The sequence below is a fragment of the Pecten maximus genome, chromosome 1, assembly GCF_902652985.1.
Source record: "Pecten maximus chromosome 1, xPecMax1.1, whole genome shotgun sequence".
NCBI lineage: Eukaryota > Metazoa > Mollusca > Bivalvia > Pectinida > Pectinidae > Pecten > Pecten maximus.
This window is the reverse complement of record NC_047015.1, coordinates 25543649-25599608: the sequence shown is the minus strand read 5'-3', so window position 1 is coordinate 25599608 and position 55960 is coordinate 25543649. Positions and strand designations below refer to the sequence as shown.

At 35.1% G+C, this 55960-nt stretch overlaps 4 protein-coding genes across 9 annotated transcripts; 3 read left to right on the top strand and 1 right to left on the bottom strand.

Moving 5' to 3' along the window:
- Positions 1-4373: 4373 nt before the first annotated feature.
- LOC117328752 (alpha-L-fucosidase-like) lies at positions 4374-16580 on the top strand. 3 transcript variants are annotated; one of them, XM_033886288.1, is made up of 9 exons: positions 4374-4491; positions 4739-5039; positions 5881-5987; positions 7508-7638; positions 8629-8762; positions 9006-9103; positions 9429-9561; positions 11212-11382; positions 12772-16580. In XM_033886288.1, the coding sequence occupies exons 2-9, from the start codon at positions 4927-4929 to the stop codon at positions 13025-13027; spliced, it is 1143 nt and encodes a 380-aa protein (XP_033742179.1). In that variant the 5' UTR covers positions 4374-4491; positions 4739-4926; the 3' UTR covers positions 13028-16580. The 3 variants fall into 3 exon arrangements, 2 of the variants coding, with proteins under 2 accessions (XP_033742179.1, XP_033742172.1); XR_004533041.1 differs by lacking the exons at positions 4374-4491; positions 12772-16580 and adding an exon at positions 10806-10990 and having other exon boundaries at positions 4498-5039; positions 11212-11325; XM_033886281.1 differs by lacking the exon at positions 4374-4491 and having other exon boundaries at positions 4500-5039.
- A 6320-nt stretch (positions 16581-22900) lies between these two features.
- LOC117328739 (alpha-L-fucosidase-like) lies at positions 22901-36764 on the top strand. Of its 2 annotated transcripts, XR_004533037.1 has the most exons (9): positions 22901-23454; positions 25772-25878; positions 27178-27308; positions 28588-28721; positions 28958-29055; positions 29921-30053; positions 31223-31393; positions 32318-35814; positions 35871-36764. XR_004533037.1 is itself a non-coding variant. In XM_033886254.1 (8 exons), exons 1-8 carry the CDS (start codon positions 23102-23104, stop codon positions 32571-32573), a joined length of 1383 nt encoding a protein of 460 aa, XP_033742145.1. In that variant the 5' UTR covers positions 22901-23101; the 3' UTR covers positions 32574-36764. The 2 variants fall into 2 exon arrangements, 1 of the variants encoding a protein (XP_033742145.1); XM_033886254.1 differs by having other exon boundaries at positions 32318-36764.
- Positions 36765-39895: 3131 nt separating this feature from the next.
- Positions 39896-44616, bottom strand: LOC117328725. Of its 3 annotated transcripts, none has more exons than XM_033886222.1 (5): positions 44328-44616; positions 42639-42732; positions 41824-41983; positions 41310-41471; positions 39896-40871 (listed from the first exon to the last, which is right to left on the bottom strand). In XM_033886222.1, the coding sequence occupies exons 1-5, from the start codon at positions 44459-44461 to the stop codon at positions 40696-40698; spliced, it is 726 nt and encodes a 241-aa protein (XP_033742113.1). In that variant the 5' UTR covers positions 44462-44616; the 3' UTR covers positions 39896-40695. The 3 variants fall into 3 exon arrangements, with proteins under 3 accessions (XP_033742113.1, XP_033742122.1, XP_033742132.1); XM_033886231.1 differs by having other exon boundaries at positions 39896-40868; positions 44328-44580; XM_033886241.1 differs by having other exon boundaries at positions 40771-40884; positions 44328-44580.
- On the top strand, positions 44599-55310 carry LOC117328714 (eukaryotic translation initiation factor 3 subunit D-like). The gene is made up of 14 exons (XM_033886212.1): positions 44599-44763; positions 46959-47004; positions 47544-47683; positions 48086-48177; positions 48374-48443; positions 48705-48826; positions 49310-49442; positions 49964-50242; positions 51685-51767; positions 52218-52347; positions 52515-52657; positions 53527-53719; positions 54556-54715; positions 55034-55310. Exons 1-14 carry the CDS (start codon positions 44641-44643, stop codon positions 55060-55062), a joined length of 1743 nt encoding a protein of 580 aa, XP_033742103.1. The 5' UTR covers positions 44599-44640; the 3' UTR covers positions 55063-55310.
- Positions 55311-55960: the final 650 nt, after the last annotated feature.

Below are 55960 nucleotides of genomic sequence, written 5' to 3'. Positions count from 1 at the left end.
GAAACTTTATCGTGACTGTATATCGGCAAAACTACACCAAATTACAAGTGACATAACAGACATTACATATATATTTACATGTATTGACCAGTCTTCACACTAAACTGATGAGCGACAGAGCGAAGTTATAATGTTTATATAATGTTGACAAATATTGACCAAACTTTTCACCAAAAACGATAACTCGCTTAATTCGAACACTCGGATAACTCGAAGTTTTTTCGTGGTCCCGTCGACTTCGAGTTAACGAAGTTCCACTGTATTTATTTACAGGTGAAATACCTCCGCAAGTTTTGATGTCCTTCATGTTACACATTTGAGTACAGTTAAAAGTAAGAAATTGAAATATTTTTATGCATTCATTTGAGTGAGTTTGGCTCCTGCAGTCTGTATAAGCCCCTGCGTAGTAAAAATTAATAGTTTGGTCAAATACAATCATATCATATATAAAGAGGTTATACAACGAGTGATTGTTGGATATGGACATCATTTACACCCGTAAGTTATATTTTTTAAAGTTACAAAAGACTTAAGCGCGTGTTTTTTGCAACTTTTAAAAAATAACTTACGAGTGTGAAATAAATTCCATATCCAACAATCACGATCGAGTCGTGTGACCTGTTTCTACCACAATAATATCGGCTTGAATCAAAGGGAAACGTGGCCAAGTATAATTTCGCGTATGCAAATAAAGTGTAGGCTACCGGTGACGTCTGGGACCCGGCGATGTGACGTCCTTCGATTATTGATTACGTCAATAACAATTGCAATCTCTTCGGATTTGGACCTGTGAAGAGTCATATTGAATGAGCCCTACATAGCTGACCACAATAATATAGCCTGGCCATTGTATATATATATTCTTCACATTTGAAAAAAAGGTATATAGAATATCTAATTATAATAAAAAAAACAAAAACGGTTCAAGATTATAATTTTCTGGATTTTTGGAAAGTGTGTTTACACAAGAAAAGATAAAGTGGCAGCAAAATAATACCATGTAGACAGGGCAAGGTATCAGAGAATCCATCTGATGAACGCATGTCAAAACAAAATTAATTCAGATCTATTTTTCGGATATAATGAGTGTTTAACTCATTTATTTTGTCTACCGATAATTTAGATAAACCATAATAAAATGTCAACAACAAATGATTTGAGAATTACATTACAATTTTGATACAGTATTTTATTTAGAAATTTTGAATACCGAATTGTCAATATGAACATATCCTATTTGACAACATATCATTGTTACATGTACTTTGTTCTACACTGACTTAAAATTATGGCTATACTAATTCTAGACATTCTCATCTTATATAATGTGGTTGCCGTTTCACATACATGTTTAGGCTTTCGCATTTGAAGTTTGAAGTACGGGTGTATGCCGATAAATTAGTACAGCTCTAATATGCATCATATAAGTTACGAATCCAGAACTTCCCATGAAAATGGTAGCCTAATATTGAAAAGGCAAACATATCATGGTTTCCTGCCGAATAAATAAGGTGAATTTTATGTATTATATCCAATATCAAATTTTACTATGAATGATAAAGGGCGTAGGGTTAACATATATATATATATATATATATATATTGGCCCCCAAAAACGTCGACCCTAATAGCTACTAAACTTTTTGAATTAGATAACAGTTACATGTAATTGCACTTTTTGATCTATTCTTGTCTTTTTTTCTATTTTCATTAGTTCTAGTTATCTGTAGAAATGTTTAATATTTCAAATATAGTTCATAGTTCACAGTATTCGACGTCCTTGTAAGCTTGTGGCTTCTGTTGACGCATCTTCGTGGTTGTACACTCATTTGCAGGTTGCGCAGAGGACACGTATACAACTTATATACACATTAGTAGCAAGAAGGTAAAAACTTAACTGGATGATTGACCCAATGCTTATTGAGCCTAGATTTAAAAGTATTAAGGGACGGGGAATCTACTACTCGTGTGGGAAGTCGATTCCATGTATTTACAATCAAATTTTTAAAAGCTTGTCCCTTATATTTGTGTTTTAACTAATCTTTTAAGTTTATTGGAATTCCCTCTAGTATTGAGGTTATCAAGTGTAGGAATTACTTGTTGGTTAGATATTTCCAAGTTGTTAATCAGTGTATAAGTTTCAACCATATCTGCTCTTAATCTCCTATATTCAAGTGATGGTAGTCCCAGATGATGTTCTGGATATGAGAGATCTTTTAGTGATGGAACTAATTTTGAGGCCCTTCTCTGGATGTTTTCTAGAGACATTTTATCTTTCTGGGGCGTACATGTGATTTGAAAAGGTTCAGAAATATTTCTTCATTTATACAACTAAAGGTCTTGAATATTAGGCCTAAATTTCCGTTTGCCTTTTTGACTACTATGTTTACTTGCTCACTAAATTTTTTTTTTTTTTTTTGTCTACAAGTACACCGAGATCTCTTTCGCATGTTACCAGATCTATTTCACGTCTAATATGAAAGGCCGTTCATAAGCTTTAACGCATTAAATGTTTTCATGGAATTTTAACGCGTTAAATTTGTTACTTAGCTAGCATTTAACGTGATAAACAGCTTCATTCGTTTAACGCGTTAAAAGTCGTAGCTTTTGCTTTAACGCGTTAAAATGACTAAAATAACAGACCAATGGAATTCCCTGTATCTACTATGTATTTAAAGGACTAACAGTATGGCTGCCAGAGCCAGTTTTCTGGAGATAATTGACTCTACCGTCAGCTATTGCTATCGTAATTATTGTTGTTATCTTTTAAATAATTTACTACTGTTTACTTTTATATTTAAATTCTAATCGTGTGTTTATATTTGCCAGTCTGTTTACTTTTATATTTAAATTCTAATCGTGTGTTTATATTTGCCAGTTGTAGGAATATTTACTGTCATCAATGTTGCCATGGCAGCCGACCAGATAGACGAACTATCGACAAATACTTGTAGTCTAGTAGGCTGATGGATGTTGGAGTGATAAATACAGTCTCTACATCTCGTTTTCTGTACACTGCATTTATAACATGGTATATTGTGAGATGTTCTGTATTATCTCATCAATGTGCAAAGATGACAAAACTACCATATTCCAGAACAAAATGCCACCTTCGTGCCGGTGAGTGCATACACAACTCGGAACGTCAGTAAACAATGTGACGTCATCAGAATGTACCAGTAATGTACAACAATGTATCTTACAGACCTTCATGAATACACAAATGACCAAAAGAATGAAGCACAGTGAAAGAGGAAAAAGAAATTGTTGATTCATTGCACAAATTGATTATTTTGATACGGTCTCTGTTTAAATCGGTTTTCAGAGATATCAACGTTCTTTTTGACGTGTTGATATTCTGTCAACGCGTACTGTAATATTCTGTCATTAAACTGTTTCCCTGAAGAACTTTCATCCGAATGCTGATGCAAGGGTGCAACTGATTGGTTAATCTGATAAAGTTTAACGCGTTACGATTTAACGCGTTAGAATTATTATGAACGTGATAAAACTGTCTTTAACGCGTTAAATGAGAACTACATTTAACGCGTTAAATGTAAACATTTAACGCGTTAAGCTTTAACGCGTTAAATGTTATGTTTAACGCGTTAAATGTATCTCGTTTTTGACATGAACGGCCTTTCATAGTCTAACACCTAAATTGTAGTTGAGTTGTTTCATATTTATTCTCGTTTTTTTTTCTTAGCCCAAAAATAGCCGCAGATGTTTGCACTTATCTGAGTTAGGTTCCATATCAACCATTTATCTGTCCATTCACAGACTTTGTCGATGTAACTCTGGAGAGATGTTCCATTATCACATTGAATTGATGGTTTATACAGCTTGGCATCGTCGGCGAACAATTTGATCTTGTTGCATAGTGAATCCTGTACGTCATTGATATAAATTAAGAAAAGTAAGGTCCCCAGCACACAGGGGGCTAACTCAATGAAAATGGAATTTACCATACATATTTCGTATTTACTGGATGGACTATTGACCAGTCCATCCAGTAAATACGAAATATGTATGGTAAATTCCATTTTCATTGAGTTAGCCCCCTGTGCCCCAGCACACTCCCTTGTGACACTCCACTGGTAACCTTTCTGGTGGTTGAGTGCTGACGCTTACAATTACTTCATGTGTCATATCCTTGACGAATTATTAATTGTGTCCACTCCAAATGTTCTCCTTATCAGCCTTTTATGTGGGACGTTGTCGAAAGTTTTTTTTTTTAATCTAGATAAATGTGTCTCGGACAAAAAATGTGTTGGGTATTGTGTCATTTTGGCGCAAATTCGTGATACATCTTTTTAAGGGATTTTTGATGTGGTTACTTTGATTTTCAAACTCTTTTCAAAGGTAGGCCTACAGTAAAGAAAAAAAAGTTTACTTTTGTTTTCAGACTCTTCCACCCGGAACACCTCAGCCTATATTCTGACCTCTGATCCAACGCAAGCTTTAAGCTTCCTGGTGATATCGATTTGATCATGTGAGTGGACAAATGTAAATATAAACATACGAACAAGGAAGGTTTGGTGCAGAGTAGAGGTCTAAGCTTATATAGGCCTATTTGATTTTGTTGGGCGCTCAGTTTGAATCACTTAAGTGTTTATTAACTGACTTAGATGTAAAAACACATACACAAGTAGATCTAGTAAGGTCACTGGAACCGATTAATGCTGATATGTCGGGGGTTCTTAACATTGTATCGCTTCTGGTTTTGTGTTCGTGTGTAGGATTGATATGTTGCGTTAAGTACACACCAGACTGGGCATCACTGGACTCCAGACCCCTGCCATCATGGTACGACGAATCAAAGATCGGCATCTTCATCCACTGGGGCGTATTTTCTGTACCCGCCTTTGCCAACGAATGGTTCTGGTACGACTGGAAGACCTTCAAGAATCCGTCCGTTATAAATTTCATGAAGAAGAATTACCCACCTGATTTTACCTATGCTGATTTTGCACCAAAATTTACAGCCGAATTTTACAATCCGGATGAATGGACAGACATCTTCAGAGCCTCTGGTGCGAAGTAAGTTCTAAATAACTGGACTTGGATTTTTCTAATCAAATACAGAATAAAGTGTAATCTGGTTAGTAATACTTAGCCTGTTTAGATATCATATAATTTACCTCGGGTTCATACTAAAAGAGAATTCTTAGTCAATTTTGTCTTATCCAAGGCATTGCATATGGCTCCACGTTTAATAAGACAGATTTTCCTACAAAATTAAGTTTTTTTTAAATTTTTATATAACTATTTTTTTGAATGAAACTTTACCAAAACCAGGGACATATATACGTCCCTGCCAAAACCTCTGAAAGAGGAAAGAAACTTCAATGATAGAATATTTCGATATTTTATTCTGTCATAATCGTGAAGTATATATATGTTACATTCAACGAGAAACCATACATGTATATCCTCTGTTAGTTGTGACTTGATAGTTAATACTGCTTGATAAGGACAGACATTATTAAAAAAAAAATTATTCAGATAGATAAATAAAGAAAAATTATATCAGAATAAATGTATTTATTGTTAAATACGTTTTGTTTCTTTCTCAAACGTTTAGTGCTTCTCTATACAATGCAATTGTTTATTTAATCAGATAGATGTACATATACTGCATAAAAATAAGATACTAGATATAGCTACATTTTTAAGTAATTAAAATAGAAATATGCATGTCTTCCATTCCTCAATATATATACATGTATAAAAAAAGGAAAACTTGACAACACATCTTGAGAGCTTTCGCCGCATTGTTTATGTATGTGTATATATACATGTAATTTATTAATGTGCATGGAATTTTTTAGAATTGAAACCGAACAAATGTTACATTGGCAACTCTCTTCATGATTTACAGATATGTAGTTCTGGTCTCCAAGCACCACGAAGGTTTTACCAACTGGCCTTCCAAGGTCTCGTGGAACTGGAACTCCATGGATGTTGGACCTAAACGGGACCTTGTTGGTAGGTTACAAGATTAAAGCACAGTTTCAATTTGATGCTTGATACTTACTAAAAACATTTATTTTTTATCCCACTTCAACAGAGGGTGACCTTTTCAAATGGCTCTTTATCGGCTGTCTGTTCCCTTGTCTGTAAACAATCCTTGTTATTGATATTTCTTGAAAATTATTACAGGAAAGATATTTCTCAAACGTCATATGCATATATGTTAACGTTCCCCTTGGTCTCTAGTTGCTTAGATTTTGACATTTGCAATTTTTGCTGTTGCTGAAGATGTACAGTACTGGAATGAATTATTCTCAAACTTCACATATAGCTTTCCATTGGTCCCTACATATAGTTGCTCCCATTCAATTTTGAGTTAGATTGGAAAAGAAAATGACTGACAGGCTGCTATCATGGATTTTGACATTTCAAGTTGATTTTTGCTTTTTATAAAAGAGGAAACAAAAAAAAGTAGAGAAAATATCTTGTCTTACATGGAACTAATTAGATCATTCAATGGTTGGCACCATATGGGATCTCTTGCTTCATAGCCTAATGTATTGTGTATTTTGTTCATCAAAGTTGATATATGATCACAAATAAAAAGCAAATGTGTATCCTTAATTCAATTTCCCACTTAAACTTTTCAGATGAATTTTTTTATTCAAATCTTTATTTTTAGCTCAACTGCCCGAAGGGCAAGTGAGCTTATGCTGTGGTGCGGCGTCCGTCCGTCCGTCCGTCCGTCCGTCCGGCGTCAACTTTTTTCATTCAAACAACTTCTTCTCAATAACCAAAAGGCCCTTCTCAATAACCAAAAGGCCCAGGGACTTGATATTGGGCATGTAGCATGCTGGGGTGAAGAGCTACAAAGTTTGTTCAAATAAATGACCTTTACCTTCATTCAAGGTCACATGGGTCAAATAGGCTATAATCTTCAAACAACTTCTTCTCAATAAACAAGAGGCCCAGGGACTTGATATTGGGCCTGTAGCATGCTGGGGTGTAGGGCTACAAAGTTTATTCAAATAAATGACATTGACCTTCATTCAAGGTCACATGGGTCAAATAGGCTATAATCTTCAAACGACTTCTTCTCAATAACCATGAGGCCCAGGGCTTGATATTGGGCATGTAGCATGCTGGGGTGAAGGGCTACCAATTTTGTTCAAATAAATGACCTTGACCTACATTCAAGGTAACAGGGGTGAAATCGGCTTTAATCTGTAAACAATAATTTTGCGATAGCCAAGAGCCTCCAAGACCTGATATTAGGCCAAAAGAATGCTGGAATGAAGGAGTAGAAAATTTTTAATATGAATAAAACTAGCTTACAATTGCAATGATATTTGAATAAAGAGGTAATCAACATAGTATCTTTAGAAATGACCTCAATCAACTTTAAAGTTGCTGTAGAGCCAGGTGAGCGATACAGGCCCATTGGGCCTCTTGTTGTGTATTCAAATGTAAATCACCTTCGGTACCTGTTTATACTATTTAAATGCAAAACATCTGACCTGTTTTTTTTCCCCTAGGTGAACTTGCCGTAGCTGTGAAGAAGAAGCCAGGTCTGCACTTCGGAGTTTACCATTCCTTGTTTGAGTTCTATAACCCACTATACCTCCAGGACAAAGCCAATGGATTTAAGTCACAAGACTTTGTCAGGGTAGGCATTGATAAGGAAATATTTGTCAGGGTAGGCATTGATTAGGAAATATTAAATTTACCATAAAAAAACCTCAATTTTGAGATGAATATCGCAAAATTTGCGAGAGTTTATAGTCATTTCTATAGGATTATTTTTTCAGACAAGTCCAGAATGCCATTTCCAAAATTTCTATGACAGCCAACACATGTACATAGAAAGATAGGCCTATAGAGAACTCAAGGTTTTAATTAGTCCCGCAGAAAATAGTAGGAGTCTGTAAGACTCAAATACAAAATGTATCTCCGTCCTAAAGATCACTAAGTGTGACCAAGACATCTCAACAATTGCAAAGAGGCATTGATTTTCCATATCTATATCTTTCTATCACATGGGTGCCAAATAAATATTGCCTCCAAAGGCAGGTTCAGCTCACAATTTATACAAATATATTTACATATCTCCCTTTTTCAGCTTAGTGAACTCCAACTGCAAACAAATTAGTGTATATGCAGTGAAAAAAAATCTGAACAGATTAATAAGCGTGGGAATCAGGATCATATTCATGACATTGTCACTTTGACGTTTCAAAATGTCACAAAGTGACAATGTCATGATTATGATCCTGATTCCCATGCATTGAGCAGTAACGTGCTATATATTGGATATGTGTGTATCCCATTGCGTTCATACCACCATAAAACTATTAAACAGGGGATTAGGGTAATACACAGATATTTTTCAAATTATATACTTTTTGTATTATACAATATCATATCATACAGAGTGTCCAAACATGGATTATGTGTCCCTGTGGCAAAAACAACAACATTATTATCGATATTAAGTAACACAGTATATATGCTGGAAAATGTTTTATTTGTGTCACTCTTTTCTGGGTCGCAAGGTCAGCACATGCACTCTGTCATATCTAAGGAGTTACATGTATAGGAGACAAGTCAGTAAACAGAGAATATCTTATAACGAATACTGTTTCGTTGATATTTTTAGGACAAAACCATGCCAGAAATGTATGAGCTGGTCAAGGAATACAAACCTGAGATTATCTGGTCAGACGGAGATTGGGAGGCAAAAGATACCTACTGGAATTCTACAGAATTCATCGCCTGGCTGTACAATGAAAGGTCAGTATTATACATAGGCACAAATTTCCAGCCCACTGTGCATCATCGGTTGGAAATTTGCATTAAGTCCCTGTAGTACGTATTATCTATTCTAGAAGAAAAATTAGTCTCAAAAATATATATATTATTGGGAATATTACATTGTTAGTACAAATACCTTTCAATAATTATTTTGACAAGACTGAATACATGTATGAGTAGTCATTACTTAATGATATGTCTATACTTATTTGTTTTGCACAGCCCAGTGAAGGATACAGTGTTGGTAAATGACCGATGGGGTAGTAATACCAGGTGTGCCCATGGTGGATTTTGGAACTGTCATGACAAGTACAATCCAGGTAACAACTTCAATAATGTACAAGAGTATGTAGCTGTCTGTGTGTCCAGCTGGACATTGTACACGTAAACTTGATCCAGAGATCTTCTCTCTCAATTTTTCGAAACTCTGTATGGTTCATAAAAAAAAATATAATCACATTTAATAGCGAATTCCTTCAAAAATTTTGATCATTATGTTGAATTGTGCTTCACTGAACATATTTTGAATTTCCTTTTGTTACATCTCCATATCATGATGAATTTTGATGGCAGAATCTATACACTTTTTCATGGAAGAGGAATATATTGCCAGGCCTCTCTGGTGTATGATGTTTATTTCTTCAGGGGTTCTCCAAAAGCACAAGTGGGAGAATGCTATGACACTAGACAGGGGATCTTGGGGATATCGGCGAAATTCTCCTCTGAGTAGCTACCTTACCATGGATGAAGTGGTAGAGACCATTGCTTCAACTGTTAGGTAAACAATATTTATATGTTGTTAAGGGGTGACATTGAAATTCAGATATATAGATAAAATAATAGAGGGAGCTTAATGGAGCAGGAGTGCAAAGTAGCAAATAGGTAACAATAAAAAAAAGATGTATCCATTCATCTCTGTTCATGTGGTCCAAAGGACCAGTGATCCTATGCCATGACACAACATCAGTTGTCCGTGAGCTTTTCCTTTAAATAGCTACTAGTCATAAATGACCAAATTTGGTCAAAATCATCCTTACTGCTGTTGAACCCTATCTGTGAATGATGAAAGTATAACACTATTGCAAACAGTATCAATAGTACACTATCCAATACAAATAAACTGCGGCTTCAGAGAGTAAAACGTTTACTCATTGGACAATTCGCTTAAAGTAGGCGAGGCTTCAAGGACACCAACTTGTTGTGCACTAGTGTCTGGCTGAGTACAAGAGTTCTCCACATAGGAAGAATTTGAACTTGCAGTATTTGTTTAAATTACGATACCTGTATGATAGTGTATACCAATGGTTGAATGGTAACTAAGAAGCTTCTTTCAGGTTAGAAAAAGCAAAACAAAAAACAAAACAAAAAACAAAAAACAATAAAACATATTGTTGCTCATTCAAAATGAATGAGACCAAGATGAAGAAATTACTGATTACGACCTCGTTTCGTCTTAAATAATTTGAGTATGTATGCGTTACAACCTTTTTGTGAACAACACCTAGGCCTTGCGGGCCCCTGCTAGATGTAATCATAGGGATTCGTGCCAATGGATTTTATCATTAATTGAAATTACATGTAAAAGCATAACAGCCCTGGTCGTGAGGTATACCTCAACTCCAATGACACCAATGCCGATAAAGATCGTAGATTTATTTGAAACAGTACTAGTACAAACGGTGGGCCTGATCATGATGGTACACAAACATGTCAGGGTAGCAACAGTTCTACCTGTGAATTACAAACTTGATATGTTGTCAATATTATTGTTACTCTGGATATTTCAAATCCCCATTTCTGTCATTGTTTTGCTCAATGTTGACATGCATGAATACAAAACCTTGTGCTGAATTCATGTTTCATTTCTCGGTGTCGTCAACATTTTAATTCGAACTCCGCCATCTTCAAGTACAGCTGATCACCGCCCTCGTAACAGGAGTAGGGTGTGGATTACTGGCTGTGTCAGTACATTCAATACAGTCAATACTTATTTAGGTAGTGAAGTACTTTTGTCGTCCACAGGGTTCAACGGCAGTAATGAAAGAGGAAGAGGTTTTGCATAAATAGTGACTCTGGCTAATGTCGTATCTGGTGGGGAAGGGCCCTTTTATTTCTTTAAAGTCCTTCTGTGGAATGTGGAAATGAGAGAATTTTGTCTATTTGTCTGAAGAATGCCTGGACGAAGGGATACCAATTTTGTATAAAAGGTTGGTGGGCCCCCACAAGCCTGAGGGGCTGAGTTTCTATTGGGAAATATAGCAAATTCTTTGAAATCCTTCTTTTTCTGTAAACTTCTTAGTGAGTCTCAGAAATACTGGTCGTGTTGAGAGAGATGTAACTAAAGTTATTATTGCATATTTATTTCAATAGCTTCTCCCTTTAGCTCATGGGTTATTAGTATTTTACCATAAATTCTTGTGTTTTCTAGTTGTGGTGGCAATGTTCTGATCAACATTGGCCCGACCCATGATGGGCGGGTGATTCCTATTTTTGAGGAGCGACTCAGACAGATGGGACAATGGCTGGATGTTAATGGTGAGGCTATCTACGCCACCAAACCCTGGACACACCAGAATGATACTATCACATCAGGTGTCTGGTATGGATATAATCTTTTTATTACTTTTATTGTTGCATATTTGCTAAAAATGATACAGACATTCAAAAGTAATACTAATTCCTATGAACATAATATGATATAGTGTTATTGAGAGGTAGTCAACCTTCACTTTGTAAACGATTACATTACTACGAATTACCAATAAAACATGTGCAAGATTCCAATGACATTACACTATAAAGGAAACATTGTGTTGGAAAAGCAGGTCAGTGAAAAACACCTTCATCACTCACACAAGATGAAGGCCAATGTTTAGCACATTATCAAAAGCTAGTGCCAGAGGGTCACAATATATAACCAATTACTACTTAACGTAATGAAACTATCGAAGTTAATCTGTTTCATTTGTCCATAATTTATACCAGATTAACATCAATCGGCGCAAATGAAAAAAAAAATCACCAGTTGCCAGCATATGCCCGATCCAGTAGGCCTACTGGTAACCTATGTGGACATGTTAGGCATGGAAAAAAATCCAAATAGGCTAGAGTTCTGGGTCAGAAATAACATACATGTGAGATTATCAGGGCTTTAGAGGAAGTGGATGGGACTGTTCTGTTAGATCTACACAGGCCTCATGTAAATTCAGATTCTGAGAATCTTAATGAGGTTTTCAACAAACACATGGGTCATGGATAAAATTCCTAATTCCTACCCAAGGGTGATGCCTGATTTTGTATATATTCAAAATTAGTTTATAAGTTTTTAAATATACCAAATTCACATTAAAAATAAATGCATAATCATCAGTTAAATGGTCCGATTCTGCCCTGTTCCTGTAAATCATCCAACTGGACAGAAGATTGGGAATCAAGCATCTGTGTCCCTGTAGTCGGTCGAAATAACGCCTCTATTAGCAACTTTGTATACAATAAGATCAATCGATCAGAAAGAACCATCAGTAAACATTCAATAAATACAGCTTCACCTTTTAATCTGACAGTTGTATTTAAAATCAGATGATATTATTCAAAAACAATCTTTAATTTACAATATTTTGAAAATGGATATCCAGTTACAGATTTTCTTTTTGTTTCATGGCACTGCATTTTGAATTGATTTATAATGGAAACCCAATGCCAAGATATCATATCATCTTACTGATAAGATTGACATAAGAAACCTTAACTTTTATAGACTCATTGATATTATTCTCTCACTGTGAAATTCAGGTACCTTTGTATATGTTATGGACACTATGCTGTTTGTTCCGTATAAATACACAGCTGTTACCAGATATGTGTGGAGTTTTTGTGTGATTTATATAATGTTTGATGTCACGTGTAATACATGTGCCACAAATAATCAATGACTGGCAGACCTTTTAATAATTATTTTTGGTAACTTTAATTCAATTTTCTCTACCAGGTACACTTCCAAGAAAACAGTCAATGGGACAGATGTATATGCTATAGTGTTGGATTGGCCGAAGAATAATGAGCTCACCTTAGGGTCACCTGATGTGACTGCTGACACAGTCGTGCATCTAGTCGGGTACTCTGGCGAACTGAGTTGGATGCGAGGAGCCAAATCTGGAGTCGTAGTACAGATCCCAGATATTCCGTTCAACAAAATGCCATGTCAGTGGGCTTGGGTCTTCAAATTTTCCAATCTTCAATTTTAGAATTAATTTTTGTGCTGATGACAGTTTCAACTTTTACTTATTTTGGTATGGTTTAAAGGAAATTTATAGGGAGAAATGAAGTTAACATTTTATTACGAAAAAAAATTATGGCTAATTTCAAAGTAATTGCAAATGAATTTATCTTTGAGTTTCTAAAATCTGTAGCATGTCTTGCTTAACATTTAAAAAGTTTAAAGCCATCACCAAAGGCAAAGAGGAGTTATTTTTTCACTTTTTTATACCTTAATTGAATACAAATCATTTAAAGAAAATATGGGGGCTAGGTGCATACTTTTCGGAATAAAAAATGAAGTCGTTCAGATAGAACAACTATATACAAAAATGTATATACTTTAGAATAAGCAGAAAGTACTCCTTTCAGGACATATCACACTATATTGACTTAGATAAATCATGACGTCATAAAGACTCAATAATTACCTCCACTTATGAAACATTCAAAACTTCAAAGTGCAAATGATTGCATTGATTTTTTTCCGTCTCTATCAAATTTGTATTGCTTTAAAATTAAAAATTAAGCATCGGACGATAAATGTAACAACTCTTCGTTAAATCTTTTCGGAAATTTATACCATATTTCTTAGCAAACATGATTAAGATTTATTAAAGATAATAGTGTAGAGGTAAACTTTTGGTTATCAAAAGAAAATCCCTTATGGTAGAATGACAATCTGTTTATTAAAGTTAAAAGTGATAATGCTGATCAAATTGAGGGTTATTGCATATTATTTTGCATGTCTAATGACGTCACAGCAATGAAATTATCTCCACTTGTAAATAATCTCATCATTTAAAGAAATGCGAGTATATAAATGATTTCCATGTGTTTTGCATGTTGTTTCTATAATATATAATTTCAAACCTACTACACATATATAAAGTAACTGCAATTCAGGGCAGTTATTCATCATGCTTTTGTCATTTTAGCATAATGATTGACCTTTGGGGGCACACATGTAGCAAGGAAATGGGGGCTAAACGTATTTTTTTATACAAGTCTATTGCAGGTCAACAATATATTTGTATGTGCATTTACACAGTTATATTTAGTGTCTGTTAAGTAGAGTAGAGAGAGGTGTGGTGCTTCTGACAGTCATCTTGATTAATACGTGGGTGTCCACTAGGTACACATATTATGGATACACTAATACTGTAGGAGAGTAAAGGTAATGTGATTCTTCTTATTATACAATCACTACTGATCTTAACATTCCAGTAACTTTATGTTCTTTGTATACAATCAAATTAATCTTAACATTCCAGTAACTCTTGTATGAGTGGGTAAGAGTAAAGAGCTCCATATTCCAGTAATTGTGATGGGCTTGTGGAGTTGTGTTAGATCATCTAAGGGTTGGTTTAATGAAAGTTATATGGATTGTATCAACATTTTCATTCAATATTTTATACTTTTGCAAACATGGCATGCACATTATATCTTTATTGTAGTGACTATGTGAACGAAACTCTATTATCGTGACTATATCGGCAAAACTACAACAAACTTTGAGTGACAGAATGATTAGCATATACATGGACATGTATTAGTCAATCTTGACACTAAACTGATGATTGACAGAACGAGTTAAAATGATCATATAATGTTGACAAATATTGACCAAAATTTGCACTAAAAATGACAACTCGTTTAATTTGAACACTGTGATAACTAAGTTTTCTCAAGGTTCCGTTGAGTACAAGTTAAAGATGTTCCACTTTATACAGTTATGCTGTACTTTTATACAGTTCTTTATTTGAGGATTTGATGTGCGATATCGTATATTAGACGGTGAAGAAACTTCTTTATTAATGCATTGTTTTTGTTTTAATGGAAATTTATATATATTTTCAAGATTTTTTCATTTTTTAAAAACATTTTTACAGCTTTTACAGCTTATAATTATTTCTATATGAATGAGTTAGAAATCCAGGACATGTTTTCCTTGGTAGCAGGAATCTCACTATGTGATATGAAATTAGTTTTGCGGTAAAATATGTATAAAGGTATACATGTATACAACAATGTATAATGTTTTATTTCACCTTGAAATTGTCTGCGTGGGATGACATCTATCCAACATGAACATTTTCTTCTAATAAAGCATTGATACATTGCTTGTATAATGCTTGGTATTTTGCTCAGTAATATGATTTGCCAGTGAGTGATTTAAAGCTAGGTAACCTGAGTATAACACAGTATCCAAGGTCTCATTATATATATATAATAACTGATAAAAACAGAATCATGTTTATTTTTAAAAAATGTGTTTACATGTCTAGATCATAATGTAAAGCTGTACCTTTGATATAACATTTTTGTTTGTTAATAAAATAAATGACCTTTACCTGCTTTGTTAGTCCCTGGAGTGGAAAAATGTTATCTATATCTGTTAATTTATCAATATATGTCCACATATGTAGTCTGGTTGTGACAACATTTAAGAATATGTGTGATGCATACTCATTGGCCACCTTGTCTCTATACCTATACAGGTATATTGTTATACCTGGTACAATTATAATAACAAGTGATGCTCAAATTTTAACTTTTGAAGAGTCATTTGAAACAATCATATACTACAAAGTTTGGAATCTAGAGAAATTATATACATTTAGTTGGAGAATCTCTTTCATTTTTAAGAGCTATGATCTGGTAAGACTCCCAAGAATGTAGAATTCCACCAGCTTTATTAGTCTGTGGGCTAGTGAAAAATTCCTGTTATCAATCTGCATAAGCTAATCTATTTCTGCATTAAAAGTCGGCCAGTTTCTATACATAGTTCTGATAGCTGTAGACATGACAATAAGTCCGGCTAATAAGATTTTTACAACCACAGGTGATTGACATCGATATCAATGATTAAAGTACATGGGTTTACCGACATATTAACATATTTGCAGAGATAGTTTAGATGCTAATTTGATTAGGAAGTGACTATGATCATATCACTTGGATTGTTTGGATCTTATTATAAATCAAGTTAATGTACTGTATCCGTTTGATAGGTGTGATACACAATGTATACACATAGCAGACGTGATCATCTCAAATTAAGAAATTGTTGGCTTTCTTTATAGAATACCTTTCAAATAAATATTTAAAATTTAAATAGATAATTTACATAACGCTATCATATGAAAGCTTTCAATTACAATTACATCATTTTAAGTAAATTTATCAATCAAAATTTCAACTCTACTTGTCATACATGATTATAATTATAAGCTTAAAGTGATATAAATTCCATTGCTACTGGCACCTTAAGTTGAAATCCAATTAATATTTTGCTTGCTATATGTGTTTTACTTGGGATATTTCAGTTTAACCTGACTATGTACAACCAGTACAATAAAATCCCATGCGTTCTGATAAGGTTTTGTCTAAACTTGTAATGTACTGTTAAGTCTTTCACAATAGAAATGAACGTATATTCACATAGAACCCAGATAAAATACTGAACAATATCTTTTTTTTAAATCCTAATTTGAATAACCCGGTTCTGATTGATTCTGAATATAAATCGAATCGCTTGTACTAACCAGAGATCTATATACTAATGGCTGTACCAACTTTTAAATTTCATAGGGGCGAATCCAGGTACACGTGCCCCATGCCCCCCCTCCTGGGATCCACCCCTGAGTTGTATAACTTAGTGTAGTATTTTTCTATATTAGTGTAGTATTTTTCTATGTTTCTATTTTCTGTTATACCATCTTTGATTTAGGAATTTTAATAGCCCGTCAATCTGTTGACCGTTGGTAATTAGATGGGGAGGGACATGTCGGGATGATATCCCGTGAAGTAATCAATTCACCATGCCCGTGGCAGTAATCGTCTGCCCGGCTCCTGTTCATGTTTATTGCCCCTGTCAGAGAGGTATTAATCGCCTCTCATCCCTATTATCCACTACAAATGGCTGGACCTGTCTGGGAGCTCCAGCGATGCCCCATCTTTATTACACATGGTCAACATTTACTCGCGGCTAATTGTTTTTAGCTCACCTGCCCGAAGGGCAAGTGAGCTTATGCCGTGGCGCGGCGTCCGTCGTCCGTCCGGCCGTCTGGCCGTCCGGCCGTCCGGCCGTCCGTCCGGCGTCAACTTTTCCATTCAAGCAACTTCTTCTCAATAACCAAAAGGCCCAGAGACCTAATATTGGGCCTGTAGCATGCTGGGGTGAAGGGCTACCAAGTTTGTTCAAATGAATAACGTTGACCTTCATTCAAGGTCACAGGGGTCAAAAAGGCTAAAATCTTTAAACGACTTCTTCTCAATAACCAAGAGTCCCAGGGAGTTGATATTAGGTCTGTAGCATGCTGGGGTGAAGGGCTACCAAGTTTGTTCAAATGAATGACCTTGACTTTCATTCAAGGTCACAGGGGTCAAATATGCTAAAAAAAAATTAAACGACTTCTTCTAAATAGCCAAAGACCCAGGGACTTGATATTGGGTCTGTAGCATGCTGGGGTGAAGGGCTACCAAGTTTGTTCAAATGAATGACCTTGACCTTCATTCAAGGTCACAGGAGTCAAAAAGGCTAAAATCTTTAAACGACTTCTTCTCAATAACCAAGAGGCCCAGGGAGTTGATATTGGGTCTGTAGCATGCTGGGGTGAAGGGCTACCAAGTTTGTTCAAATGAATGACCTTGACCTTCATTCAAGGTCACAGGAGTCAAAAAGGCTAAAATCTTTAAACGACTTCTTCTCAATAACCAACAGATCCAGAGACCTAATATTTGGCCTGCAGCATGCTAGGGTGAAGGGCTCCCAAGTTTGTTCAAATGAATGACCTTGACCTTCATTCAAGGTCACAGGAGTCAAAAAGGCTAAAATCTTTAAATGACTTCTTCTCAATAACCAAGAGGCCCAGGGAGTTGATATTAGGTCTGTAGCATGCTGGGGTAAAGGGCTACCAAGTTTGTTGAAATAAATGACCTTGACCTTCATTCAAGGTCACAGGAGTCAAAAAGGCTAAAATCTTTAAACAACTTCTTCTCAATAACCAAGAGGCCCAGGGAGTTGATATTGGGTCTGTAGCATGCTGGGGTAAAGGGCTACCAAGTTTGTTCAAATGAATGACCTTGATCTTTATTCAAGGTCACAGGAGTCAAAAAGGCTAAAATCTTTAAACGACTTCTTCTCAATAACCAAGAGGCCCAGGGAGTTGATATTGGGTCTGTAGCATGCTGGGGTAAAGGGCTACCAAGTTTGTTCAAATGAATGACCTTGATCTTTATTCAAGGTCACAGGAGTCAAAAAGGCTAAAATCTTTTAAACGACTTCTTCTCAATAACCAACAGTCGCAGGGAGTTGATATTGGGTCTGTAGCATGCTGTGGTGAAGGGCTACCTAGTTTGTTCAAATGAATGACCTTGCCCTTCATTCAATGTCACAGGGACCAAACAGGCTAAAATCTTTAAACGACTTCTTCTCAATAACCAAGAGTCCCAGGGAGTTGATATTGGGTTTGTAGCATGCTGCGGTAAAGGGCTACCAAATTTGTTCAAATAAATGACCTTGACCTTCATTCAAGGTCACAGGAGTCAAAAAGGCTAAAATCTTTAAACGACTTCTTCTCAATAACCAACAGTCCCAGAGACCTAATATTTGGCCTGTAGCATGCTGGGGTAAAGGGCTACCAAGTTTGTTCAAATGAATGACCTTGACCTTCATTCAAGGTCACTGGAGTCAAAAAGGCTAACATTTTAAAACGACTTCTTCTCAATAACCAAGAGTCCCAGGGAGTTGATATTGGGTCTGTAGCATGCTGCGGTAAAGGGTTACCAAGTTTGTTCAATTGAATGACCTTGACCTTCATTCAAGGTCACAGCGGTCAAAAAGGCTAAAAATTTTAACAACTTCTTCTCAATTACCAACAGTCCCAGAGACCTAATATTTGGCCTGTAGCATGCTGGGGTGAAGGGCTCGCAAGTTTGTTCAAATGAATGACCTTGATCTTCATTCAAGGTCACAGGAGTCAAAAAGGCTAAAATCTTTAAACGACTTCTTCTCAATAACCAAGAGTCCCAGGGAGTTGATATTAGGTCTGTAGCATGCTTGGGTAAAGGGCTACCAAGTTTGTTGAAATGAATGACCTTGACCTTCATTCAAGGTCACAGGAGTCAAAAAGGCTAAAATCTTGAAATGACTTCTTCTCAATAACCAAGAGTCCCATGGAATTAATATTGGGTCTGTAGCATGCTGGGGTAAAGGGCTACCAAGTTTGTTCAAATGAATGACCCTGACTCGCATTCAAGGTCACGTCGATCAAGTATGCTTAAATCTTTAAATGACTTTTAGTGAAAAGCCAAAGTGCAGAGAGACATTATTATATTGGTCCTGTAGCATGCTTTCAAATAACTGCAGGATCCATATATGAAAAGATCACTGCATTGCAGGTGAGCGATTTGGGCCCATTGGGCCCTTGTTCTAAGTGTTATGTACATTGTTATTTACACATTTAAGTCACCGAAGGCTCCGGTACAGGTGTGCACCGCTCCGGCAGGGCTCCAGTAGCGCTCCGTTAGGTTTTGGTATATAAAAGGGGTGAAAGCGAGAGCGGAGAAGGAGTTCAGTTCAGAGAGGGAGTTCGTGCAGTTGAGTTCGTGGAGTGCAAGGAGTTACAAAAAAAATTGTAGTCGCAGTTCGAGGGAGAGATCGAGTTGGAGTGCCTAGGTGTTACTTTGCTGGATGTTGCTACGTATGCTGATGAAAGCGAGAGCGGTGTTGCCATTTATGTATGCCCTGTATACTGCTGATGTTGCGGAATACATAGACTGAAACTTTACGACGGTGTTGAATTGTTATTCTCGACGACCCACACTATTCATTTCCAAACTCGGGTATTGTGGCGGGTGACTGACGCTACCTCGAGGACTATGGGGCGCCGTTTTACTATTTATTCCCATTTGGTGATATCACCTATTCAAATGAGTGATATCACCTATTCGAATAGGTGATATCACTTAAGAACTTTTTTAAGTGATATCACCTATTCGAATGAGTGATATCACCTATTCGAATAAGTGTTATCACCTATTCGTTTCATTAAGTGATATCACCCATTCGAATAGGTTATATCACTCATTCGAATAGGTGATATCACTTATTGATACGAATAGGTGATATCACCAATTCGAATATCACTTAATGAAACGAATAGGTGATATCACTCATTCGAATAGGTGATATCACCAATTCGAATAGGTGATATCACTTATAAAATTTCATGAGTGATATCACCTATTCGTATAGGTGATATCACTCATTCGAATAGGTGATATCACTTAAGAATTTTATAAGTGAATAGGTGATATCTCTATTCGAATGAGTGATATCACCTATTCGAATAAGTGTTATCACCTATTCGTTTCATTAAGTGATATCACCCATTCGAATAGGTGATATCACTCATTCGAATAGGTGATATCACTTATTGATACGAATAGGTGATATCACCAATTCGAATAGGTGATATCAATCATTCGAATAGGTGATATCACTTAATGAAACGAATAGGTGATATCACCTATTCGAATATCACTTAATGAAACGAATAGGTGATATCACTCATTCAAATAGGTGATATCACCAATTCGAATAGGTGATATCACATTTAAAAATATCATGAGTGATATCACCTATTCGTATAGGTGATATCACTCATTCGAATAGGTGATATCACTTAAGAATTCTATAAGTGATATCACCTATTCGAATGGGTGATATTATGGGGCGCCGTTTTACTATTTATTCCCATTTGGTGATATCACCTATTCGAATGAGTGATATCACCTATTCGAATGGGTGATATTATGGGGCGCCGTTTTACTATTTATTCCCATTTGGTGATATCACCTATTCGAATAAGTGATATCACCTATTCGTTTCATTAAGTGATATCACCCATTCGAATAGGTGATATCACTCATTCGAATAGGTGATATCACTCATTCGAATAGGTGATATCACTTATTGAAACGAATAGGCGATATCACCAATTCGAATAGGTGATATCACCAATTCGAATATCACTTAATGAAACGAATAGGTGATATCACTCATTCGAATAGGTGATATCACCAATTCGAATAGGTGATATCACTTATAACATTTCATAAGTGATATCACCTATTCGTACAGGTGATATCACTCATTCGAATAGGTGATATCACTTATTGAAACGAATAGGCGATATCACCAATTCGAATAGGTGATATCACCAATTCGAATATCACTAAATGAAACGAATAGGTGATATCACTCATTCGATTAGGTGATATCACCAATTCGAATAGGTGATATCACTTATAAAATTTCATAAGTGATATCACCTATTCGTACAGGTGATATCACTCATTCGAACAGGTGATATCACTAAGAATTGTATAAGTGATATTTGAATGGGTGATATTATGGGCGCCGTTTTACTATTTATTCCCATTTGGTGATATCACCTATTCAAATGAGTGATATCACCTATTCGAATAGGTGATATCACCAATTGGAATAGGTGATATCACTTAAAAAATTTCATGAGTGATATCACCTATTCGTATAGGTGATATCACCTATTCGAATAGGTGATATCACCAATTCATTTTTCAAATAAGTGATATCACCTATTCGAATAGGTGATATCACCCATTCTAATAGATGATATCAACCATTCGAATAGGTGATATCACTTAATGAAACGAATAGGTGATATCACTCATTCGAATAGGTGATATCACTTATAAAATTCTTAAATGATATCACCTATTCGAATTGGTGATATCACCCATTCAAATAGGTGATATCACTTATGAAATTTTATAAGTGATATCACCTATTCGAATTGGTGATATCACCTAATCGAATGAGTGATATCACCTATTCGTTTCATTAAGTGATATTCGAATTGGTGATATCACCGATTCGTTTCATTAAGTGATATCACCTATTCGAATGAGTGATATCACCTATTCGAATTGGTGATATCACCTATTCGTTTCAATAAGTGATATCACCTTTTCGAATGAGTGATATCATCTATTCGAATGGGTGATATCACTTAATGAAACGAATAGGTGATATCACTTATTCGAATAGGTGATATCACTCATTCGAATAGGTGATATCACCTATTCGAATAGGTGATATCACTTAAGAATTGTAGAAGTGATATCACCTATTCGAATAAGTGATATCACCTATTCGTTTCATTAAGTGATATCACCTATTCGAATGGGTGATATCACTTATTTGAAAAATAAATTGGTGATATCACCTATTCGAATAGGTGATATCACTGATTGAATAGGTAATATCACCTATTCGAATAGGTGACATCACCAAATGGGAATAAATAGTAAAACGGCGCCCCATATGATATCACCTATTTGAATAGGTGATATCACTTAAGAATATCTTTAAGTGATATCACCTATTCGAATGAGTGATATCACCTATTCGTTTCATTAAGTGATATCACCTATTCGAATGGGTGATATCACCTATTCGAATAGGTGATATCACTTATTTGAAAAATGAATTGGTGATATCACTGATTGAATAGGTGATATCACCAAATGGGAATAAATATTAAAACGGCGCCCCATAGAGGACACCTACCGAGGGCTGCGGGACTTTGAGTATATAGTTCCCCGGCTATTTTCGCTACATTATAATCAACATACCTTAAAATAGTATTATTATCTGCTATGATATAAAAATCGAACCCCAGTCCCTTTAAAGTTACCTAATTTTTTTGACACAAAGGTCTATATTTAGTATATATATGTCTCTTATTTGTTCTCCTTCGCGTTCCGATTCAACACAAGCTTCTTGGTGACATAGATTTCATCATGTGAGTGTGCAAAGGTACATACAACAAAGGTAGATCGAGCTGCGGAGAAGGTGGATCTAGACCTACATCAGATTTTGTTGGACGCTCAGTTCTAATCACTTAATTTAGTGTCAATTAACAAAATGGTTGAGTTTTAAACGAAGAAACAGTATCACCGGAACTTGTCTACGAAAACGTGAATTAGACATTTCTAGTTGACATCCAATCATGTCGGGGGTTTTTAACATCGTATCGCTTCTGATTTTGTGTTCGTGTATAGGATTGATATGTTGCGTAAGGTACACACCAGACTGGGCATCTCTGGACTCCAGACCCCTGCCATCATGGTACGACGAGGCCAAGATAGGAATCATAATCCACTGGGGCGTATTTTCTGTGCCCGCCTTTGCCAACGAATGGTTCTGGTACGACTGGAAGACATCCAAGTATCCGTCTGTTATTAATTTTATGAATCAGAATTACCGACCTGGTTTTACCTATGCTGATTTTGCACCAGAATTTACAGCCGAATTTTACAATCCGGATGAATGGACAGACATCTTCAGTGCCGCTGGTGCCAAGTAATTATAAGTTCTAAAATAATAACAAGCTTGTATCTACTCCTATACGTATATGAGGTCTTATTCCACCTGATTACATTGGTAGATGTTACATGACAGCCTGTCAAAAGTTTCCTGTCGTGTAAACCTCTAATATTATTGGAGTAGCTTGTATCTTGCCCCATTTCCCCCATGGTTCCTTATGCAAGCCAATATTTATTATAAAATCATGTTTTCACACACTCTGATTGGTTGAAATATTAATATTTTATTATTGTCACGTGATTCCCGATAAAAAGGTCATATTGATCGGCTGTGCAAAAAAAAGGCAGGTAAAAATGCTGGTTCACTGTGTGTTTCTTAAAGGGGATTAATTATGAATTACTCCCCCTTGGTATTGTCCAACATTTTGTAACTGACCCGGACTAGCTCAATGAGTTATTAACCTAGTCGATAGAGCATCTGGCTTGTGTTCGTAGGTCCCAGGTTCGAACCCTAGTCTGGTCGTCTATTTTCCCACTTTTACAGGGATTTTCCTATAATTGAAACAGGGTCTATTATTAAAAGGACTCATTCCCCTAAAAAAATCTTGTGAAAATTCCTATTTGAATGATTAAGTATGTTTTATATACAAAGACCCATCTAAGGCAATTTTGAAAAATAAAAAACAACAACTACATATAACAAAATGAAATCAAAATTAATATAAAGGCAATTTTTACAAAGAAAAACACTATGATAAGAATTAGTATATATTAATTTCCATGTATCTGATTAATTTTGATTGGGTGTCCAGTATATATGATAAACCATGGCACTAGCTCGTGATCCAAAGAAGCATGTTCCGTCAGTAGAGTGACAGAAACCATACTCAACACTATATACAAGCCACACCAACCCGGCCTGTCCTTTTACACTACTGCCCCTGTGTTTCTTGAATTTACCCAAATCTAACCCTGAGACGTTCAATACCACCACATGCACCATACAAACCACATGTACACCGACCTGTTCCTTTTAGAAGTGTAAAATATCTAGTAGGTTTTGAAACATGACAAGCATTAAATTTTATTATCAGAATATTAAACTATCATCAGAATTAGTATATTGAATATATATATATATGAATTAATTTCCATGTATCTGATTAATTTTGACTCTGTGTCGTGTTTAAAAAATATATACATCTATAATGAATCATTTATATGCTTCACAGATCAGTCTCTATCATTTCATATACAATTTTACTTGCATTCAGTGTGTGATTCAGGGCTCAAAGTGTCACGCCTATTTTAGTGGCCATTGTGCCTTAAATTCGCCATTGGCGACCAGTTATTGACCTATAAGGCGCCTGCATGGCCACTAAAAAAAGTGTGCTAATTTGCGATTTGGTTAATCTTTCAAAGGCTGCAGTCAATGCTAATATGACGTTCACAATGGAAAAAATTAGAGATGAAATACTGATCTTAAAAATTGAAGGATTTTTTTTTTACAAATTCAAGACAACTAGGCCAGACGACTAACTTTTCAAATTGGTGCCTAGATTTTATAACTTGGTAGCCAAATAGGTCACCTAGTAAAAATATCCACTTTGAGTCGTGTGATTAAAAATCAAAACCGTCATTTACTGGTAAAACTATATAGCCTTTTTATTTCAAATACATGGTTTAATTGACTTGAAAAATATCACCCTCTGTATAATTGTCCTCTGTCTATATTTGTTCAGGTTAATAAAAACATGTATTGACCTTATCAAAAGGCTACAATTGTACATTAATAAGCAAGATCGTCAGAAAATTCATAGTAAATTTTGTCTTATCTATATATCAAGACAGAATGATTTCCCTTTTCTAGTGGCACAGTGCCGGGGTTTACATACTAGATAAAGTCCTTACTTCATAGTTAATATATTAGATATGAAAATTCTCATATATTCATCTGTTGGTGAGACTGGGTCAATTGGTGCATTTAAGCTGAAATTTTGGCTTCTGGCTACCTCAAATGTTTAATGCAGCTCTCTCTCTCCCCTCTGTATATAAGGTATATAAAAAATTAAATAAAAACATAAACCAGAAAATAATTTAATTTTATGTATATCCATCAAAAGGACACTATTTACTGATAATTATGTATGTATGATCTTGTTTGTTTAATCAGATAGATATACATGCACATACATAGAAGAAAAATACTAGATATATTTTTGAAGTATTAAAAGATATATATAATATGGAATTTTTCAGGATTGCTCCTAAAACAAATATTACATTGGCTTGGTCATAATAAAATCATCTAATTTGTACAATAAAGCTGGAGTAACTCTCTTCGTGATTTACAGATATGTTATTCTAACCTCCAAGCACCACGAAGGTTTTACCAACTGGCCCTCCAATGTCTCGTGGAACTGGAACTCCATGGATGTAGGACCTAAACGGGACCTTGTTGGTAGGTTACAAGATTAAAGCACGATTTCAATTTGATACTGGATAAGTCTTAAAGACATTTATTTTTATCTCACTTCAACAGAGGTTGATCTTTTCAAATGGCAGTTAATTGGCTGTCCATCCCATTATATGTAAATAATCCTTGTTATTGCTATTTCTTGAGAATCATAACAGGAGGGATATTTCTCAGACTTATATATATATATGTATAGGTTTATTTTGGTCCCTAGTTGTGCCAATAAATTTTGAGTCAGTTAATTTATTTTGGGGAAACAAAATAGCCAACAATTGTATAGTTTGGCCATCTTGGATTTAGGCATTTAAACTGGTCATCGCTGTATCTTGAGTAATTCTTTATATACACAATGTATATATATTTGTAGGTGCCTGTTGGTCCCTATAGTTTTGCCATTTATTTTTAAGGCTGATTTCGAAAAAATAGCCAACAGGTAGCCATTTTAGATTTTTGACATTTGAATATTTGTATCGTTTATTGAAAGGATATTTCTCAGACTTAATATGTAGCTTACCCATGGTTCCTACAATTGTAGTTGTGCTCATTCAATTTTGAGTCTGGTTCAGAAAACAAAATATCTAATAGACACTATTTTGAAATTTGTTATCGCTATTTCTTGCTTGAATGATAGATATATTTCTCACACTTCGTGTGATGAGGTAGGTTCTTCTTGGTCCTTAGTTGTACCCATTTATTTTTAAGTCGGATTTAGATAACAAAATGGCTGATGGGTGGCCATCTGAGATTTTGACATTTGTAGGTTTTGTTATTTTTGGAGAAGTATACATGTACATACTGGAATGAATAATTCTCAAACTTCATATAGCTTTCCGTAAGGCCTTGGTCTCTAGGTACTCCCCCTTAATTTTGAGCCAGATGTGGGAAAAGAAAATGAATGACAGACTTCCATCTTGGATTTTGACATTTTAAGTTGGTTATTGCTATTTCTTGAGAAGTATTGGAAATTACCTAAGAGGAAAGAAGGGAAAAGTAGAGAAAAATCTTGTCTAATATGGAACTAATAATTTAAAAGATTATTTAATGGTTGGCACCAAGACCCATATGGGATCTCTTGCTTGATAGTCTAAGATATTGTGTATTGTACATTGGTGTTCATTTCTGAGCACAAATTAAAGCATATACATTTGTATATATATCCTTAATTCAAATTTCCTCTTTAATTCTTTATTCAAAACACTACTTGTGTATCCATTATGTAAATCACCCTTCAAAACCTGTTTGTACAATTTCAATACTAAAAATCTTACCTGTTTGATTTTCCAGGTGAACTTGCCGTAGCTGTGAGGAAGAAGCCAGGTTTGCACTTCGGACTTTACCATTCCTTGTTTGAGTTCTATAACCCACTTTACCTCAATGATGAAGCCAATGGATATAGGACACAGGACTTTGTCAGGGTAGGCATTGATAAGGATTCATATTAAATTTACTATCAAAATGACTTCAATTAGTTCTATTAATTGATAATTGGGTGTTTATGGACTTAGGTGTCCAGCATGGATCTTAGACAATAGTGAAATAGAAAAGGAGGCAATTACTTACACAAGTTTTCATCAATATGATTTTTATTGAGCTGGGCGAGAAATTGCTGTCATGATTAGGGATCCTCCAATACACTTTAAGCTTATTCTGAGAGTGTGCAGTCATTTTAATCAGATTTTTACGCAAGTCCAGAATGCCAATACATGTACTTAAACATATTGGCCAAGTGAGTCCCACAGAAAAAGCATGAGTCTAGGACTCGCATACAAAATGAACTCAGCCCTAAACTTAAGATCACTCAGTGTGACCAAAACTTCTCACCCAAGAGGCATTGATTTTCCATATCTATCTGTCTATAATGCACATGGATGCCATATTAATATTGCCTCCCAAGGTAAGTTCAGCTCACACTTTATACAAACACGATGAATGTACCATGTATTTGCAGCATTAAATAAGGGATCAAGGTAATATATAGATATTTTTCAAATTATATACTATTTGTATTATACAATATTAAATTGGAGTCTCCAAAGATGGTTTATGTGTCTCTATGGCAAAAACAAAACAAACAAACATTATAATATAGATAAGAAACAAGGTATATATATGCTGGAAAATGTTTTATTTATGTCACTTTTTTCTGGGTCACAAGGTCAGCATAATATGTAATACCTGTAGAGTTACTTATAACATTATCAGTTGTTCAGTTAAATAGGAGACAAGCCAGTAAACACATGGCCAGGTAGTAAAAGTTTCCCTGAGCAGCTTGAGCCAGGAAAATAAAACATCTCCCTGGAGTGCGTGTCCCCATGGCGACCCTCTTTCTGATCATTGAGTTGTTGTTCTTGTCAGTTATGTTTTGTTCCATAAAAAGCTGTCTGAATTTGAAATTTAATAAACTTAGTAATAATAGTGAAAAAAAAAGAATTGTTACTAAATCAAAAAGACTATTTAACTTGTTGATTTAACATGGCTTAAAATGGTTTCTGTTTTTATGATAAACAGTTTTTGGCCCACTTGGTAGGGTGATACTGTACAAAGGTTTATCTACCCTTAGCAGTCATATTCTTCCCAGGCTATACCCTCGGGGGAATATGACTACGTACTTCAGGTAGACAAACCTTCATATCACCCTACCAAGAGGGCCAGAGATGTATAATATAACAAATACTGTTTTGTTAATATTTCTAGAACAAAGCAATGCCAGAAATGTATGAGCTGGTCAACACCTACAAACCTGAGGTGATCTGGTCAGACGGAGATTGGATGGTACCAGATACCTACTGGAATTCTACAGAATTTATAGCCTGGCTGTACAATGAAAGGTCAGTATTATACACAGGCACAAATTCCAGCCCCCTGTGGATCATCGGTTAGAAATTTGCATCAAGTCCCTGTATCCATTCTAGAAGAAAAATTAATCTTGAAAAAATATATATACTATTGGGAATATTACATTGTTAGTTCAAATACCTTTCGATAATTATTTTAACAAGACTAAATACATGTATGAATAGTCAATTGCTTTAATGATATGTCTATACTTATTTGTTTTGCACAGCCCAGTGAAGGACACAGTGTTGGTAAATGACAGATGGGGTAATAGTACCAGATGTGTCCATGGTGGATACTGGACCTGTCATGACAAATACAACCCAGGTAACATATTCAATAATGTACAAGATTATGTAGTTAATATGTACTAATATAGAATATTGATTAGTTTTCTATGCTTGCCAAAATTTGACAGGAGTATTATATAGAGGATATCTAACAGTGTCTTCAGTAATACCAAATATATTTCACGAGTGGGGCTAATATTTTGATATTTTTCATGAGTGCGCAGCACGAGTGAAAAATATCAAAATATTAGCCACACAAGTGAAATATATTTGGTATTACTGAAGACACTGTTAGATATTCTGTTTATTACATTTTTTATCAACGAAAAACCTACCCCGTATGCTAACTAGGCCTACAGCGAAAATTTGTTAGCAAAAAAAGTAGTTCCCCCTGTCCAGGTGCTGACATATATGTCGGGCTTTCTGATTGGTCAATCATTTTGGTATTTTCTAATCATTAATTTGATTGGTCAAATCAGCAAAAGTGATATTTTTCACTAGTGAAAAATATCACTTTTATAGAATGAATAATTTTTGATATTTCACTGGTAAAAATGTAATAAGTATTTTTATGCCATTGTATGTGTGTCCAGCCGGACATTGTAAACTTGTCCAGAGATCTTCTCTCTCAATTTTTGACAGATCTTTTCGAAACTCTGCATGGTTCATAATCATATGTAACATTGTGTTCCCTAAAAAACATTTTGAGTTGGAAAGTTTTGAAAGAGATATTGCCTTTTGTCAATTTCAATATTTTAATCTTGTGCAGACAACTATTTTGATTTTACATTCCTTTTGTTACATCTCCATATGATGATGAATTTTGATAGCAGAATCTATACACTTTTTCATGTAATATGGATATATTGTCTCATCTCACTGGTGTATGATTATTTCCTCAGGGGTTCTCCAAAAGCACAAGTGGGAGAATGCTATGACGCTAGACAGGGGATCTTGGGGATATCGGCGAAATTCTCCTCTGAGTAATTACCTGACCATTGATGAATTGATAGAGACCATTGCTTCAACTGTTAGGTAAACAATGTTTATATGTTGTTAAGGGGTGACATTGAAATTCAGATTGATAAAATAATAGAGGGAGCTTAATGGAGCAGGGGTGACAATTAGCAGATAGCAGGTAACAATATAAAAAAACAAAGAAGTATCCATTGAGCTCTGCTCATATCTAATCTGGTTTATTAGCTCACCTGCTCCTAAGGACCAAAGATCTTATGCCGTGGGCCGGCATCTGTTGTCCGTCAACTTTTCCTTTAAATAGCTATTTGTCATTAAGGACTGAATGGATCCTTAGGGGAAGACGAACAGATTTTGCATAAATGGTGACCCTCCATGATTCTGCAGGGTGGGGTCCCAATTGGGGAATAATATCAACTTCTTTGAAATCCTTTTTCTATAGAAATAAAGAGTCCTAAAACTTCACAGTGAGTCCAAGAAATAATCTTTGGTCACGTTGAGATAAATGTAACAAAAGTTGTCACTACCGGTATTTCTTGAAAAGTACTGGAGGGATTTTTCTCAAACTTAATTTGTAGGTTCTCCTTGTTCCCTAGTTGTGCCAATTATATTAGTTGCCGGGTACTAACCATATGTCAGTGGGTTTTTTTCGGGTACTCCGGCTTTCCTCCACCTCCAAAATCTGGCATATCCTAAAATGACCCTGGCTGTTAATAGTAGAATAAACAAAATAAACCAAACCAAATCTTTATTTCTTGAAAAGTACTGGAGAGATATTTCTCAAACGTGATGAGTATGTTCCCCTTGGTCCCTAGCTATGCCAATTTGATTAAGATTTTTGATCAGGAAAACAAAATGACTGACTCATGGTCGTCTTTGATTTTGAGAATTTAAGTTTGTTATCACTTTATTCTTGAAAAGAAGTAAATGGATGATTCTCCAACTTCACACGTGGAAAAGAGGAAAAGAAGGAAAAAGGGAAAAGTAGAGAAAAGATCAGTTTGACAGAGAACCAATAAAGATCCCTCTGGGATTTCTAGTTTCAACATTTTCTCTCTTGGGCTCCTGGCTTAGTAGTATTGACGCTCTTCTCATGGAGCTCTCTAGCTGAGTTTGTATGAAGGAACTAGATACAAGTGTATATGTAGAATTTTGCCAGGGTGACATCCCTAGTCAAGTCTGTAGGTTTACCAGGGGTACATATAAACATGAATTCTTGTGTTTTCTAGTTGTGGTGGCAATGTTCTGGTCAACATCGGCCCAACAAAAGATGGACGTGTGATTCCTATTTTTGAGGAGCGACTCAGACAGATGGGACAATGGCTGGATGTTAATGGTGAGGCTATCTACGCCACCAAACCCTGGACACACCAGAATGATACTATCACATCTGGTGTCTGGTATGGATATAATCTCATCATTACTTTTATTGTTGCATATTTGCTAAAAATGATTTAGGCATTCAAAAGTAATACTAATTCCTATGAACATAATATAATCTTGAGTGATTGAGAGATAGTAAACCTTCTCTTTGTAAACAATTACATTATTACAAATTATAAACAAAAAATGTGTAGGATTCAAATGAGGTGGCACTTTAAAAGAAAGATTATGTTGGAAACACAGTCTAGTGAAAACACCTCCAGCATCACACACGATTAAGAGCCAGTGTTTGGCACCTTATCCCATAGCTTGTGCCAGAAGGCCTCAATATGTATTGTGTTAAATAGCTTTTTCAATTGTCATAAAGTAACTTTTTTTTCCAGACTAGCTCTTCTAATTATTTAATTAATCATTTGCCCAGTAATTATTGTAGACATTTTGAGTACTACCGAGTGTATGCATGTTTTTTATCGTTTGCTACTAGTTTCAATAGTATCTAAAATCAGATAATATTACTGGAAAAATATTTTTCAACAATATTTTGAAATTGGATACTATTATATTTTATAGCTAGTTTTAATATATGCTTTATGTTAATTTTTTAAATCATGGCACTAAATTTTGAATTGATTTATAAATGGAAACCCATTGCCAAGATATCAGATCATCTTACTGATAAGATTGACATAAGAAACCTTAACTTTTATAGACTCATTGATATTATTCTCTCACTGTGAAATTCAGGTACCTTTGTATATGTTATGGACGCTATGTTGTTTGTTCCGTATGAATACACAGCTGTTACCAGATATGTGTGGAGTTTTTGTGTGATTTATATGAATGTTTGATGTCACGTGTAATACATGTGCCACAAATAATCAAAGACTGACAGACCTCTTAATAACTTTATTTGGTAACTTTATTTTAATTTTCTCTACTAGGTATACTTCCAAGAAAACGGTCAATGGGACAGATGTATATGCTATAGTGTTGGATTGGCCGAAGAATAATGAGCTCACCTTAGGGTCACCTGATGTGACTGCTGACACAGTCGTGCATCTAGTCGGGTACTCTGGCGAACTGAGTTGGATGCGAGGAGCCAAATCTGGAGTCGTAGTACAGATCCCTGATATTCCGTTCAACAAAATGCCATGTCAGTGGGGTTGGGTCTTCAAATTTTCAAATCTTCAATTTTAGTTTTCTTCCTTCTTTTAACACACACTGATTTTTTGTTCTTGATTTCTAATTGATGGTAACAATTCCATGATGTACATGTGCGTCTGAATTCAACAAACAAGTTACAACTAATTTAACAAAACAGCAATTTGTATTATATAAGACTTAGTCAAGTTTAGGGATGACATGGTTTTTACATTTTTCAAGGTTACACGATATGCGAGTGGTATTATAAAAATCAAAATTATTAATATTTCATAAACTTTCTATAAATGTTTTGATACATATGTGAGTGTAAGTAACTTGTAATAATCTTGTTAACATTCCATCAAGCTTAGAATGTCGGAATAAAGCAGTGTTTACTATAGGCAGTTATCTTGACTAATGTGTAAATATTGTGGATACATTGTAGACTAACGTTGGAGATTAGAGAGTTGTGGTGATTCTGACAGTTATCTTGATTGATGTGTGGGTGTTCTTAGGTAGCTTATGTTGGAGGAGAGTAATTAAGCTAATGTGATTCTTCTTATACAATCAATATTGATCATTTATCATATTTAACATTCCAGTAATGTTCAAGTAAGAGAGGCGCTGTATTCCAGCAATTGTGTTATACACTTGTGGAAGTTAGTTAGATCCTGTATGAGGAAGGCGTACATGCATATAATTATCCTTTACTCAGGGACATCATGGTAAAAGCATTATTTTTTTTATTGATTGTACATGTTTTATACATTTCCAGTGTACAATTTGACCACAGGATTTAGTCGGGAAACCCTTCTCAAATATAGCATTGATAATTTCACGTGGCTGTTTTGAAAACGGGTCATTTTTTTAACAGAAACATCTGATGCATGCAGACACAGTACGCAAATACATTGTACCTGTTTTTTCGACAACAGATTTGGTTATACTTGTTGCAAACATTATTTGATAACTCAATTCAATAATGATTTTAGTCGATTCAGAATAATGAAAATGTGACATTTATTCTCAGGATCGTACCAAGTAATATTTGTAAGTAACATGTAGAGCTAACCATACATTCACATCCTCTGTCAATAGACACTTACCAGCAATGCCGTAGAATATGTGTATTGTCCAGATAGCTGCAGCTTCCATGAACAGGTCCCATCTTTTGTTTTGTAACTGATGCTGTTACCCATTTAAACAGCAGCTGATTCACTTGGGAAGACATTTCTGTTTACAGGTGTGTTGTGTGCATGCGTTATCATATATTACACAATAAGTTTACATACTGTATACCTGGTATTTTTCGCCCCAGGTTATTTTCACCCTTGAGCAACACAAAAGATAATCGCCCCGTTTTAAATTCGCCCTAAACTACTTTTATGAAATGTCTTTTCCTCGTTTACAATCAGAAAATTCCGTTCGAAATTCTCTATACAGTTGCACTCAGGAAGACTCGGGAGTTATCAAGTTCCCCTAATTTCTTTTCTTTGTGAAATGCAATCAGGTTTGAAAAATACAACGTTAAACTGTGTTCAGATTTACTTTTAGCCCCCAATGGATTCAAATAGTATCAGGTATGCATGGGCGATTTTAAGCAAACACGATGAAAGGTAAGTTCACCGTGCCATGACTAATTACCAGTGTTTTCTCTTGTTCACTTGTACATCGATGGAAGCCACAAGCGACGGGGAACTCATAAAATGAGCCTTCACAATGACAAGAATTGGTGCTATTTGGTGTGCATCATTTTTAAAGTTTTAATGTTACTTAATATTTATAGGCTTTTTTAATCAAATATACTAACCTAGCACACTATCTTAGCCCATTTTCTCGATTTAACTCATCGTGATGTTGCAAATTTACTAGCCCTAGATTTAAATCTAGATTTTATTTCACATGCATAGATTGAAATGAAACAATGAATTACTTAATAAATTTAGTGTAAATATATAACACATGTTGCTTGTGATGGTATAGAATAAAACACACTTGAAAAGCATATATTTAGTGTAAATATATAACACATGTTGCTTGTGATGGTATAGAATAAAACACACTTGAAAAGCACAGGGGTATGTTTTGGTCCCGATTACAATTGGCCTATGTACGATGACTTGTAAATTCTTCAATTCAGCTTGAAATTTTTGCCGTCATCTTAAATTCACCCTATCATCAAAGGGCCAAAATGGCGAAAATTAAACGGGGGCGAAAATTACCAGGTATACAGTATTCAGACTGAATATCTTATGAAAATTTACTTAACATTCCTGTCAATCAATTACTGCTATTTGTGGATTTATGATAATAATATTCCCCATTTATATAGCGCACTATCTAATTTGTAAAATTACTCTTATTCGCTTCACATTACTTGCACATATAAGCAAGTGGGTTTTAACCTCCTTCTTGAATATGGCCAGGGTTTTGGACTTCCTAATAAAAGGTAAGCTGTTCCAAAATGTGGCCACTACTTTTCCAAAGCACTGGTTACCATAAGTCACAGTATGAGAGTTTGAAATGCATAATACGGATTGTCTCCGATCGTACATGTAGTGAAGGCTGGTAGAGAGTTACAAGTTCCTGTAAATACTCCAGAGCTGTTCCATTAATTGCCTTGTATGTGTACATCAAAATCTTGTACTGCACAGCTAGCTAATGCAGTAAATACACTTGTGTGAATTGCTCCCTCTTTTGAATTTGATGTTTTAAATTAATATCTGATACTAATTGATGAAAATTTATTTTTATCTTAAATTTTTTATTTTTTTTTTACAAATATATTACAGTACAGTATACATTAAATATTTATTTTAAGTTTTTAATTATTTTTTTTATATGAGTAACAAGTCCAGGACATATGCTGTCCTAGGTATATAATCGGACATGTGGTGTCCTAGGTATATAATCGGACATGTGGTGTCCTAGGTATATAATAGGACATGTGGTGTCCTAGGTATATAATCGGACATGTGGTGTCCTAGGTATATAATCGGACATGTGGTGTCCTGGGTATATAATAGGACATGTGGTGTCCTAGGTATATAATCGGACATGTGGCGTCCTAGGTATATAATAGGACATGTGGTGTCCTAGGTATATAATAAGACATGTGGTGTCCTAGGTATATAATCGGACATGTGGTGTCCTAGGTATATAATCGGACATGTGGTGTCCTGGGTATATAATAGGACATGTGGTGTCCTAGGTATATAATAGGACATGTGGTGTCCTAGGTATATAATCGGACATGTGGTGTCCTGGGTATATAATAGGACATGTGGTGTCCTAGGTATATAATAGGACATTTGGTGTCCTGGGTATATAATAGGACATGTGGTGTCCTAGGTATATAATACCAATCTTACAATGCGATATGAAATCAATTTTGTGGTAAACACATATATACATGGATGATAATACATTGTATATATTTTATCCTACCTCATTGGAATGAAATTTTCATGCTGTGGCATGCCATCTGTCTTACATAAACATTTTTCTCGAATTAAGCACCATTCATTGATACATTGGAAGAACAATGAAGTATTTTTTTTTTAAATTCTTGCAAAGTATTATTCTCAGTAATTAATTTGCTTTCGCTGAGTGTTTCAAAGCCAATGATATGTTAAATTGACAGTATCAAGTTTGTTCCAATAAATTACCTTTGTCAATTTTGTCTCGTACATGAATCAAACATGAATTAAATATAAAGATGTCAGAAAGTTTTATATAGGTCTACATCTGAAGGTTAAGCTGTAGTTTTTATGTAAAGCATTTGTTTGTGTAATTCCAGTTTCACCAGCTTTGCTAGTCTATTGAGTGGAACTGTTTGATCTACTGGTATATGTGGACTTGCATGTACATGTAATCAACGTTATTTCACTTATGAAGTGTGCATGGTTGTGAAAATGTTCAATATACCAGCATTACCTGGTACAAATATTGTCAAACCTGGATTAACAGCTTAAACAACACTTTACTCAATTTGTACCTTCTGAAGAGTCATCTGATAAATGTCTTACATCTACATATCCAGATATGATATGTAAATTAAGGAACAGAATATGTTTAGGTTTCTATCAAGAACTATGATCTAGTAAGAAATCCAAAGAATCATGATCACATTATTTAAATGCTTAAAATATTAATTTCATTTTATTCAAATTATCTCTATATATTTTTTATGCATATAATGTACATGATTTTATCACAATTAAATTCTTATTTCATTTGCAAAAATTGTTGTGGTTTATTTTCCAGATTGAAGGCCATAATTGTTACTTTAAAATAATATGTTGATGCAATTATACAGTAATTATAATTATAAGGACTAATGTGAGCTTATGCCATACCGTGACATCCAGCCTTCAACAATACCTAATGAACACCATAACTGAGTGAATATGTACCAAGTTTGATGAAACTTTGTACACAGTCATCAACAAGATCTTGGGCAAGTTCAAAATTGGAAATTAATTGACAGCAACTTATTTGTAATAATAATATTGGGTCTTGTGAACATAACTGTAGTAAATATCAATTGTATGAAGCCAAATAGCAGGAAGATCGCAGACAAAGTTTGAAAATGGGAATTATTTGACAGTAATTTCCATAGCTATTAGCTCACCTGGTCCAAAGGGCCAGTAATCTTATGCTATGGTGCAGCGTCTGTCAACATTTACTTTAGAATCCTACTTGTGCTGAATGCATGAATGGATTTTGATGAAATTGCAATATTAAGCAAAGGAAATCTAAAGTTGTCTAAATGGAGGGTACGACACCCCTGGGACTGGAGGGGTGGGGCCAAATAGGGGAAATTGAGGTAAATTCTTTAAATTCCTTCTAGCCCCGAATGGATTTCGATAAAATTTTGTCTGGGACATTATTGGGCAATGGAGATCAAATGTTGTATAAACCGAGGTTGTGGATCACATGGGGCCTGAGAGGCGAGGCCCATTAGGGGAAATTAAGGTATATCCTTTAAATCCCTAATGTTCTGGAGCATTAATGGGCAAAGGAGATCTTATATTGAATAAACAAAGGGTGTGGCTCCCCTGGGACCAAATAGGGGAAACTCGGGTAAATAATTTAAATCCCTATAACTCCTGTACGCCTTAATGTATTTTGATGAAATTTGGTCTGGAGCAATATTGGGTAATTGAAATCTAATAATATATAAACGAAGGATGTTGCGCTCTTTAAGTGCAAGAGAAAGGGGACACAATGGGGAATCATAGCGAAAAAAAAAGAAAAGGAAGAAAAAAAAAAAGAAGAGAGAAAACTTTACAAATCTCTCCCCCTCTACTTCAGCTGTGCCTTGTTTCTATTAGACAACTTTTTTTTTTAGATTTTATCCCCTTGCGACAAGTCAGTGAGGGGATGTAGATATATAACCAAGCAACATCCTCACTCTACTGACTTGTATATATCAACCCAATTGTCTAGAAACTTCATACACTAACAACCATCTTCTTTTGAACAAGTTGTGTTTCAACCACCTGGGGTCAAAAATGATATCACTGTTACTATAAATCCCCCCTGCTCTACCAACTCTTCACTTATGATCCAAATTATCACGAAACTTTAGTTATATATCCGGTTGATATTGGGTCTGTAGCATGCTTGGGTGAAAGGATACCAAGTTTGTTCAAATGAATGACCTGGCCACAGGAGTCAATTATGCTTCTTCTAAATAACAAAGAGGCTCACAGACCTGATATCGTGCCAGTAACATGATACAGTAAGCTTGTAGGATTTTGGACTGAAGTGCTACCAAATTTTTTTAATTTGTATGAATGACCTATTTTCAACAATTTTGTCTCAATACCAAGAGGCCCAGAGGCCTTAAGTTGGACATGTTACAAACGGGGATGAAGGACTTGATTGGTGCAAATGAATGACCTCAACTTATATCAAAGGTCACAGAGTTCTTCTGAAATCCCAATGTGATGAATGACTGGTAACCTAGGGATAGATATTGAAATGAATGACCTTATATATATATACATGTATAGATGTTTCCCCTTAAATCCTCTTCTCAGATTAATGCAAGGTGAGCAATACAGTTCCATTGGGCATCTTGTTCATTTCTTTGGTATTTGATTATATCCAGACCCTGGGGCCATCAAATTATGCATTTTGTGAAAAGTAGCCTGTAAGACACATGGACCTAGCCACTAGTCCATTACAAACTAGAACTGTCGCCAGGATGGCTGACTAATACCCCCGCAATCTGCACGAGTTAATGGTGAATGGGAACTGTTAATTAAAGGCTAACTAAGATAACCCAGTAATATAGTGACCAGGTTGCCATAGCAACCATAATTTTGAAAAAAAATAAAGTGGCATGCACATCTACACATGGTCCTCTATATTTGTGTGAAGTTTCATTGAAATCAGCCCTTCGGTTTAGGAGGAGTTGTCCGGACAAACTTAAAGTTATGGTTCTTATCAGAAAACCTGTTAATAGTGACCAGTTGCCATAGCAACCATAATTTTGAAAAAAAAGAAAGTGGCATGCACATCTACACATGGTCCTCTATATTTGTGTGAAGTTTCATTGAAATTGGCCATTTAGTTTAGGAGTTGTCTGGACAAACTTAAAGTTATGGTTCTTATCAGAAAACCTGTTTATAGTGACCAGTTGCCATAGCAACCATAATTTTGCACATCTACACATGATCATTTATATTTGTGTGAAGTTTCATCGGAATTGGCCCATCGGTTAAGGAGGAGTTGTCCGGACAAAATGCGTCTACAGACAACCTGATTCCAGTATACCACCCTAATTTCGTTGCAAGGGTATAACTATACCATGGACCTATAAAATAAACTGCCCGAGTATCTCAGTATTACCCGAAGGCATTGATCCCAAGAGGGTCCAGTGTGTGTAGTTAGTGTATCCAGTGATATTGCCCGTCTACTAGTTTTAGTGGAAGAGGGAGAATCCGGGTTGGATTTTACAACCTCGATAATTTGACCCCGGAGGTATTTGTTTCCATGATTTGGTAGATTGAAATGGTTTGCAACTGGCGTGTATCTACGTTTGTTGGTGTCTAAAATATGTTCAGTTATTCAGATTTTGAATTGGCGCTTGGTTTTGCAAACGTATTGCTTGTTGCATACATGGCAAGTGATGAGGTATATTACATTCTGAGTGGTAAAGTGTCCTCAGCAGGTTGATGTATTGCAGACGCAGCTCTCCGTGGTCTAGGCGGAAACGAGCTCTGACTAAGAAGTTGGCAATTTTGTTTTACCATTTCTTATTGCAAAGATAGGTAGCTGGGGTAAATGTTGGGAAGGGTAATCTGGAGATCAGGCCAGAACCATGGACCTAGCAAGTCTATTACAAACTACACCAACAAAAAACATGTAACAGACATGTGATCTTTAATGAAGTGATCTAACATCTTGTAAACCACCAAACATACATGAACCTGGTATAAAGGTAAAACAAACATAATAACTCCTACTTTAATTTACGTGTTATATAGATGACGAGAAGACACTAAACTTAACGTTCATTGTGCAATTTTTCTTCAGCCATAAAATCACGATCATTGAAAACACAATTAAGATTTACACTAAAATCATGATCAGACATTTACTGCAGTGTTAAATCACTCTTCAATCTAATCAAAATTAGACATGTAATTTCCGCTCCTCTATGATATACTTTGATACACTACAATATAACATCTAACAACACCCCGCAGGTCATCTCAACATGACCTTTGAGCTTCCTATATAAGCCAATGGTCAATGATGTTAACAGTCAACCAAAGAGTTTTATACCAGCCTTCGATTGCATCTCCTTAGTATTTAAGACTCCATTCAGTACTTGCTTTGAAATATGCAAAATTTCACAAACATTACTGATGTTTAAAATAGATTAAATGGTTTTGTACACAACTCCTGGCCTTTACTTAAAGGGAATTTCTTAAATTAAAAATTTTCACAGGAAAGAATTTCTGATCTTTCTTTAAATCCCGAAATGCCTTAAGTTAAGGGATTTTCTTTACGTTAAGAGCACTGATAATATTAGGGCATGCTCTCTGATTGCTCCAAATTTCTGACAATGATGAAATGAAACATACCAATTAATGTTTGGCTATCAATATCAGTAGCAGTGGCAAAAGAATATCAACAAAATCTTTTTTACAGTCATTGGTTACGTTTTAAGTTTTTTAACTTTGTCATCTGTTTTTCCATTTTCTGAAACTTTCTTTCTTTTTGCTGTGGTTGAATTATCTTTGACATCCAATAATTCTGGACACAGTGTCTTGGCCATTTGGTATGTCCACAATGTCAGCTCAACCTTGTGCTGGGTCCATTTGATTCCATCTGCTGATGAATTACACTATACAAATGTATTTGCATGTCATATGTTTTCCACAGAATAACAGAAAGAGTATTAAGTAACAATTGGCATAAGCAGAGCGAAAAAACACTTCCCTTGATATGATACAAAATCTTACTGTGACAGGTCCTTATTCCACCTATGAGATAATGTTTTTCACTTCCCAAAATAAAAACAAAAATTTTGGGTTTGAAGAGAAATGTCTATTTGACATGTTTTTACCCTTAAGATTTCTGAGAAATGGTGAATTGACTTCTGAAAGTGGGTCAACGAAAATGAAATCAATGAAATACAGTATTAATTGACAAAACCAACAAAAAATGTTAGAATATGGATAACAATATTTTTTCACCTTTGAATTAATGATCAATACATATGGTATGATTCACAGTATTTTTTCTTACAATATCAATGCATATACATACCATCCTGATCTTTGTTGAGTTTTTTTGTAATAGACTTCACATGGTCCATGAACTCATTATAAAATGGCAAGGTGTACTGCAAGGGAGCTAACCCTGGTATAGCCAGCATGCTTTCGTCAGCCATGAATGCTGCTTTGTCTGGGGCACCTGCTGCCAAAACAGCTGGAAATAAAATTTGAAATTAAGTATTTTCTATCTAAATTTCAAAGAACTTCAACTTCTACATACAAAATCTTGATAGCAATCCTTCCTGTCATTTAATAAATACCATGTACATGTATATGGAAAATGCTGATGATTTTCAACATATTTGATTCCTGTAAGTCAACAAGGTTTTTCAACTGAAAAGACTTAATGCATTCACAATATTTATATATTTCTGCTCTCTAATGCTTGTACAACAGTGTCATCGCTCATACTTTTGTGTAAAATTATTATTATAACTGACCTGTTCCAGTGGTACCAGGATGTACATAATATGTTTATATATTTGAATGACAGTTGATGTTCCTACCAGACGCTGTTGCTGGACCTATGGCCTTGAGGACCGTCAGTGCTTTGATGGCATTGGGAAGGTTTGGCAGCTCTTTAAAGGCTTTTCGACTTGCAGCCTCAACTTCTTCCTCACTGTTACTCTGAACCATTTGTTCCAGGCGAGGTCTGAATTTTCCTCTCTGAAACAATGTTAAGTGTTTGTAACCAGTGTTCGTGTGGTTAAGTCTGTGATAGATTTGATATCAGATGCAAGTTAAAGTACTGAAACTGTTTTCATTATTTGGTGGTGTGATGCTTCCTCTCTCTTCAAACAAAACACAAAATAGTCATAAATCAAAGCTCTGTATTTAAAGTGCTAATCTTTTATATTGTAAATGCTCTGTAATACAAAGCATGTTGTAAAGAGGATATAATCAACACAAAAAATACAAAATCACAATCATACATCTACATGTACCTTACCTAGTACAACATTTCAACAGAATTAATTAAGACTAGAGAATAAGCAGCATTTACATATATAGATAATTATAACAATACAAGGGACAGAACTGAATGATGGTCCTTGATCCGAGAAAACTACTGGGCAAATATCATAAAATAAGATGTCTTTGTTATGCAGATGAAGTTGTTTTAAAATACACAAAACAATACAACTAGCTAGAGCTAAGAGGTAATCATAATGAGCAAGAAATTTCAAAACAACCTCCGTTATAAATTATAATACTGATGATGAAAGGAATTTTGTCTTTTAAGGAAATCAAAGGTTTAAATAATATAAGTCACTGTGATGGTTGGTGACATGCTTATGGAGTGTAAATAAGATATGCCCACCGTCAGTTTCCATTTCATCAGTTTACAAAGCTCCTCATGAGTGACATATCTTTCCTTTCTTGCTTTAATTGCACCTGGGAGTTCTTCTTGATACCTTTGATAAACAAACAATCTGTAGTAATTAATACTGTAAGGTACACCAGGGGTAAAGCGGAATGGTCACCCATCCAAGAGCTGACCATGCTGGCCTAATTGCAACTAAATTGCTCATATCCATGAACCATCACAATACTACATAATTTACAGCAATTTGAACTTTTAATGTGATTTCAATTCCCTTTTTTATAACTCTTGACCAATTTACCAATAATCAAAATTGCTTAGCTAATGACAAATATATCCCCCATGTTTAGTTTGCTCGGTCATCCATATGTATATACAATTGCAACCCAAAACCTCAAATTCCTGATTTAACTTTCCGATGCTATCAGTAACAAGATTAATATTATGTGTAGTAAAAGTAATAAAAACAAGAGGCCCGATGGGCCTGTATCGCTCACCTGGCTCTACAGCAACTTTGAAGTTGATTGAGGTCATTTCTACAGATACTATGCTGATTACTTCTTTATTCAAATATCATAGTAAGCTAGGTTTATTCATATTAATAAATTTTCTAGTCCTTCATTCCAGCATTCTATTGGCCTAATATCAGGTCTCGGAGGCTCTTGGCTATCGCAAAATTATTGTTTACAGATTTAAGCCGATTTCACCCCTGTGACCTTGAATGTAGGTCAAGGTCATTCATTTGAACAAACTTGGTAGCCCTTCACCCCAGCATGCTAAAAGCCTAATATCAAGTCCCTTGGCCTCTTGGCTATTAAGAAGTCGTTTGAAGATTATAGCTTATTTGACCCATGTGACCTTGAATGAACAAACTTTGTAGCCCTTCACCCCAGCATGCTACAGGCCCAATATCAAGTAAGTCCCTGGGCCTCTTGGTTATTGAGAAGAAGTTGTTTAAATGAAAAAGTTGACGCCGGACGCCGCACCACGGCATAACCTCACTTGCCCTTCGGGCAGGTGAGCTAAAAATCAGATCCAGTGCAATGATTATGAGATATCTGAGTTTAAATTACATTGTAGTGTTCTTCCTAAATTGGCCATTTTGGGAAATATACAGCTGGATGTAATTAGAGTTTTGTAGGAAAATTAATGTAAAATTGGGGAGAAAATGGGGAATAAATCTTTTGAAGTATCCCAAGAAAAATACTAAGGGAACAATATTCCATGTAAGTTGGAAAATGATTTGCGCCATACCTTCTACACTTTTTAAAGGGATATTTTGTTTGCATTCATTCAAATTACTCACTCTGACATTCACTATAAAATGTCATTATTAACTTCATTGAAAATTCAATAAAATCAGAAATATCATTTAAGTGGTGTCTATAGGCAGTATATATATAACCATGAATATATTATATCAATAACTGATTTAGTGTTGTGGTTATTAACTGATGACATGTTACTCAAAATCCCCTTTGTAATGAACTAGGTAGGCAACATACCACAGCCGAGCATTATATCCGATGTCAGTTTTGAGTTTATGAGTCCACAGGTCCTAACCTCGTCTGTCAATACATCCAATATATAATCGGATGTATTGACGGAGGCTAGGACCTGTGATGAAATCGGTGTGACAAATACCCCCTTCATTTATACTGAATACAATGTAGGAATTATCATTACCAGTGATCCAGTTGCGTTAATTGTTTTCCTTTGTCGGGTTTCATGATTTTCGACTTGACAATTAAAACTTTGTTGTATAAACCATAAACTTCGCCCCATGTTTGTGATGTTGGATGATCAATGAAGTTTTCCATGTTGGCGCCAATTCTTCTTTCGGAATAATTTGCTCTCTCGTAGCCCCTTATGTGTTTACCTCCAAGCCAATGTAAATCCGTGAACGACGCACATGACGCATATCGTCAGAATCTTCAATAACGGGCGACAACCAATTTCCGCTTTCCGCCATCTTTTTTTCAGTCACGTTGCCGGCAAAATGGCATTTTTTCACCCACCTCAGATTCAAGATAATCCTACAGGATGGGGACCATGTGCAATTCCAGATCAATTCAAGGACATGCCGTATCAGCCTTTCGCTAAGGGAGATCGTTTAGGAAAGGTATTGTCAAAGCTAACGGCAAACAAAGTCATGAAAATGCCATATGTCAAAAAGCCATTTTTGATGAACTGAATTTAGTTTACTGGTATAAATGCACGGACTAAAGATGATTTAGTTTATTTTCCAAATCCGTGGTTGTTGTGAATGATGGGCCACTTTCTTTAAGTCTTGGAATCTTCAGCTAAGGCCTACTTATTGTTCATTTTGATATATTTTGACATGCTAGGCCTACTGCAATATATAGTCTTTCCTCTGGCCATGATATCATATCTGCAGAGCGCACTAGGGCCTACTATGTCTAATTGAAAATGTGGAATTCTCAGACACATTCTATTCCCTCCATTTACGCTGTTCAAAATTTCTGGTGAAAGCGATCTTTTTAGGTTATCATTGATAATTTATTTCATTCTGGATAAATAACAGACATTTTAAACATGAATCATTTATTTTTTGTTGCAAAGTCCAATGGTCCGAATATATATCAACAGATCAGAGTAGATTTCAAAACGAGGGTACCACGAGAAAACTACACAACGGATTGACACAGTAAAATTCCTATTTGATTTCTCGAGTGTATTTCTCTTATCCAGCTCAAATACGCAAACAAGCTGAAGCATTTTATCAAGGCCTAATTCAGAAATTATTTGTTTGCAACAAGTCAATGTACAGCATTAATAACTGATACTTCCTTCATTCGCCTTACAGAAACAAATCCATCGTCCGTGCCACATTATTTACATAAACATGGCAGCCACGATTATAGTTTATTGCTCTCTATCAAAGCTAATTGTTTTTGAAACAGCGTGTCACAGTTCTTGTCTAGGGCTCAACCGATATGGTGATGTGATAAATAAGTATAATTTCAAACAGCCTGAGCAAGTGATCTTATGCAAAATGCAGATTTATCAGTATTGTTCATGATGGTGTCAGGTCGTTTCGGTAACAGGTCGTTTCGGTACTTTTTCGGAAGTTGTTTCGGGATATTCGGAAGTCGTTTCGGTAGAAGTCCGGGTCGTTTCGGGAGACATGAGCAAGTCGTTTCGGTACTTTCAATCAACATTAACATGAATTAATCTGTTTTTAAAATGATTCATAAACACCTATTACGCTTCAGATATTTTGATTATGACAACAAATGTTTCGATAATACAAACAGCATTGTTTTAACCCCCAAACGCAGTGTTTTCTTTAAACTAGCACTGGTGGTTCTTTCCTTTATGATCGTATGGTTCTTTCCTTTATGATCGTACCTAAACACGTTATTATTTGGTTCATATTTTCAAACTTCTATTACAGAAGCAATACAATCAAAATCAAAATTGGTATGTAACAACCCATGCCCGAGAAATAAAGGCTATACAGGGTGATGTCATTACTTTTTTTTTTTTTTGTATTAGGTTTGTTAAATCATTACGTTCATACATGTAGGTATGGAATTAAATACGTTAAGTTAGAGAAATATATACATATATAGAAATACGTTAAGTTAGAGAAATATATACATGTATAGAAATACGTAAAGTTAGAGCACAAACGCGACGGTCGTATGCCGACGTTGGCCTAATGTAGTGTCCAACGGTCGCATCTTATATTTGTTGTTGATTTGTAATATCGAGTTATACTAATTACCGATATTATTGTTATGGACGGTATATCATGATTGTTTGATATTAATAAAAAAACTTAGCAAGAATTTTGCTGTTTTTGTGTTGATCATTTAACGTTATCACGTGGTAGTCTACAGTAAACGATGTAAGGGACATTAACCCGAGTCGTGGCTAGTAAGCATTATAGCATTATATACCAATAATAGATTGTTGATGCAATTATAGTCACTTAAAAATGAAATGAAAACACAAAAATGATAGAATCTGCATTGTTTTATTAGTACCGAAACGACCTACCGAAGTCCCGAAAAATCTCGCGTATGTACCGAAACGACCCCGAGACTTTTCGGGACTCCCGAAACGACTTGCTACCGAAACGACTTGTTACCGAAACAACTAACATTCGTTCATGATCATGAAGTGAGTGAAGTCTACCAGTATGAAAGAACTGTTGTTATGTTTTGATCTTGTCAAAAGTTCAACCAGTGAAATTACAATAGAGTGAATAGACCATGTTGTTTTATTGATGTGATTGTTGTAATTGGATCAGTGATCAGTGATTAAAAGAATTTTTCTGACATTTTTCAGGTCTCTGACTGGACCGGAGCAACGTATCAGGACAAGAGATATCTCGGTAGGTATTTTCATTGTTTGATATGTAACAGTGGCTTTTTAAGTTTTACCCAGTTAGTTTTCTCAAGTTTCTCCAAATGACGAACTTGTACCTGCATGGATGTCATATAATGACATTATCAGGAAAACTTTGTGGTTAATTGGTACAAAATGTATTTGATTATCGACTGAATTGTGCAACAAAATTATGGCAAATTATGTAACATAAAATCTCTGAAATTTGTATTTTTCATGCAAGGACATAAAAATCCAGCAGCACATTCCTGATTTGCTTGCTAATTCTACACTGTTGACAAAAAGTCCCCGATTTCCACCAGATGTTAATGTCCCAAAATGATAACTCTTCAGTATGTTGATCACATCATCAAGCTACCAATAAACCCAGAATGCGCAGAATAAAAAAATTTGTCCCTAGTCATGCACATTCTACAGGTTTAATTACGACATGCAATTAGTTAATATCATAGATTCTGCTGTGATTTTAGCTACACAACACATTATTTAAAAGAACAGTATATTCAAATAACAAATTCTTTGAAGGTAAATACTCGTCTGCGTTCGGAGGGGGAGGGAGCCAGTATGCCTACTATCACGACGAAGATGAGAACAGCTTCCAACTTGTGGATACTCAGCGTGTACAGAAACCAGTGTACCAGCGGGGCAGGAGAGTCTTTCAACAGGTCAGTTTATGGCTTCCCAATTATATTTTATGTCACCAAGTGTTACAAAAATCAAAACCCTCTATGTCAATGTCTAAAGTACAGTTATTGCAACCTCAGGTACAAGGAATATTATCAGAAAAGATCTGTGTATCAATGTGTGGATACTTCTGCCTTGATTAAACTACAACCTATTTTATTATATCTAAAAGTATTAAGTTGTGCATCTACTAGTTTGATTTTTAATCCATTGGATCAGAATGCTGAGATCACAGTTCTACCCATTCTCAGTATTAAGTATCACAAATTTCTACACAAAAATAGTCATTTCGACCAGTTTTGTATGATACTTAATTAATGACCTTATCATTATTCACATCTATTCTATAAACACTATTATGATATTGTAACTTGTTACTACAGAACAAGCAGAGGAGAGAGCGTGAGCGTCGTGCCCAGCAGCAGGCTCAGGCCAACCTCCAAGTGCTCTCTAAAACACAAAAGAGCAGGGAGAGGTAGGTTTTCAAACTGCTCCAGGTTCCAGGTCAAATGATAGTATCACATGCAAATTTAGGCGTTTCCTATTAAAACTACATCTAATAACACAGTGGGAAGATCAACAGTTTTAATCTTGCTTTTTAGATCTATGGATATTTTGCTTCCCTTTCAAATTTATATATTAAATGAAATGAATGTTTATGTTGTATTTAGAGATAGGCAGAGGCTGTTGAGGAAGTGGCAGAAGCAGTTTGGAAAACAGATGCAGGAAAATCGTAACAAGGTATTAAATGTACTCAAGTTTTCAGTTAATCAGTAATATTGGTACACCAGAATTAGGAAGTGGATTTTATTACGTAATAAATGAATGTGGTTATTACTGGCAATGAAAATTGCTGAAATTGATGAGTCTTCTAAAACCTGTTACTAGTGTATAAACCATGATATTGCATTGTTGTGAAGCATGATACAAAGTTTCAAATGTTTAGGTCACAATTGCCTAGTTTCCTTCTTACTTTGCACTGAAAACATTTTATCCTTTCAGGCTCCTTTGAAGCATCGTGATGCGTCTGTACAGGTGAAAGAAGACTGGGAGGTAATAGAGGATATGGACTTTCCTCGTCTCACTAAACTTAGTCTTCCTGGTATAGAGGTTGGCGAGGATCTGTGAGTTCATATTGATAACATTGCCTGCATTAGAATTGATGTTGTTGGTAAACTAGGGCAACTGTGTGAACCCAAATATTGTAATAATAATAATGTTTGTTTCACAAAATTTTGAAACAAGTCTTCTCAACATGAGAGGTTAAAACAACATTGCAGCTTAACTGAAGCACTGATTTATATATGAATAGTATATCAAATCATACAAAAATATTTTAATATATAAGATTCTTGTAATAACAAGGACATTTTAACAGGTAGGACTTGATCACCAACACTATCATTTAGATGCAGATTATTATTCTGCATCTTTAAAGATTTGGACAAAAGTAGAAAGCTTCAACAGGTTCCGTTTATTGTCTACCATATCCTACAACATTGACATGCATGCATATAATCAGTATAAGAGAAAAATCTAAATTGCAGCCTTTCAGTGTTGACTTTTGATATATGAGACCTGAAGGTATATAATCATTGTTTCATCAGGTTGAAATGTGGAAGTATGGAATATTATGACAAGACATACGACCGTGTTACCACTAAGAATGAGAAGAGGCTTAAGCGAATTGACCGAATCTTCCACAAAGTGACTACTACTGATGACCCCAACATTAGACAGGTATGTACTTGGTACAATGGATGAAAGCGTCCTCAAACCTCATCGGCAGTTAGAGAAAAATACCAACAGGAAAAACTTCGTCATACGATAGTTTGACACTGAAAAGGTGGAACTTAATATTCCACCTCTATTGGCAATAGTACAATCTAATCTGTTCCACGAGATCCCATTTCTTTATAATGTTGAAGTGAAACATCTTGTTTGAAACAAATTTTGTGCACAATACAAACCCTAATAAATTACTTGACTTTCTGATTGAATGAAAAGAATTAAAAGAAATTGTGGCTACAGAAATATACTTGCATTTCATTTCATTGAATGGATGCTTGAATCATTAATTAACTCTTAAATTGATTTTGGCATCCAATTTTGGGACACAAGCCAACTGATGGTAAATATAATGAGAACTAAATTGTGCTTCACAACTCCTGACTAAATACTTGATAGAGATTTGATGCAAGTTAAACTTGATTTGTTTTACATTACTTATTTAAGTATTAATGCTTCACCTGTATTTTCAGCTTGCCAAGACAACAGGCAATGTATTTGCTACAGATGCAATCTTAGCAACACTAATGTGTTGTACTAGGTCCACCTACTCCTGGGACATCATAGTCCAACGTGTTGGTAACAAGCTGTTCTTTGACAAGCGCGATGACTCCGAGTTTGATCTGCTGTCAGTGAGCGAGACAGCAACAGAGCCTCCACAAGATGAGGGGAACAGTATCAACTCTCCCCGCAACCTTGCCCTTGAAGCTACCTTCATCAACCACAACTTCTCCCAACAAGTCCTCCGTATGGTAAGCTAGTCCAGTTACTGTAAATGTGGTTATTTCATGGGGTTTAATTTTGTGATTTTGATAGGTTTACTACTTGTGGGGTTAGTTCTATGAATTTTTGCACCTGTTTTACAAAGATAGGCCTATATTTGGGAATTGGCCCATCCCCCACTTTTGAATGCGTAATTCTTGATGGAAAAAAAATGATCATAAAATAAAACAATAAAATTGTTTTGAAAATGATTGTTTAGAAAAAATCTGGTTTAACGGTTAAAACAATCTTTTCTATGAAAAAAAGGAAATGGAAAACAATTTTTTCACAATGAAAGCGATCATTTTTGAGTGATCATTGATGATTAAATTTATTCTTGATAAATAACAGACATCTTAAACTTAGATTTATCTCCTTTTTATGTTTTGAACAAAGATTTTTTATAACAATACCCTATGGACAATATTGGGTCCAAATATTACATATCAAAAGAGTGAATTTTAAACGAGGCAACAATGAGAAAAGTACATGACCAATTTCATGATGTGACAAATAAGTATGATTTCAAATAGCTTGAGGAAGTAATAGCCTATACAAAACACAAATTTTATCAGTATTATCCATGAAGTGAGTATAGTCTTCTGTAGTCCTAGTCATGCCAGTAGACATATGTAGTACATTTCCTACGAAATATTTCTTCTTCTACCTATCTACTTCTTGAGAAAATAGTTCATATATTACTATTTGTCTTCACAAATTATGCTGTGACTGTATATATATATATATATATATAAGGGTCAAAGAAGTAATATGAACAGTATAATCCAGATAACACTGGATCCTCACATAAATGTATGGAGGATACGAATTACTTGTAATGATTATATGGGGCAAAGAAGTAATTCAAACAGTGTAAACAATAAGGTTTGTTAAATTTTCGAGGCAATCCGCCCCTTTATCAAAACACAAAAAATCAAAAATACAATCACATAATATATATAAGAAGTACTGGAAATACAATAAAATACAATAAGAATAATGTTTTAGTAACTGGATAAACCACAATGAACCCTCCCTTCGAAGGGTTCATTGTGGTTTATCCAGTTACTAAAACATTTCAAAAAAAATTTCAGTCATAGATCATATGTAGATCGGGCTATACACTTCCATATTATAATCCAAAATAGCGAGTGAAAAGTTTTGGAAAGCTTGTAAGTCCACACCCTTCTTATTTGGTTTATACATCCATTAGAGGTCTAGGAGCGATATTATGTGATGTACAACTTCAAAATGAGATGCTCATACATACATAAAAAATGAATGCATAGTGTGATTGCTGCCACCAGTGAGCTTTCGCAATCATTGATTGCACTTGTGTATATATGCAAGCATTGTATTGCCTGCATTCCCAAGAGAGGGAGAGCAGTTGATCATAGTCTTTAAAATCTTTAATGAAGTGCTATTTTTGCAGGGAGAGGAAAAGTATTCCTTCAAAGACAACAATCCATTTGTCCACGGAGAAGACGACGCTAATGTAGCCTCAGTTGGATACAGGTAACAGGAAGTTTGATCTGTCGGGGAAAACAAGTAATGAACACTTGATAACACAGTTAAAGTAGAAAGGTTATCTATAATTGGATGTCTGACTATGTCCATGTTTTCTCAATGCATTGAAGTGATACTTTATAGTATTGCTCCATCGCCAGTGAGCATTGTTAAACCTTGGTTAGGGATTACCACATGCAGTGAGAACTTTGGATTGCTTGAGTTTTTTTTAAGCTTTTACATAATATAATCAACATTACAAGAAGAGATTGTGAAAAATGAAAAGATAGCAGATGGTGATTTTTTCTCCCCAAAATTATTCATCCTGCTCAGATGCATGTATTTGTAAAATTATCTCCCTTATACTAGTTGAAAATCATTTTTCCTAGCAGTTTTAAGTACCTGTTTACAGTAGCTTTCTATGCCACAATGAAAAACCATTGGTATATGCTTATACAGGTATCGTAAGTTCAGCCTGGGAAATGACATAGAGTTGGTGGCACGTTGTGAGCATGATGCTGTTATGATGGGTCCTAGTGGAGATCTGCAGTACATCAATATCAAAAGTTTGAATGAGTGGGATTCAAGGGTAAGAGCATACCAACTTATTGTTAAGGTCATCAGAGACAAATTCTTGTGTATCTGTTTGGGATAAACTTTTGTCTTGTGTTCAGTGTATTATTATCCATGCAGATTTAATGGCATCTTTTTCAATTTGACTGTTTGTTGTAACTTGATTGCTGTTTGGTGTTGTAGTACAGTGGGGGTGTTGACTGGAGAAGTCGTCTAGACACTCAACGAGGAGCTGTCCTTGCTACAGAACTGAAAAACAACAGCTGCAAACTCGCCAAATGGACTGTGTGCGCTCTCCTGGCCGGTTCTGACCAGCTCAAGTTTGGGTGAGTGTTGTAGAACTGAAGTAGGCACCGAGGCCCATAACAATACAAAACAGGATCTTAAATGTTCTATCAAAATTTGTAATGTGAGTTTCATTATTTGAAATGAAGTTTGGTCATTCACTTCAAAATGTTCAGTCATCTGTACAGTACAGTATCAATGCATTATCACAAGCAAGAAGAAAAAAATATAACTGGGAAACAAAATTGTAATTCTGTTATTAATATTTTAGAAAGAATAATTTCTAAGACTAAATAAACCTCCAACATAGATTTCTGTCATTCTCAAATTGAAGCAAAAGAAATAAGTTACACATAGATCCTTGAAATTTGAAGATGACAGAATTTGATGCTCTTGAAATTGAAACATTTTCCTCCTAGACTGAATAAACCTGCAAGAGAAATACATGTCATTCTCAAAATGAAACATTGGTAGTGTTAAGGAACCCACCAGGCAAGGAAAGAGAATAATTTACAATACTTTCTGCCGCAAATCTTTCCCATTGTCTGCACCAACTTATCTTTTCAAACCCTATGCAGTAAGTTTGTCCCTCAAATGTGGGCATCTATAATGGAAAGAATGCTTTTAAGAACTACTCCTTTATGCACATATGATAGATGGGAGAAGCAGAGATGCGATTATCAAAAAAATGTAATGTTTACAATAGAATCTGAAATTATCGGGCACTCAATACTTGTTTGATGTCCCTGTTGGCCACATAAGTAACATAGTTTATAGGTTTTTAATGAAGTATTGATTAAAGCCAGTTTAACTTGTGAAATTTTTAAAAATAAGTATATATTTGCTTGGATGCCTTATTTTAGGTATACATGGTTGCAATGTCTAATAGTTTTTTTTTGTGGTGTTGTAGGTATGTGTCACGTCTACACCATCGAGACACTGCCAAACATGTGATCCTAGGGACCCAACAGTTCAAGCCCACAGAGTTTGCCAACCAGATAAACTTGAATATGGAGAACGCGTGGGGTATACTTAGGTGTATCATAGACACCTGTCGCAAGCTTAAAGATGGAAAATATCTTATCATGAAGGATCCTAACAAGGTAAATCATAACAGAATTAGTCTTCACTCTCGATGAAAATGTAGCTTAATATACTGGATCAATAGATAATTTCATTAGGTCACCTGAGACAAAGTTACTCAAGTGACCTACCTATTCTAATCATCTTTTATCTGTTGTTGTGCATTGTGTGTCATTTGTCATGCTTTCATCAACAATTTACATTTTTGACTTCTCAATAACCATGAGGCCCAGGATCATTATATTGGGCCAGTAGCATGCTAGAGGAAGGGCTACCAAAATTGTTCAAATGAATAACCTTGACCTACTTTCAAGGTCACAAGGTTGTAATTTAAAAGCAAAACAAGACCTGTTGTTATACTTCAGAACTAAGATGACTTATAATGCCCATGGGCTGCTTGCAATGATAAAAATCCTCCTTAGGGCCATTTAAGTATAAACTGTTTACCAAAGACATTCACGGTAGGTTTTCTACCTGTTGTGAAGCTATTATTCTTTGTTATTATTCAATGAATTCTTTGGCGACAATAATTTTTTTTTTCTCAGCTGTATTTGGATTTATTTAAAATCTATCACACTGCCATTTTTCTGAAATCTCATTTACTTTGAGGAGAAAAAAAAGAGAAGAAAAAAATGGGAAAATAAATCTGATTCTGACTTGTTCATTAAGTTCTAAATCTGATTCACTCAGATGTTTTTACATTCATCCTAGTTATGTTTGTAACCGGACAGTAGGCACTAACACCATTTGGCGATACCATCATAATTTGTTGGAAAACATTTCTTTCAATATCTTGTGACAATGATGTAATTTTATTTGATATTTTATTCACCAGAATTGAAATTTTTGTTGACAGCCTGTCATAAGGATTTACAATATCCCAGATAGTACCTTTGAGTCTGATGAAGATGATGATGACGACGATGATGAGGATGATGATGATGATGAGGATGATGACGATGATGAGGATGATGATGACGACGATGAGGAGGAAGATGTGAAAAAAGATGATAAAAGTAAATCAAATTTAATTACGTTCAAAGTCTACTGTTTTGAATGTATCTGGATATCACTAAAGACCAAAACGGGCCACACACTTTATGTGACATAATTTTAAACCAAGATGCCTGAATTGATAAACTAAAGATTAAATGGCCCCTGAAAAAGAAAAACTTCATTTAGTTGCTGATTATAAGTGGTCATAAATAATGAAATGCAAAAAAAAAAAAATACTTTACTTACTTGAATACTTCTAGCTATCATGGAATACTATTTATGTTACAAGATTTTACAAATGTACCATTAATTTGTCTTTACTTTCTTTGTCATAACAGGTGTTAAGAAACCAAGCAAGGAAAGCTAAGGAGGAATCCAAAATTTAGTGACAGTATAGCCATTTGGAATCAGTGAATTGATTGTGATACTAGACTTGAAAAAGTGCTAACTACTGCCGACTTTACTGAGGATAATTACATAGACAAATTATCATGGAAATTGTGACACATCCTGGTGTATCTTGTGAAACTGTTTTTTTTAATATACCATGGTTTTCTTTTTCTTCAAAATTGGGCCTTCTATCAGATTGGATTAAATATTCACTGCGTAACAGATTCACATATTGTTTCTTATATTTTCCCAACTCCCACATTTCAGTTCTCTTTCTTAATTATGCTGGAACAAAGGATAGGAAACATTTGTGCATAATATATCATTATTTTATTTAATTTGTTAATGTTTTTATCATGCCAATTAATAATCAGTTTAACTACATTAAATACTATATTGTTCTACTGCCATGTAAGATCTATTCCACAAATATACACATTATTTAGGGGGAGGTGTGGCTTGGAAGCATGCACCATAACTACTTTTGTATTTTGCTCGCCTGCCTGAAGGGTGTGGCATTATGTCATCCAGTTGGCCATCATCTGAATGTCTAGCATCACCTTTTCCTTTTAATCAACTTCTTCATAATAACCAAGGGCATGATGTTATAAGTTACATATACATTTAATGATACAGAAGCAATTCTACCTGTACTTTTTGGGTCACGTGAGCTGAGGTATCAGTTGATCTGTTCTAATCGCCAGCTATTTGTCATCGTGCACCTGTAAAACTATTTACCTGGTACATTTTTGACTTATCAACCAAAACCCATTGACAAATTTCTATGAAATTTGAAGAAACTTTCCATGGACAGAGGCTAGCCAAAATTGTGAATTATATACAATTTAGTCCCAGCTCAGGGAGTCTGTGAGGAC

Bases quoted from the DNA above. Each gene is read 5' to 3' on its own strand.
- LOC117328739 (XM_033886254.1), top strand. From the start codon at position 23,102: ATGTCGGGGGTTTTTAACATCGTATCGCTTCTGATTTTGTGTTCGTGT. The intron at 27,309-28,587 runs GTAGGCATTGAT...TAATATTTCTAG, and splicing joins GGACACAGGACTTTGTCAGG to AACAAAGCAATGCCAGAAAT. The intron at 28,722-28,957 runs GTCAGTATTATA...TGTTTTGCACAG, and splicing joins GCCTGGCTGTACAATGAAAG to CCCAGTGAAGGACACAGTGT.
- LOC117328714 (XM_033886212.1), top strand. From the start codon at position 44,641: ATGGCATTTTTTCACCCACCTCAGATTCAAGATAATCCTACAGGATGG. The intron at 51,768-52,217 runs GTAACAGGAAGT...ATGCTTATACAG, and splicing joins GTAGCCTCAGTTGGATACAG to GTATCGTAAGTTCAGCCTGG. The intron at 53,720-54,555 runs GTAAATCATAAC...TTTTGTTGACAG, and splicing joins TCATGAAGGATCCTAACAAG to CCTGTCATAAGGATTTACAA.
- LOC117328752 (XM_033886281.1), top strand. From the start codon at position 4,687: ATGTCGGGGGTTCTTAACATTGTATCGCTTCTGGTTTTGTGTTCGTGT. The intron at 7,639-8,628 runs GTAGGCATTGAT...TGATATTTTTAG, and splicing joins AGTCACAAGACTTTGTCAGG to GACAAAACCATGCCAGAAAT. The intron at 8,763-9,005 runs GTCAGTATTATA...TGTTTTGCACAG, and splicing joins GCCTGGCTGTACAATGAAAG to CCCAGTGAAGGATACAGTGT.
- LOC117328725 (XM_033886222.1), bottom strand. From the start codon at position 44,461: ATGGAAAACTTCATTGATCATCCAACATCACAAACATGGGGCGAAGTT. The intron at 41,472-41,823 runs GTAGGAACATCA...TTTTATTTCCAG, and splicing joins AGGTCCAGCAACAGCGTCTG to CTGTTTTGGCAGCAGGTGCC. The intron at 40,872-41,309 runs GTATGTATATGC...GTAATTCATCAG, and splicing joins ACTCAACAAAGATCAGGATG to CAGATGGAATCAAATGGACC.